Below are 72,089 nucleotides of genomic sequence, written 5' to 3'. Positions count from 1 at the left end.
GAGTTACAATGAAAAGAATGAACGGAAGAAGAACAGGACAATGACTTTGACACAACTAAATGACGCAACACCCGAGGAGACGGATGACCCAAACGACTATGCCAGACAGGAAAAGATTCGACAGGCGCAGATAGAGCTAGTGGTGGGATAGGAGGAGACGCAGACCATGAGTAGACTCCGCTCTTAAGTGGTCCCTGATGAAGAGTAGCCCCTGTGCGACGATCCTTCACCTGAAAGTCATGAGAGGAAAAACAACAATAACATCATTAGTTGTGCACAGTTGAGAGACAGATAGGAGATTTTTATTAATGGAGGGAACACAGAGAGCATTTGGGAATACGAGATCAGAAGAACGGAAGGGTGGTGAGAGACAACCTGTGTGAGTAATAGGAAGCCCAGTGCCATCACCAACAACAACATCATCAGAGCCAACATACGAAGCATGCAAGGATAAATTTGAAAAATCAGACGTCACATGATGAGTGGCTCCAGAGTCGAGTATCAAGTCGGACGAACCAGGAGATGCAGCGGTGTATGCAGCAGCCGACGGACCAGGGAAGCCAGAGACATTGCGAGGCTGACCAGCAGGAGGAACAGTAGTAGTAGTGGGCGCACATTGAAGTCGGGACAGCGCCGAGCAGAATGTCCCTGGCGGCTGCAGAGCTGGCAGCGGCCCAAATAAGGGCGTGAGGGACGCGAGCCCGGGGACTGAGGGTTCGGCATGGGCGGTGGCCGAGAATTCCAGGCATCGCCAGGACGGGAACCGGCTGTCGTATAACCAGCCTGGGGCCGGCGGTTGTTGGGGCCCGAGCGATTCACAACATGAGCAGTGGCCGAAAGAGTGATCTGAGAGGCGGTGCGGGCAAGGAGATGAGCTTCATGATTAAGAAGCTTTTCATGAAGTTCCTCAAAGGAGATGGCAGAGTCCCGGGCTTGAATTGCATGAGCCAATTCCTTGTAATCATCATCAAGGCCATGCAGAACCTTGATAGTGAGATCCTCAATATCAAGAGGGGCGTTCATGAGTGCCAGTTCATCAGCCTTTGTTTTGATAAACTGCATGAACTCAGTGATAGATTGGGAACCTTTCACCGGATTGCGAAGTTGGGTTTTCAGTTGGGTGATGCGACCACGAGATGGTTTCCCATATGTGTTAGCAAGCGTGGTCCAGGCATCAAAGGCGGTTGCGGTGGCGATGAACGGGATTAGAGATGGAGACAACGATCCAATGACGATGTTCAGAATAAGTTGGTCTTGTTGTATCCAGGCATGATAGGCAGGATTGGCGACCTGAGCATCGGAGACTGTAATGAGGCGATCAGGACATGGGTGTGAGCCATCAATAAAACCGATCAGATCATGACCAGTGAGTAGAGTCATGAACTAGAGACGCCAAGAGAGGTAATTAGAAGAGGTCAGCTTCAAGGGCGCATGAGCAGCAACATTGAAGGAGACGGGAGTGTTGAGGGCAGCGGCCGTATTGGTGGTTGTAGCCATAGAAGTGGCCGGCGAAGGGAAAAGGAAAAAAAAAAAGGTGAAGGTTGGCGGCGGCGGCGGCGGCGGCTAGAAGCTAGGTTTAGTGGCGTAAGCCTTAGGCTTTGATACTATGTAGAAACGTATGAAAAAATATATTCTGATATATTTCACCAATGAATGATACATCATATATTTATATACAACCTAAAGAGATAATAATAAAATGAAACAAATATAAACAAATATACAAAGATATGCACAATATATGTAAAGATATATTCCAATAAAATTCGCCTGCAACATTTCCTGTTAAGGATCGATCATCACGTGCAGAGTTTTTATGTGTGGCGACAAAATTATAAATATGGTGCAGGTGGAAAATCGGTTGCAATTTGATACCCATAACAATAAAATGTTAATATAACAAGGAATATGGAGGCATGGTACCAAAATGCCAAATTTGCAATTATTTAATTTGACCAGTTGTATATAATATGAAAGAATTTGACAGTCGTCTTACAGAATATACTCATTGGTCAAATGCTTGCCAAACAAGCACAAGAATCGGCCATTAACTTGGAATCTTATTTGGTTGCCTTAATGATAGAGTCATCAAAGATGCCAAATAAAAGCATCCAAGATTTTTGGCCTTTTTTTCGTTAAGTACTTGGCATTAGTTTAATTTTTGGAACAAACCCCGGCCGATCCAAGCTTTTTATAGCTCAACAAAGACAAATATGCCAGATGGCGGATCATCCTGGCTAATCACCTATTGTCATATAAACTATCTTAGAATTATAATGATAGTATAAAAAGATTACAATGGTGGCAATAAATAGATAAAACAGAAAAGATTAACCCTATGATTGCTATGATTTTGAATAGGTGATGTTAAATGAAAATATAGCTCCATAAAAAGAACTCCAAAAATTTTCTGCCAAATAGGTGGTTTGGATCTAAAAGAGTTTCAAATTTTTTGCAGGTCTATTCTAGTAAATCATCCTGCAATTCGCTCCGCAGACTAAAACAGTCAAACTCCACCAGTGCTTAAAAATGCATTGATCCAAATTCCAAACTGGACTGAACTGAACTGAACCGAACCCTTTCTTCTAATTAAATGAAACATAAATATATACCCAACTATACATTTTCCAACAATAGCTCAACAAAAGCATAGATTCATCAACACAATAGACAATCAACAAACAATAAAGCTAGAAGGATAGAATCACCTCAAGGCCCTCAATTAGAACCAGGATCAAGCACAGGAAGCCTACAATGCAAGCTGATGGATTTATCCATCTGCCTCGTCCCCGGAACAAGGAACTGAAATATCACGATCAAGCAAGCGCCCTGAGGCGCAATCCCATAAAACGCGCAATCGGGCTTCGCCAAGCTACCCTGCAGGCTTTTAGAGAAATGCTTTACGCTCACTTGGACACTCATAGCATCTCCCCTCTGCACAGCCCTCTCAATCCTGGTCTGGGCACTCGAGCCTATGTCAATCGCCGCCCCATCGACTCGCTCTCCTAAAACCGTCAGATTCCTAAACTCAGCGCCTAATGTGATCGAAGTAGTTGAAATCTGCAAATGCATGTCTCCACATTTACTCACGGAAACACCCAAAACTTCCCCAACATGTTTCATCCTATCAACAAAGCTTTGCAACAAATTCAACTCGGGGGCTTTCACTAAAGTCAGGGGCATTTCTTGGGCATTTTCGAGGGCGAGCTGTAGCTCCTGGACATCTGCGCGTGACAAGGGTTTCGAAATGGGTACGTCTTGGACAACAGCTGACTTATACCCTTTTGCTTCGAGAGTAAGAAAGGGCACCGCTTGGTTCGAATGTGGGGGCGATTTCTTCACTAATTTGATCTGGAGGCAGTTGGAATCGGAGTCCCTGGACTCCAAGTAGATGGCGAGGATGGAGCGGAGGGCGCGGTGAAGAAGGGCGAGGTCGACGGAGAATGCGATTTTGTCGTCGTTTTGGCTCGAAATCCGGTAGTCTTGGAAGAGGGATTCCTTCTTGAACTGAGCAATGGATTGAACGCCATCGGAGTTGAGGAGGTTGTGGAGGAAGAAGGCGTGATCGCGGGTCAAGAAGAGGTGGCAAACTTTGCCCATTTTGTCAAGAGCTGGGAGGATTCTTTTCTCCAGCAGGTTTATGCCATTGTCGGTGAGGAGAGCTTTGAACTTCATTTCTGATTGAAGATGCGGTGAAGGGTTTGGGGATTTAGGGTTTTGGAAAATTGGAGGGAAGAGTTTGGTTTGTTCTTGGCGGTTTTCTGTGAATTTTAACTATTTGCTTTTCAAACCCCTTTAATTTCAAATTTTTTTCCTTTCATATATCCATCAATAAAAATAAAATTGCTATTCGTAATTGAAATCGCTTCTAGTAAACGCTTTTGAGTTTTGTTTAGGTAGTGCTTGGTATAAGTATAACTTCTAGTAAGTAATTTTAAGTTTTTTTTTTAGAAAATTTAAAATATTTAAAAGTAATATCAAACACTACCTTACATGATTTTAATGCATTCAACAAAATATAAATAAAAAAAATGTCAAATATCGATACATACACAAGACTGTGTCATATTTGAGATTTCTTCCAAAAATTAATTTTGAGTTTTTCATCCACAAAATTCTGAGAATTTATAGAAAAAAACTCGAAAGTACTTTTTAAAAACAATCACAAATATTGCCACATCAAATTATATGAATATACACCTTAATTTAGTTCGTATACACCTACATCTTGTATAATATATATACACGCATACATCTATTTCATTTTAATGACTCTTTCAGGCCAAATTGTAAATTAAGTATTTTTTTTGGTTAACAAATATAATTTTTGCTTTATGTTCAAACTACTTCATCAGCTCACTCAGAGACAGCCAATGTATTTAATGAATATAAATATAATTGGTTATTAATTAGCTAATAGTAATGATGCATATCAGCATATGTACATTTAACATCTCCCCAGTTAATTAAATGAAAATTCAACCCTTTCTTCTTCTTTTTTTTGACACTGGTGATAGTTCTATTTATCCCCCCCACCAAACATGCCCATCATATCCTTGGTAGAACCCATTTGCTTCATCAAGTTCTGCAATCCACCCATTCCACCAATTTGCTTCAACATCTGAGGGGGGAGCACTTTGCTCATGTGTTGCGCGTTCATGTTTCTCGATAAGGCGCTCATTTCTCCCTTCTTTGGAATCTTGAGTCCCTTCATCTTGCTCCAAATCTTGGCCAGCCGCTTGTATTCTTCCAGCATTTCCATTACATCCCGCACGGGACGACCACATCCTCTAGCTATCCGCATGATTCGTGATTCATTCATTAGCTTCGGATTGGAACTGTCCAACTCTGGAATATTTGCCATTGTGATATTAGAAAAATATACTTGCAACGATTAAATTGATTCAAGTATGGCAGTCAGATCATAGGCGAGCCAATTATAATCTGTACAACTTTTACAGTCGATCGACACGACGACACCCATATATATAATTTTTATATATCATTCAAAGAATCGGGTTTACCTTCATTAGTCATCGAATCCATCATGGTCATGTATCTTTTAACCTTTGCCTGGCTTTCCTTCTCCTGGCCTTTGGGCATCAACTCCTGGCTAAATCCTGGAAGCATAGAGAAAACCTACAAAGAAACAAGCAGGTTAGTATTTTTTGGAATTAGTAAAAATATTTTAGCTTTACATACCCAGACGCATAAATATGTAAGCTTTAGATACCCAGATGCATGCATGAAGCAATTAAAGAACAGGATGAGTAGAAGTGCAGCAGTAAAAAAAATTCATTAGACCAGTGAATGGCGTTCAAACGAAAGTTATGCCAACTTTTAATTTAATACTACTGTAACATCTATCAAAATGAATTGAACGTTGGAAAGAAGCTAAGATAAAGGGACGAGTGATAAATTAACCAACACCAATCAAACATGATGGATTATTTAGAACAATAAAGCGAGCATTTAAAAGTGCACAAATAAAGTAAAATGACAAACCTGGCCGATTGGACCCATTTTCAGTATATTCTGAAATTGCTCGTACATTATCCTCAAAGTGAAGTTTCCTTCTGAAAGCTTCTGAAGGAGTTCAGGCTGTTGATCCATAGGAACTACTTCATGAATTTTGTCCATGAAACCAGACCAGTCACCCATGCCTGATAAAATAGATAAGAGATTACTAATTGAAAAAAAAAAATCCTTATGCAAATATTATTAGCACAAATCCAATTAAAAGCAATAATATAAGAACATAATTGAGGGAGGCAAACCTAAAAGGCGGCTAACAAATGGTTTGACATCAAACACTTCAAATTCATCCATATGTTCCCCCGTCCCAATGAATATGACAGGACTCTTTGTTGCTGCAACTCTGCGAATTTAGAGGAAAGATCAATTGTCCACATTACATGGTGTCATCATCGATGTCCACACAAGATAGGTGTTTTATTCACCTATGAGCTATACCTTAAATTTATCAACAAAGTCAAAGTCATCGCAAGAACGATACGTCAAAATTATGATGTCATGCATCTAAAATCAATAACAGTTGCATCTTGCTATACTTCTAACTACCATAAATCTAGCAACCTATACATTATGAATTTCGAAATACACATCTATATCCCAACTTTCGAATTTTGAAAAAGTTGTATCATCAATTGATCTGTCGAAAAACTTAAATACTCTGAAAATACAGAAAAACAGCCCAACCATTCAATCAGAAGATGCTAGAGTCTAGAAGTCCGACAATAGATTTGCAAGCATCAATTCCAGGTTTGAATATATTGCTAGAAAAAGAAATTTTAAAAGAATTATGTTTAAACTTACGCACTAAGCGCACCACCTCCCTTCGCATGACCATCCATCTTAGTGACAATCACAGCTCCAACTGCAACACTTTGCTTAAATGCCTGAGCTTGATCAAAGGCGGCTTGACCAATGCTGCTATCCATGACAAATATAACAAGATCTGGTTTCTTGAATGTTCAAATGGAGATGTGAGTAGAGAGAGCAAATAGAGACTCTGAACTAACAAAACAGGATAAAAAAAGAAACACTAACTGTTGCTTCAGAAACTTGACGCATCTCTTCAAAGAGAGCTGCCTCCTGTTTGTGGCGTCCGCTTGTATCAACAATTATAAGATCACAATTTTCTTTTTTAAATCTTTCAACTCCTTCTACAGCAATACTCACAGGATCGGACTCTGTATAGCTGTTATAGAAAAATTAAGCCAAAGTACTATATGAATTAACCCGTAATTCGTGCATAAATTATAATCATACGTAAAAATAAAGAAAAATCAATGTTCAGAATCCACAAGTTTTAATGGGTAAAACTGACACATCACACTGTTTGCCCACAGTTGATCGAAATATTTGTTTTGAAACAATCACAGTCATCAACAATTCAACACAAACAGGACTATGCAAAGCACGTTTACCATGAATCTTTTTTACATAATCCAATATAGTATCCAATTCCAAACCTACTACATTGATCAAGATTTTGTTTTGATTCTAACTCAGAACAAAGGAGAATAACGTAGAGAGGTAACGAATCTAAAGTCATAAAGGATAGGTGCCAAAATATTATCTTTAAAGAAGCATAACAAGAATACAAGGAGTGTTATCAACCAATTCGCAAATAAAGCATTACCCTACTCTTACACGCAACTTTCAACATCTACAGCCGAATTTCATGTTGAATAATACAGAATGAGAGTGCATATATCACTACAGAAACTTTTTTTATCACGTAAGCAAATACCAAGCTTTGTTAACACAAACCTAAATGACCCCCAGATTTTCTTCATGTTCTGTGATTGCATTAGAAGGTTGAAACTGTCATGGTTAGTGGAAAAAAGGTAGACAAATTTTCTTTCTAGGTAACTTCACAAAACAAAGGTATTAATTTGTGTGATGTGTCACAATCTTTTCTGGAAGGACTAATAACGGTACTTTCTTCTCTCTCGTGTCAATTAAACAATTTCATAAATTCATGACATTTTGCAAAATTACAAAGAAAACGAATCCATTAAATATTCAGGAAAAAAAAGCACCTTCCATAAAAAGGAATTTTAGCTTTGGTGGCATTCTGCTTCAACTGGTCAAAAGCACCAGCCCTGAAAGTATCTGCACAGACTAGTGCAGGTTTCCATCCTTTCTTCTGGTGGTAGTAAGCATATTTTGTACATGTGGTTGTTTTCCCGGATCCTGTGAAAAGTACACATGAATAAGTAGATCCCGTTTCTCAAAAAGAATGGAACGAAAGAGGTAGCGTGCGGACAAACAACTAGGCTAAGTGGTGGAACAGGTTCGCGATGGCATAAGACTGAAGGGTCAAGTGTAGGGGACACATATCGGGTGCGTGGGCACAGGTGTATAAACTCCCACAACTTACAGTTACTCAAGTACAAGAATATACCTTGCAAACCAACAAACATAATCACGCTTGTTTTTCCTTTTTTTGGAGCAAATGAGGGCTTCCCAGGATCCAACATCTTGCACAGCTCATTAAAAATAGCCTGCACAAAAGCCAAAAAAATTTAAAAACAGCAAAGAAGAGAAATAAAAGAAAATGCTTGAGCATAATATCATAGAACGTCAATAGATAAAGTCAAAGCAAATTCAGCAAACAATCCTCTAACTACAGAGTACAGCTACCTCAAATTTTTTTGTTCATGAGGTTAAACAATACGTATCAAATTTTTATTTTGATATTCAACCACTCTTAAATACACCTTTCGTTTAACATCCCATAACAAGTCCACCTTGTTTCAACACCAAAACATAAGATCAAATATTTCAAAGAGAAACAACCTAAACTTTTGTTACTAAATTTCCCATTCAAGTGCCAAAATCAACGATTAGCAAAAGAAAAATCATTTCTGTCACTTCACCTGTTGTATGATTTTACGCTTATTATGGCCCGCAGCGAGATCATCGAGGTTAACAATCTTCTTAATATTGGTCTGCATATCACGGACGAGCTTGAATTGCACATCGGATTGAAGAAGAGCACGCGTGATCTCGTTGAGGCAATCATTCAGCACTTTCTCATCAATGATGGTCGCATTGCTCATCTGCTGAAGAGCGCGGGAAATACTTCCACCTAACTGAGCGAGCACCATCTTCACGGCTTTATTTTTTCGTCAATCCTACGGAAATTTCTGACATTTATTATGCAAACTTATGATAGGCCTTTCATTCATAAACTGTTAAAATCCGGGAACAGGCCCTAGAACACAAGTAGTACTCGCACACACTACGCTTACACTGAATCAATTGATAAAGGAAATGATAAAAAGCCCTAATTATTAAATTATAAAAAAAGCCCTAATTGAATAAACAAAAACTTCAAAAAATCATGGGCGCGGCGCGTACCTTGATCAGACGTTCGCCGGAGGTTGGACGGCGGATATATTGGGCTATGACGTGGAGGATGATTTTGCTCAGGCCGATTTGATATTTGTGTGCGCAGAAGTGAAGTGAATAGTGGAAGAGGAGGGGAGGGGAGAATTTAACGCCGAGCACTGCCTATGCTCTGCAGCTCTGGTTTTCAATTTTTTATTTTATTTTATTTTTGTTTTTTATTTATATTTATATTTTTTAAAACAAAATAAAATTATATTCAAAAAAAGATGAGGTGGGGTCAACTGTGGTGATACTGATACCTGTGAAATGAGACGTACACGGACGAGTTGGTAAGAGTTGAGGTGACGGGGAAGAATTTTTTAACGTTGCGGGTTTAATCTTTGTGTGGAGTATATTTCTCATTGAAATATTTGGGGTATGCTCTGAAGTTGGACTATGTTCTTTCCTCCCTCAGATTTCTGTTTATTTGTGTACATCCCTCAATTTAATCTTGCATGAGTCAATGGGGATCTTACTCATGTGGGATATGGGATCTCGGTCAACCATTTTTTAATAAGTAAAATGAGATTATGTAATTTATGTTGCATAGGTTATTAATTTGGAATAAAAAATTTTTTTGAATTATTATTTATTTATTCTATAAAATAAATGGGTATTGAAAAACAAAATAAAATTATACGCAGTTGAAAAAACTTAAAATTACACTTAATTATTTAAATTTAAAATCTTACACATAATTTTTCTAAAACATAATCACACGTAAATTAAAAACACACATAATTTCAAAAACAAAGATATTTAATTATTTATTATTCTCATGTAAACTCCAAATATATTCATAATCCATCAGCAAAGGTCACAGTCATTAACTTATAGATTTTTAAACTACTAAAAGGTAAAAAATGAGCTTCAACGCTGCGAAAGGATTCCACACGGAGAAATCAATTAATCATATTTTCAAAAATTAGTGTTTAAATTCTAATAATCACGGTAAACTGTAAATTTATATTTGTTTTAGCTTTTTGGGTTTCCAACTTCATATTTTGAAATCTACACTGAATTAATAAATATTCAGTCGACGAAAATCTCCCAACATAAATCATGATGTGTTTTAGCAATGGTGTGACAAAATAACGTGAATAGAAACTTATCAAGTGAACTCTAGGTACAATGATTAGCCACAAACGATTAATATTATGGATTAAATGTAAGGGAAATGTTTACATTCTAAAAAAATGTCAATACCCCTCTATTTTGTTTTACTCTATTCCCAGCTCTATAGCTTAAGCCATGCTACACTACAACACCAATTGGCGTGCGGGGGGAAATCAAAGAATTCTCAACACATTCTTGTTCATGTTCTCGGGCAAAATCTGATAATGGCAATGGATAGAAGGGTAAATAGCGTACAAAATCCTTTCACGAACCATTTTTGTTCGTTCTCTCGGTACCAAGCGACTGCATGTACATGTAGGTAAGCGATGAGGATGTGAAGATTTTAGATGTTATCTTTGAACCATTTGAAAGCTCCATCTACAACCGATCTGCAAAGCACCAGATTCATGTTTACATGCATCACCGTGTTAGCTAGCAATATGTGACTAAATAAAAACATAAAAAATGTCAGTGAACTGGAGGACATAATATAAAACATGCAAGGTAAAAGAAACTCATAGCAAAGATAAACAAAACTTTGTTGATCACTTGGTAATTCGAGACAATTACGAATTTATAGATCAGTTCATCAAGAAACAGATCATTGTTATCAAGCATGCCTTTCAAATTCTGCCTAAAGTATTTGGGTTGACTGTTATCTGCAGTAACTGAAATCCCAACGTTTATCTCATATGCTTCGTTGTAATTCGACTCATTCTTGTGTAATCATCCTTCCACCATAGTATTCACATATTTTCGTCATTTTTCAAAGATTGAGTCTTTTCATAGTGAAAACTCAATGTCACGTACGCTATTTGTCTCTTCGGAATAACTTGGACATATATATTTGTGTCGTAAAAATTCAATGCATTTCCCAGAGGAAAATGAAGAGGAAATGTTTACCCAGCAAAATCTGTCAGCTTCTTCCACAAGTCTTTTTGATCCGCTGCTTCATCCGTTTTTTCCTCAACTGGAACTGTTTCAGTTGCCTTGCTTTCAACTGTGCAATATAAAGATCAATCCAGGGCTTCAATAGTTGATAGCAATTGGGTATTTCAAATAAACACACGTAAACTTGAACAGAATAGCAAACAAGAGTAAAGTTTCATATTTGTTCAAAATCACAAAGAATTTCTTACCAGGTTGTTGAACCTTCGGGGTCTTTGATCGAGTAGCTGGGGCATTGGCAAGAGAAGAAAGCTCCTCAAGTAGTTCACGTTCCTTTGCACTGAATCAAAATGAGAAATGAATGCCAACTCTAGTTAAATTTATGGTATATGGCTTTATCGATCCATGACATAACAAGAAGCGACAACCTAATATGCACGCATGAACGTATGACAATGAACAAATAAAGATGATCTAACGTATGCCTGTGAGTCAAAAATAGTTCAAAAAAGAAAAGGAAAAATTTCTCCAGAAATAAAAGAGACAACCAAGTGCATGGAATATTATGTAGAGATGGCAGCAAAACCGTCCTGGGAGGAATATAAGACAGACTATGCACTAACAGCTTGAGCAACACGGCGTAGCTTGTAATATGGTAGCTGACGCTACGGTTTGGGAAGAAATGCCACCAACAGTTTTGAAAAAGCGTAGCAAAGTAACGACAGGGACTAGGACTAACAGATATTCAAGTACACTGATAACATTGTATCAAAATTTTGAAAGAGCTTAGCAATGTCATGCCTGGGACAAGGACTAACAGCCATTAAAGTACATTAGTGTAAAAGAGTTCATGTCTTGTTCTTAGAAGGATAACAAAAAAGCTTTCCCAATTCACACCAAAATTTAGCAAAGTTTGCATAAAATGCAAAACAATAGTTCGTAGCAAAGGAAAAAGAATCGATGTACCTTATACGTTTTGGTATGCTGACTTTGACAGTGAAAAAATGGTCACCACGTATAGATGGTCTATTTAATTTAGGTGCACCTTTCCTTGCCAGGACAACAACATCTCCAGGTTGACTACCTTGAGGAATCTGCAGTTCGGTCATTCCTTCAACAGTTTTAACCTATTTCATACACACCACCAAATCAGAATGTCTTCATTTTGCAAATACCAGTTAACACAGTATGAACTTTCTGTGCTTGATTTTGCAACTTAATTTTTCAGGGCAGTGTTTTATTCCAACAAAGAGATGATTTAAGCAATCATTTCAAGTACGCAAAATTTTTAAATACTTATACAACAGAAAAAAAAGTTGAGTCCAAAACTTGGTGTTCGAGAATGTGTCAGTCTGAATGATATGCGGGACAGGATGCTACATGCACGAGTCCCATACTAGAACCCATGGGCTGAAGCAGTAAATGTGAAGCCCACAAGCTTTTGTTGGCTGTTAGAAATGCCTCAAAAACAACTGAGAGGAATTCAAAACATAGCACTCAACCACTTGCTGGATAATGTTGTCTAATACATATAATGCATGGATGGTGAGTCTCATATTAAGTAAAAACATATGCGCATGCAATCTACATTTCTGCACCACCGGTACTGAAACAAAGTCAAATAAGAAGCTCGCTGTTAGACCTACTCCGAAAATTTTCATTTTAACGGAAAAAATATATAAAAAAAAAGGCAACTAAGGGTAAAAGCCCTATATATTAAATCATAGTTGTACAATAGCAGATGTACCTTAATAACAATTCCCAAAATGGCATCCAGATAGCTAATTGAAACCGATGAATAAAGATTTATGCCATCTCTTTGAATCTCAGGTATTTCTTCAATGTCAAGATAGACAAAAAGATCTCCAGGTGGACCACTACACAAAGATGAAAAGCCCAAGGAAGAGTGAAAACGATGGATTTCACTAGGTATCATTCGCATTTCCAAGATATTAAAATTTAACCCAAAAGAACGTAGACCGTTCATGGTAACCAATGACATGTAAGAGAAACTCAGCATGCAATGCACAAGAAAAACACTCAACCCACATGCTTATTTTTATCCTCACAAGCTTTTATAGACAGCTTTCTAAACATATGCCCAATCGCTGTTATTAAAACATGCTTCTTGAGGGCTTAAAAATGACCTAGACCAAAGCTCCCATGAAAGTAGGAATTAAATATCTTCACCCAACCTTACGTTTAATTGCTCTGAGTGGGCAATTGAGCACACCAATTGGAAGGAACATGAGAAGGAAAAGAGAAATGAGAAGAAACAGAGAGAGCAAATAAAATCTGCTAGTGATCATTACTGACCTGTCTTGGCTCCAAATCTATATACCATCCAAAGAAGTGACATACTTAAAATTTCAAAGACAAGCCAGCACCAGTAAAAACCATCAATTACCTTTTAAGGATTTCCAAGCACATAAAAATTCCAACAATTGCTTTTGCTTGTCCATTCGTGATGAGTATGGAAAGGATATTGTCAAAACTTATGAAACAACGTTTCTTCATTTAGCTACATCGCTTAAATAGCACAATAAATACTTCAAAATCATGCAACTTATAGATGTGATAAGATAGTAGATCACAAACTCTGTAGCTTTTAAAAGTAAAATCCACACATACCCCTTTGGTCCTGCATCACCCTCTCCGGCAACTCGAAGTATACTACCTTTGCTCACTCCAGGAGGAATTTTGACTTTGATATCTTTTTTAACGCGTATCCGACCCGCACCAGAGCATTTACGACATGATTCAGATATCATTTCACCATCACCACCACAATTTGGGCATACAGAAACCTGACACATTTCAAAAACTTATGACATATCAAACAGAGGCATGAGTAATGACCAATTACATAATTCCAAAATCAATTTAGTGCACTTGTATTACACATCAAAATGAATCTCTCCATATCTGTCGCTCCTAATATCATCTTTGTTCTATTTTTTCACTTAGGAAACTTAAAATATCGTAACACACCCAAATACTATTGGGCCTAGATATTTTACCAGAAAAAGGATCAAGGCCCACATCAGGGCCCATTATTATAATTACAGGAATTGGGAGAATAAAAGAGGAGCAGAAGGAGAAGATAATCATTCACGGTTATTCTGTTGATTTAGACTAGCTTTAGGGGAAAGAGTTCTTCCTCTTGTAAAGGGATTAAACCCTTGACTGAGTAGTAATATTCAGATTTTCATATTGAATCTTGAGTTTTATTTGCGTTTGAGCCGTTAGGAAATATAGTTCCTAACAAATATATATGAGGTCCACTTACTCACCCGAAGAAACAATAACAATTGCAATGTCACACTTATACATATAAACAGATGTAGTATGGAACACCAAATGTTTCCACATAAAAAATCTAACTTTGCATGTTTGTAAATTCCCGGCGATTTTTTATACAAAATGACTTCAAGATACCAACTGTCAGGTTATTTATTAGTGTTACTCGAGAATTTTGATTTATTTAATTTAACCTCTTTAATAATCCATATATGCCAAATTCATTGACTTTTGTTGCTTCAATTCATATAAATAATATACTGTACAAACTGAACATGACCATGAATTAAATATGTTTAGTATAACTGAAATTTTCTAATATTCACTAGTGCAGTATTTAAAACGATAGCTTCTTTGTTCCCAATTGGATAGATTTAATCTCAGTACCACAAAGACAGCATGATTCCTAAATAGCACAGATATAAAGGAACAACCCTTGAAACAAGATACTAATTAAATACCTAGATGAGTACCTGCGAAAACATGCCAAAAGGTGTTTGCTCTGTTCTCATAACTTGACCTCTGCCTCCACATGTGGAACATATCCTCATTTTGGAGCCTACTTTTGCTCCAGTACCAGCACAAATTTCACATGTTTCAAGATGGGACAGCTCAAATTCCTTCTCTGCCCCAAATATAGCCGCAGAAAATTCCAAAGTAATATCATAACTGAAATGCATTTTGAACGAGGAGTCAAATCTGATGAAGATACTAATTGCAAAGCATTTTGTTGCCGCACTCACACTACTAAACACACCAGAAACCCACAGAAAGTATGAAGTATAAACAAAGGAGGTTTAAGATCTCGACTGATAAAAATTAACAAACACATCTAAATAAGGTCTTAAAAGCCATTCTCATGAGATAATCATGCAAATTTTCCCAACTAATGATTCCTGCCTAAAACTCTCGAATTAGAGAAAGAATCACAAGCAAGTATACATTCTAAATAATGAATATGATAGAACATGAAAAGACATGTCACAAGCATGATCACTCAAACTCGACTCACCGCAGATCTTCACCTTTGGAAATAGTACTACGACGTGTTGCTCCAAATCCAGTTCCATCCATTCCAGGGAACCCACCCATACTGGACCCAAAAAATGCCTCAAATAGGTCAAAAGGATTTGTTGCCTATATAAGGAACAAACTTATCATCAGTATAACAAAATAATATTATTTTCTTGTTCAGTTTTGCTACAGGTGAAATGATCTCAAATGTTCTGGTGTTCTGAGGTGTTATATTAACTACAATCTAGCAAGACAGCCAGAAGTAAGAGTGAATAACCTTTCAAGGAGGATGTGTCACCATTGGAGTTAATAACAAAAAAGGTAACCTTTTAAGGAGGATGTGTCACCATTGGAGTTAATAACAAAAAAGGTCAATAAACTTTGAATTATAACTGCATCATTGAACTAATGTTAAAACTTAAAGGTATTCCAAGGAGCACACAACGGATTAGAAACATAGGCCAGAAATCTCTGGAGATGAGAAAGTTTCCTAGCACTAGTCGAGCCAAAGAGATCTATCATTATTTGGTTGAGCCATGATAGAGGTATGTTCAGCATACACATGACTGGCATACACCATGCCGCAGAGTATTTTAATAAGTGTAACATAATTTTCTCCTACACGAACGCAGAAAAAGTTTGGATGAAATTTAAAAAGTGAAGAAATGTGTAGGGAATACCGTGTAACCACCAGCTCCACCCATGGCACTTTTCATTCCAGCTTCACCATACTGATCATACATAGCTCGCTTTTTGTCATCTGATAGTACCTGACAATATCACACTTCAGATTACTCAAGTGTAGTTTCAATGTGCAACTTACAAGAGACAAGTCTAACTCACCTAAACCGCGATATATTGAAAATGAGTTTACCAGTTAATAAAAGAGTGAAAGGTAAACAATTTCATAACAGATGCCTCAAGCAGAGTTCGACCATAGCGATCATTGTATACACTTTAAAAAAAACACACACAGAGAGATAGAGAGATGTAGACATAAACAAAGAGAAAAGGGACTAGAAAGTTTGGTTAGCCAACCAAAAGAATAAATTCTGTGTGGGCCCGCAGGTTATAACGACTAATTTTCAACTCAAATGCCTCTAAGAGCTCATATATTTCAAAATAAACATTATAAATATATGGAAACATATAATCAGATGATAATGAGAGAGGTCAAACAACAATTAAACTGTTACTTCCTGTCCTTACCTCATATGCAGCACTAATTTCTTTGAATTTTTCAGTCGCCCCAGGTTCTTTGTTGACATCAGGATGGTACTAATGCAAGGAAAAATTATCGAAGTCTGTCAGAGCAAAGAAATTGACATATCCATGGTGCTAACTGTTCTATCACATAGAAATTGAGGTTGTAAATACGTTTTAACTGACCATGGTGCCGTTTTAATAACACCGGCAGACATGTAAATATAAGAGTGAGACCAATAAATTGACCTAGTTTAAACTCGGAGCAAATAATTTAGGATGCACGTAATCAATTAGCAAATATGAGGATCAATCTCTGCCAATAGAAAGCTTCCAGTTCCAGAAAATAGTAACATATTTTGAATAAACGTGGAAGGAATATCTTCACCTAGTGTGAGCATTCAAAAGGATTAATCATCTAAAGCAATTTAAATTCCTTAACGTTGCGTTTGGATTGATGGATTTAAAATCCATGAATTTCGATTATAGTTTTATTGTTTAAAATGAAATTATATATCAAATATTAAATCCTCGCTTTACTTGTTTACAAATTAGTAATAGTTGAATAAGTAATACAATATAGAATTAATTTCAAAAGACACCGTTATTGAGTGAACTTGAAATCCATCTTAACTAACATTAAATATTATATTAACATGTAAGGGATATATTTCAATTTTATGATCTTACTTCTCTGTGCAACAAAAAATATATAAGACCAAATTTGAAATCAATCGACGCAAATGCAACCTAAGATTCTTTAATAAGCGAAAGGATGTGAAACATTATACAATGCAAAAATACCAAGTCGCAATATCTTGAAAGGACAATTCATGATGAATTATTGACATCAAGAACAAAAAGAACTTAGATAAAGTCCACTGTTCAACCATTGGGAAATATAAAGCCCAATACGTAAGCATCTAGATTTATAAACGAGGAATCGAACTTGCAAATGACACCAAAACAACAACATAATGCCAATCATTGTTAAAAACGACAAGTAAATTTGCTTTAACTCCAAGGAATAATACCTGCCTGGCCAACTTTCTGTAAGCAGCCTTGATGTCCTTGCTACTAGCAGATTTCGGGACCCCAAGAGTGGAGTAATAATCAGCTGCGGCCACAATCACCGCTCTTCTAAACCTCCCAGAAGACATTTTCTTATCCAATCGAGTACCAGAGAATACGGAGACTAGCAGAAACTTCTTGTGTCCCCACATGATTGCCCCACCTGGCACGGAAAAGGACAAGCAAGACGGCGGATTGCTCCGGCCACCAGGCGTTAACATTGAAGGAGAAAAGGGTATTGATGTGGCGGTGGTGGACGCGGCGGCGGCCATTGTTGAGCTAAAGTAACAATTCAGCAAAATTTAAACAAACCCAATTAGTTGAAACTTCGAAATTTAAGCTCTGGAAGAATGATGAGAATCAAGACTGGAACTTTGAGCATTGCCGCGAGCAGCTCGAGTTTGGAATTCCTTCGATTTTCTCAGTATTCAATTTTGTGTGGGTGGGAGAGCTTGCTTGTGGGCCTGGTGCGCTTTTAGCGTCCATTAAAGCACGTTTTTGTGTTCATGTTATTATATTAGAAACAAAAAAATTTAGGATTTTTACAAATAAATAATATTAAATTAATTACCAATAAGATTCAAAAAAAATTAATTGCTAATACGTCTATTAATTAGGAAATTATGATTTCTAGTAAAATATTAATTGGTGATGTTGCATAAACGGAAGGTTACACGTTAGATTACATATTGCACTTGAAATTACATAAATATCCTTAATGTATTTTGGAAAGATATTTTTCAAATAAAATGGAGGGATAATTTTGTAATTTCAAGTATAACGTGTAACCCAACGTATAACTCAATGTGTACATGTAACATTTTTCAAAATTAATACAGAGACGATACTCCTATCGGGAAAGATGTATAATGTCAAGTATCAACTGACTCATTAATCTTACCATTTAATAAAGCTCCAGCCTCAAAAAAAACTGATTTGGTAATTTATGTGTGTAGACTAAAATATCCTTCAATTTTATTGACTAATAAAAATAATTGAATGACAATATCGTAATATCGATGACTCATTCTAAATCTAATTTCTCATCCTAAGACTCGTGTTCTCCCATTATCCCTTATTTTTTGTACATTATATTTCACACGTGTGTGCGTCGATATTCCAGAATGTCTGATCTTAACATATTTGAACCACTGCAAGATCTTTGGGATTCTTTCCGATTATGGTACGGCATTGTTTGGTTTGATATATTATTAATCTATGTATAACTTATCTCAATCAATTTCGCCTTATTTTTGTCATATTATTATCTATTTATTAATTAATAATTTTACATCAATTAAATCAAATAAATTATAATCTATCAATCAAATCAAATAATATATTAACTATTTATTCTTATTTATTTTTAATTTACAATATATTATTTATCCTATCACTCAAACCAAACGGTATATATATATATATATATATATATATATATATATATAATCTTAGATAATCGAGTGAGTCTAGGGTTTAATTAGACGTAATAATTTACAGCCCAAGTCCTCCAACTGATTACGAGATCTCGTATATTTATTTTGATGTAATAGGACTTGTCTTTATATGGTTCGGATAGGACTAAATAGAGCTCAGATATAAAGTATTTATGTTCTTCCAATCCAACCACGCACCGGCTCGAGCAAGGGACTTAGGGTAGGCAGTTTGCATTGTGGCAAGATAAAGAACCGGCTCAAGAATACTAATTTAGTTTTCTAAATTGTCGTATATTTGTCTTTGGTTGTTTTTTTCAGTTTTCTAAATTGTCGTTTTGGTTTTTTTTCTCCCTTTATCTTTTAGCTCGTCGAAATTGTGTTTTGTTCATGTAACTTTGAGTTTTATTTTTATTTCGTTAGAGCGTTTAATGTAACATCGAAAAAATGCACATGTAACATTGAAAAATAGTGACCTTGACATTAGAAAATTGATTAAATGTCTATCATCACGTCAACACTCCAACGAAATAGGACTAAAAACCAAGCAAAAAAAAAAATTAACAATACAGAACTAAAACACAATTTGAAAAGTTAAAAGACGAAAAAACATACAACTCAAAAAGACGAAATTTAGTAATTTATTTTTTAAAAAAAATCCGAAATAGGTCTTATACATTTTCTTTAAAATGATCAAAATGTACAAAGATGAGGTTTTCGTGAGCTTTATATGAATGCATTATTAGACTTTCAAACTAATTAAATGTGCATGAAACACAAAAATAAGCATCATATTGCAAAAAAAAAAAAGAAAGAAAGAAAGAAAAACCTGCTTGTTTCTGCTCCAAAGGAGTGCGACACGGTTTCCTAGTATATTTTACCTTGCTAACATAATTTACAAGCTATTGCGTTAGCTGGAGGGCAGTGCACACCGAAATATACCCGCGGCGTGTTCCTTAGTCATATTAATTTTTATTTTTTTTTAAAAAAAAAAACTGCTTGTTTATGTTCCAGTAGTAGACATTGAACATATGTTAGCTATCACATAACATCATTAAAATAAGGAAAAAAATCGTGACTCAAAAAACCTGCGATAACCAAACCAATACAAAGTAATGAGAAGACACAAGGTGAATACATAGATAGAGCAAGACATAGAAGGAAACACGGAACATAATGATGCAAGAGCTTATTCCACAGCTGATATTAAGCGGATAGCGGCTCGAATATGCAGAGTCCAGTTGCGGAAGAATCACACTTCATGTGCATTCTCAGAAATTTACACCATCCTGCATAGCTTGGGACGCCTAACGAAACGATGTTTTCTCGGAAGAACTCGGCCCCGGATCTGATCAAATGGGCAGACAAGAAACGAAGTGAATAATGTCAATGATAATCGACCTAGTGAGGGTACAATTAGCAGGTATGCAGTATTTACTCTTGAGGACCAGTGGTAGGAACCATGACCGTGTGTGATGTGTTCTTCGTTATATAGGCATTAAAAGGCGCCAACGCGGTAGATTTACTGATGATTTTGTGAGCCAGGCTGGTGCAAGTACCAGGATTTAGGGGGCATTTATCCATTATTATGTGACCACAACTATTTGAACTCAAACATGTGCAATAACTAGGAATAAAGGGCGTGGGAATGGGAATCCAAAGTACCAGATGATAAATTTCTATTGACGAGGCTCGACCAAGATGTAGAGTGGTCTTCCATCCAATCTACGTCGCTCCTGTACAGCGATGAAATGGTGAATTTCTGTGTGGAATAAAATCGCTCGTAACAACATGATAATAATGAGATTGATTAGAAATTGGGATGGAAGGATTTGGTGGATTTTGATTTCAAATCTTTCATACTTGTAACTTCTCAAATTCTATTTAAGTTAAATCTTTTTAACTATATCATCACTGACACAAAAACTCAAGTAAGATGGTCTCACTAGTCAATTTTGTGAAACCGATCGAAGCATTTCAAATCCTAGATTATTGGTCATTTCAATTATGTTGATCCAAATTCATTGCTCCAATGAAAAGTAGCTTTCAAAAGAATCATCCCCAAGAACATGATGAATACTTGCATCTTCTTGGAGATGCGAGAAGTATCCACCCTGCTACTTGCATCTTCTTGGAGATGCGAGAAGTATCCACCCTGCTATCAAACTAAACCAATCGATCATTGGCAAAAATGCGGTCTTCCACATTACTTTCGATTTAAGACACTTGTTCCAAACATATAACACATCTCACAGAAAACAGAATATATAAATATTACAGATAATCAGCTGCACAATGAGAAGAATTCAGAGACAATAAATTTTTTTAAATTACCTTGACCTCGGGTAATCCGATAACACATGCACACTCAACAACCTCGGCTCCGACACGTTCTGGGAAATGAAAGAGCATGAATGTTGATCAACATAAGACATAGATAGAATCCACAATAATTTATAATGAAATGCCAAGAGATCAGCACTACAGTCTACAAGGACACACCTAATAGCCTTATGGCAGCTGATAGAGTCCCTCCCGTAGCCACCAAATCGTCGATTACCAACGCACGGTCGCCTCGTTGAACAGCACCCAAATGCATTTCCAAACAATCTTTGCCATACTCGAGCTCATACGCTTCCATAATGACTTCACCTGGACTTATGACTAGGTAAGGAGAGGATTTGAAGTTCATCCAAGAAACACAAAAGATTTGAAATCCATCGTCTCAAATCCATCAATATCCATGTACAACACAAGATAATACTGCATATATAAGTGTGTAATGTGACAATATTTTAAGGCTGGTGGTGGAAGTTTATGTCACACCCCATGCCCACGATTTGGGGTTCGTCCAAGCGAAATTGTGCTGGCAACTACTTCGTATCCGTGCTCGAATGATTAGAATAGTTTAACATAGACCCTCATGAATCCACTCATTCGAGTTAATTTACCTGGTAGTTTCCCTGGTTTACGCAGGGGAATGAACTTGGCACCAATTGCCAATGCAATCGCAGGAGCAAAAATGAATCCTCTGGCTTCAACTCCTACAGCACAAATTCAACAACACTAATTTGACTTCTTTAAGCAATCTGGGACATCCAAAAGTTTCGGAAAAATAACAAGGTTGTAAGAAATCAAGAAACAACCTTTATTCAACATATCAAATCTGGTATGCATGCATTTACTATTGCTCAAAATTCTGACAATCCTACGATAAGATTTGAACACGAACAGAAGGAGAAAGGGAAAATGGAATTCAATGTAAACAAATTTACCAGCAACAACGGAGATTCTCATGTCTCTGTATCTGTCAACAAATATGTCAACAACATCCTTGAACGCCGTGTGGTTAGACACAAGTGTCGTTATGTCTTGAAACATAATCCCTGAAAAAAAAAAAACCACAAAAAACTTAAGACCAAAACAGAACAAAAACACATGTCAGAATCACAAGAACGTGAATTTCTCCGAATTAAAAACAGTCACCCCAAAAGAACATACAGCCAAAAATCACACAGGGGGCCAAAAAATCACAAGTAAATAACCCAATCTTCTTTCGTTTGAGCGGGGAAAAAGACCTGGTTTTGGGAAGTGGGGTACGACTCTAATGGCATCAGATATAGCCTTCAATCTTGGGTCACCCCTCAAACCATTCTCTGCGGCGAACATCCTTCTTTCTGGAGCCCCTTTTTCTCTCTTTACTTTCTGTTCTTTTCTCGCCTTTTGTTCTCTTCTGAAACCCAGTGTCAGTTCCCTTTCAGAATGGGGAGAGTGAAAAAGTGAAAGGACAGATGCAAAATGATCTTTGAGCTGGGGAGAAGAAGCTAATCTAAGGAAGATCCATTTGCATGGTGGCTCTATTTTATAATAGAAGCCATAGCTGGATAATAAATTTTGATATTATTATTAACAAATAATTTGTTAAGTTTAAAATTTCTTTCATATGATTTATCATTATTCTTTTTTATCACTAAAATTATGTTTTTTGAGTAATAAAAACAATGCTATTTATCAAACAAACAAATAGAAAGATAGTAATGAAAAGATCTAAACATTTCTTAAACTATACCAATCACAGGGTGGTTAAAGAAAACACTGGTTGTATATATTTCTTTGTTTGGGTTATATTTTGAACCTTAGTGATATTTGAAATTAGTTGGATAAAATTTAGGAATAATTAATGATTATGTCCCTAAAGTTTTCTAACTTTCTCAAAAATATACTAACACTTTTTTCGGGGCCAATTACGTCCCTCTTTTTATAAAAAGTTTCCCTGATATGTCCTCCAAACTAAAAATTTCCTATACTACCCTTATATTAATATTTTATATTAATATTTTGTATAAACATTTCCCAATATTTCCCAATGGCTTATGTTTATTTCCCAATGGCTGAAAATGGTATCAGAGCCTAGGTAATTTTATTCAGACTTTATATTATTCATTAAATCATACTTTTTTTTGTTGAGAAAGAGATTTTCAACAAACCATAGTTTCAAACAAGAGTTTGAACCAGAAGGATTTCATTTATATGAAATTCCAACAACAAGTGAATCTATTTAAAATAGATTCTTTACAAAACTTAAAGAAACTTAGGTCTTATATATTCTTTGAAGAGATTAAGAAATATGATTTCTAATTCTCAATTTCTAGAGATCACACCAGATTCCTCTAAACTCTCCAGAGATCTTAAAGAAATTCAAAAGACGGTACAATATTACAGTAATCAGTTGTACGAAATACCTCGGCAGATTGGAGAAATCCTTAAGAAACAAGAAAAAATTCTTGTAACTATAAAGGATCTTCAAACCAAAATCGTAAATCTAGAACACACTTCTAGTTTTAGAAAGGAAAATACAGGAGGAAGGTTACCACTTTCGTTTGGTACCAAACCTCTGTTACATCAGAAAGGTAAAACCAAAATGGTTCAAAAACCATTAACTGATGATGAAATAATGATTAATCTTATAAAGGAAGTATCAGAGAAAAACACTATCTGATGACTACTTTAGAAAGATTAAATCTCGAGGATCTACAAGATCTTGCGGATTCTTTTGCGAATCTCAAAGTAGTAGATTTAAAAATGAATTCCCCTGAGGGTGAACAACCCATAGGAAATCCCCCTAGATATGTGGTTAAAACAGAAGAACTACATAGTGAGTTCCATGTTGGAGAAAATTCACATCCAGCCGGAACCAGATCAAGAAGGAGTAATATACCAATACATCAAACTCCTTATGGAAAAACTATTTTAGACCTTATGCATCCTTATGGGTTTATGTTAAACCTGGATGTTCTGGACTTCAAAAACAAATAAGATCTTATAGATGATTGGACATCAGCTATGAGAATAGCAGCAGGAACTTTAGATCTCAATAAAGAAAGATTTATCAAACTTCTGAAAATGAGTCTATTGGGATCTGTCAAGATAGCTTGGGAAATGACCATGCCAAAAACCAAGGAATCAATCTTAGCAGGATAATCACTTAGCGAGATTGGAGAAAGAATGGCCACCCTTTTTAAAGCACAATTCATAGGGGTAGACTATTTCAATAATCAATATACAGATAAAAAGAGAAGATATACTCAAGCTCTGTATAGCCTCGAGTTACATGATATTTGTTTAGTTGATGAATATATTATGTTATTCACCAAATACAGATGGAATTCGGGAGTTGAAGAAAATATAGTCATTCAGTTATTTTTCGCAAAAATGACAAGCCCCTGAAGACAAATGCTGATAAAAGAATACGTTCCAGGTAATCTTGATACATTGGCAAGACGCGCCTCCTTTTTGAAAGGTAAATTGGCGGAATGGTGCCATATGGCAGCATTACAGAAGAACTACAAGAAAATAAGGGGTATTAATAAGCATACTCCTCTATGTTGTAGAGAAAATGATCTCCCTACGGTTATAGGGAATAGATCACAGGGATTTAAGAGAAAGAAATTCAGAAATAATCCCTACAATAAAAGAATGAAAAGTTCTTGGAAACCAAGAACATTTGGATCCAAACAAAAGGCCAGAGCCTATAGATCTGTAGAAGAAGTGGACCTACACGAGCATCCCCAACAACAAACTCATCACAAAGCAGGGGAAGAACACCATCTAGAAGAACTTTTAGAAGAACTCATACGAGAGCAAGTGAAAGTTTTAAGGATTGCAATTGCTGGACATGTGGAGCAAGAGGCCATATATCTACAAATTGTCCAGAAAACGAGAGAAAATGAGTTAAACTCTTTGAAGCAACACTAGATATGGATTATGCGGTTTTCTTTCAAGATCTAGTCCAATTATATCAATTTGAGGATATCCCCTCAGATGAAAGTATATACGAAGAAGAGATATTGTTTAACCAAGATGAATCAGAATCAGAATCAGAATCAGAATCAAAATAAAGAAGAAGTGTTTCGACACGAAACACATGAGAGTTTGGCTGGGTTTTTTAGTCAAACCACGATATCTCATAATATGGTCCAAAGGATTATGAGAGAAATCCAACATTACAAAAGTACCAAGGATTTTCGGCAGGACAAGTAGAAAGAATCTTAGGCAACCTAGGGCTTAGACAAAGAAGACATCATTTGATTTACAAAGTATCCAGAAGGAAAATGACAATCCCTATGGAGTTAACAAGTAATCAAATAGAGATGCAGTTAATTCCTTTTGAAAAAGTAAGAGAGGAATTGTAGAAGATGAAAAGTGAGGTAGCAAGAACGATGTCTTGGATTCATATTGGAGCAATCCAAATAATGATCAAGGCAAATTTTAAAGAAGGAATAGATTCACCCATTGATATCGTAGTATGTGATAAAAGAATGGGGAATATCCAAGATGTTGTTCTGGGTACGATCTCAGGAAATCTATGTGCAAGGAAAATTGTAGGAGTTATTTATCCAAGAATAGCATACAATTTAGCTGACAGAGATTTTAGTCGAGCCTTGACGTTGCATCAAAACTTCGAGAAAAAAAGATTAATGAAGGAAGGTAATAGACCATATTCTATTACTTATCAAATTTCATATGCTCTTTCTATTAAAAATGAGTTTATTGAAATTCCAGAAATCTTTGGGAAAGTTGCTCAAGCAATATACCCGGAAAGAATCGAGTTTCCTTTAATTCAAGAAACAGACATTCAAATACAAGATAAACCGGTTCTATACAGAGATCTTTAAATAGAACCCCGTAGGTTATCTTTTCAAGGTGACCGAATGACAAGTCGAAGGTGGGAAAAATCTCCTATTCAGAAAATTCCACCAGAAGAAAATGAGTTTTCGATAATAGAAAAACTTAGATCTCCAGAAGGATGGAAAGAAGTCAAAATAGTATTCGAAATTACAAGTCACAAGAACCAATTTCCTTGTAACTCAATTTACTATTTAGATCAGCAGGTCATAGGAACTTACCAAGCATTAATAAATATTGGAGAATTGGAAGTTCAAATCTGTGGAATTCCAAGAAAAGAAGTGGATCAGCTCATTCTTGGCCTAGAATTCCTGGAGGACCATAAACCATGGAAACGCCTTGAAAAAGGAATAGAGTTTATGGCAAAAGAAAAGACTTGTAGGATTCAATAAGAATTCTACGAGATGAAAAACCAAGACAATTGGATAAGGGACAATCCCTTAATCAGATTCGAAAACTCTGTTCACAAACAGAGGAAGAAGAAATTGTTGAAATTAATAAGTCATGAACATGATTTAGTAGAACGCATTGAGGAAGTAGAAAGGAGTAATCATACTCTACCTTCTGAAGCCTTAGGAAAACTAAAGGTGAATAGTCTTAATCGGATTACTAAGGTACAACATAGTCTGTTAAAAATGGCGGAGCCATTTAGTAATCCCTTTAAAAATGACGACAAGTCTTTTCTCTATATACATTCCGATTGGTCTGTTGTATGAACAATATAAGGCTGAATACTTTGCAGCTTATATTGACTCGGGAGCAGGAATTTGTACAGCGAAAAGGGGAGTCTTCCCTGAAGAATGTGAAGAAGAATTGCCGAAAATTGCTGGACGAGATTTATCTTGAAGAATTTTAATTCTTTGCAAAGAAATAAAACAAGCAGAGATCCTTGTGGGAGGAGCAGGTCAAACACTCTGGTACAAGGTAAAAACACCACCAATCTATTTCCATGATACAGGAGCAGACATCCTGTTAGGAAATAACTTCTTACAAATATTTAAGAAGTACACACACGATAACAAGTCAAGAAGGCTTATGTTCACTACAATTTGTGATCATAAAATTATCGTTCAAAGACTCAAGGTTGCCTTTTATCGATAATTACCGATAATATTTCGCAGCCAGCGTGGTGATAAAGGACAACTTTTTCATCAAAAAATGAAAGATCCAAGAAGGTTTGGAGAAACCATGTTGAAAATAACAATAGAACAAGAACTCCAAACAGAGGATATGGAGCTTCTCAAAGTAACTCTAAATCACAGAGATATAGAGTTAGAAAATAAGGTATCCCTTGAAGATGTCAAAAAGAGGATCAAAGAAAGTTACAATGAGCATCATTTGGCATGGTGAGATAGAAATCAACTCAAAGCCAGTCTTACTCTAAAGGAAGGCAAAGAGTATGAATTTATCAGATATAAGCCTATCCCAATGTACATAACAGATCAAAGAGATATGAGAATGATTATCAAATAACATTTGGACTTTGGTCTAATCAAAGAAGGAGTTTCACCATATAGCAACCCAAGTTTTCTGGTCAGAAATCATGGTAAAATAAAAAAGGGAAACCCAGGTTAGTTATTAACTACCAAGGTATTAATAAAATCCTGGAGTTTGATGGGTACTTCATACCCAGTAGAGAACATCTAATTAGTTGTGTACGAAATGCTAAAATGTTCTCAAAATTTGATTGTAAGTCTGGATTCTACCAGATTCGAATGGAGGAAGGCAGTAAGAAATTCACAGCATTCTCTACACCACAAGGACATTATATCTGAAAAGTTATGCATATGGGATTGGCTAATGCACCCCAAATATTTCAAATAAAAATGGATAATCTTTTTAAAGATTATTTCAACTTCATGTTTGTTTATATTGATGATATTCTTATAGCATCAAAAAACATAGATGAACATGTTAAACATTTAGAGATTTTTTCTAAAATTTGTAAACAAGAAGGACTGGTTTTATCTGAAAAGAAAGCAGTCATAGCCACAAGAAAAATTGAATTCCTTGGGATTGAGATTGATGAAACTGGAATAATTCTACAACACCATATTGTGGAAAAGATAAATAATTTTCCAGAAAAACTCAAAGATGTAAAACAACTCCAAAGTTTTTTAGGAGTAGTTAATTTTGCAGGGATGTTCATAAACAATCTGGCAATGTACAGAAAGGTGTTCAGCCATTTGTTAAAAAAGGATGCAAGGTTTATATGGACCGATGACCATACTAAAGGGGTGAACCAATTAAAGGAGATATGTAAGAATCTCCCAAAAATGGCTATACACGTGGATGAAGATGATTTGGTGTTATTTACGGATGCTAGTGATGAATGGTGGGCAGCAGTGCTTACTAAGATCACTCCGGATGGAGAAATACCATGCAGATACTGTAGCGGTCTTTTTTCAGAATCTGAAGCTATCAGATGGCATATCAACGAGAAGGAATTTTATGCAGTTAAAAGGACTTTTCGAAAAATGGCCATTATTTTTACTTGCTAAAAAATTCACTTTGAAAGTTGATAACACTCAGGTAAAAGCTTTCTTAAGGAATAAGATTGAATCTAAACCTGAGAAAGCTAGGTTATTAAGATGGCAAGCTTTATGTCAAAATTATATTTTTGATATTGTTATGATTAAATCTCATGAAAATATTCTTGCAAATTTCTTAACAAGAGATGAAAGAAAGTGACGTAGATTCCATCATGAAAATGCAGAGGCATCTCAGGGAACACCTTGGGCTGCTTCAAACCGAGTTCAACCAGCTTGTCCTAAGTGCCGATATGGCGGGCAGGTTACAACAAGCTGATCGGATCAAAGTATCCAATCGAATCACAGGATGTATGTAAGCTCAAACTCAACTATGGGCTGTTATTCAAGGGCCAATTATGCGTGCCATAGAAAAACCACTGGTTTCTCAAAAACAAGAAATGTTAAAACCATTGGTTTTACAAGAACAAGAAATACAGCCATCGGTTGTAAAATAATATGTTGAGAATTCTAATACTCAAGAAACAAGCGCTAATCTATCATCAGTTTTTGATGATCTAGATAAAGCAACAATTGATGATGATAACTCATCAAGTCAACCCTCCGCCTCTGGGGTAAAAGAGGAAGAGATCAACTTAGGCCCCACACTGACAAGGGCAAATCTAAAATCGATACTAACCCAGCTGTCATTTCTCAATTTCAGGTTTATCAACAAAGATGGGAGAAATTAAGCACCAGAAGTGAAATCAACCCGATCACTTGAAGGGTTGATGTTGCAGGAATATATCCAAGGGTTTGGCTAAAAAACAATGTCAATCCTAAGGATGTAAAGCTATGGTATGAATTTGGGGCTCTAGCCTCAGTTTATACAACTTCACCAGACTTTCAGGAAATATCACAACTACCAAAATGGATTCAGGAAGCAGTCCAAGAAACATGGGCAAATAATGATCATTTGTCCAGAGGAGATGTGCTCGAGTTATACTTCTTTAGTGCAGCTCCAGAACCAACAGAGAAAGGATCACACGAGCCCTTTTATTTCATCAAACTAAGGAGACCTGACATGAATAATCAAAGATTTATCAAGGATCCTATATCTGAAGAAATACCATTGGTGTCCACTTTTGGAGAAAATGAAATCTCAACCAGAAGGGCATGGGGCATTTGGGTTTGTCTCATCGAGATGGATAAGGTCAAGTTTCCGTTCAAATTTTATCAAAATTATGTGAACAGATCATTCCTGTTAAACACAATGACAGGAAAAACTACGGCTTTTGTGGAAGAACTCTTCGAAAAGAAGAGGAACTTTTTGTGGAACAACAAGCTAACAGGGAGTAAAAAAACTCGCCGAAAATTTTGTAACATAGCTCATATCGGAAGATGGTCAGAGAATATCTGCCCAGAATGTCCAAACTAGAAGGAGCCAGAATTCGGAAAAACCTTCAAACCCCAAACGGATCGAAAAGATTTTTTCGAGACAAGCAAAGGTGGACAGGGACCACCAAAACCGCATTTTCCCAGGGGCCCACTGCAAAAGCAAAAGATGCCCCGACAACAATAAAGAAGGCATGTGAGGAGAATAAATCCAAAAAAAAAGTCAAGCATGTGACTCCTCCACTGGTAAAAGATGTCATCGGGCATGTTACTCTCCCACTAGCAAAAGATGCCATCAATAATGGCATAAAGAATTCAAGACAGCTGTAATATTCCCTGAAGTTTCTCGGTGAAACGAGTGAAACTTAGGCTATAAATACAGGATTTTGAGGAAGCTGAAGACATCGATCATTCCCTTCAGTTTTTTTACGAAAAAAAAATTATTGTAATATTTCTCTTTATGAGTTTGTGTTAAATTTCTGTTTTATGATGTATTTCAAGAACAAGGCTACTATGAGTAGCTAAACTAGTTATCTCCTCCTCTTCAAAGGAGGTTGATTTATGTAATAATATGTTGTCTGAATAAATTTCCTAAGTCTCTTGTTCATCCATGCTTATATTTTATAATTAATTTTATATATCATACGCCTTAAGGTAGAAAATGAATTAAGGTTGTGCTGGGTTTCGTTGAAGGAGCTTGTGTAGAAACCATTTGTTGCGACTGCGTGGTTGAGTGTGAGGAGCACTTCGTAAAACTCGACAGGTATGACCCGACGACACTATGATCAAAGAGGTATTTAATTTTAATTAATCTTACGGAAGCATGATGGGCTTATGCATAACTTTAATAAAATTGGGAAATAAATGGCAGAATAGGTATTTTTTTAGTTTCAAGGACATGTTCGAGATACTTTTTAATTGAAAAGGAATATTTTCAGGATACGAAAAACAAAAGGGATATAATTGACTCAATAACGAAACTAGAGGGATATATTTAAGAATTATCCCATAAAATTTACAAGCATCACATTTCATTTTCATTTTATTTAAAAAAATAATGCTAAAAACAATACGCGTGTGTGTGTCAATGATCAAATAAACGATTGTGACTAATCAAGATTTTCATAGAACTAGGAATTATTTTGAGAGATGACCGCACACAAATATATGGGTACAAAAATAAGAAAATTGGAAGATGCAAATAAATGTTTACATAAGCATTTAAACTTTATCAGCTTTTTCATTTTTTAGTTATAAAAAACAATACGTTTTTTCATGTAATTTTCGAAAAATAGATAACATCAAAATGCATATCGACCATATCTAAAAAAAATCATATTATAGTGCAATAACATATACTTCTCTTATTAAAAAAGACCTAAGTTAGAATTTAGATATAGACAAAAGGTGGGAAAAAACCTCATCCCTGATGTAATTAAAAAAAGAAAAAGAAAAGAGAAACATCCTTTATGTCCTTTTTATTTATTTATTTGTAATTTTGATTTTTTATGTTGTCAAATTTAACTTTTAATCATAAATCTTTCAAGTTTTGACAATTTTAGTCATTTTGTATCGAAAATACTGACATGATAATGCACACATCATATCATCATATTTGTACAACATCAGCGACACGTGTTTATATGTCAAATGTCACGTCAAAAAGTGATTAAAATTGTCGAAAAGTGAAAATAACAACCTAAATTGCAATTTGTAAATATTGTGGACCAAAATCGTAAAGAGATAAATAAATATTTATATATATATATATATATATATATATATAATTTCCAAAAAAAAAATTAAATAACAGCATGTCAACTTATATTTGTGAATTAAAAGTTTAATACAAAATATTATTTTTTGAGTTCAATTTATGAACTGATTGACTCATTATCATTTTTCATTGCTCACATGAGTTAACTTGATTTAAAAAACAAAAACAAAAACAAAACAAAACCTATTCAAAATTTAATGTGTGGTATCAAAGAGCGTGACACTTGATTGAACAAAACACAAGGGTACAATAAATGTGAAATGCACGCCTTGTCTAATACCATATATCATCCTCAGGACTCTTTTATTTAATATCATCTTATCCACTTGCTTTGCTTGCACCATCCATTATATTATATTATATATTGTTTCATAACTTTCATTTATTGATTCACATTACACAATATTTTAATTTTAATTTTAATATACCTATAGACATATATTTGGAGTTGAATATTAATTTGTTATAATTGAGTCTCGAATCTGATACTTTATCATAAACTTTATATCTGGTGTGTTTACTTGAAGTTGAATATTAGTTTGTTATAATTGAGTCTCGAATCTGATATCTAATCATAAACTCTATATCTTATGTGTTTACTTGGTTTGATAACCATAGGATGAGTTTGTTAATCCAACCTCATCCATTGTTTACTTTAAAAAAATCAATTCTTCTTAAATCTCAAGGCTCGTCATTCAATCATTATTTGATGATATGTTTCATCCTTAATTACATAAGGTATAACATATTTTGAACAATATTTGTGAAAAAAATCTACATAAATCATAATATAATCTCCTTTAATTCCTTTGTTTTCTCCCCAATTTCTCTCTCTATTTTTTATAACTCGGATTATCAATTTTAACTATTTTAAAACGATACATATTTTTATACCCAATAATTTTGATACGTGAAAATTACTCAATTGTGAATCAATTATAATTTACAATATTAAAAAAATAATCAAATCCAAATTATATATGAATACAAAATTAAACATAATATTATTTAATATAGGTGGATGGTAAAACTGTTATTCGTATATTAATCATTGTTTCGATCCCAAAATTAATAACTCAAAGTAAAACTGTTATTGTTTATTCATCATTATTCAACATCCTTCAAAATCATTTTAATAGTCCTAATATGATTTATTATATGTAATTTCATCTCACTAAATAAAAGTAGTGTCAGATAGACTATCGATTATCGACATATTTTTGGAGTCATACATGTTGAGCTAGATAACCATTGTTATGTCACGCCCCGAAACCGGGCCTAGTTGACATCGGCGTTGTTTAACATTTCGAATTAAAAAACAACAAGCCACGTAGTATAGATAACAGCCTTCAACCAGTCTTTTACATAATCAAATATGTTTTTATAAAATAGGAAATACGGCAATAGCGGAAGCGACAAAATAATAGAAAATAACTACTAATAAAACTTCAACTTGATCACCAACCCCAGAATGCATATTGTTCATCCTCTTTTAACTTTTCTTCGATATCTGGGGAGGAAAGTAAGGGGGTGAGTTTTTTGGAAAACAATCAGCAAGTGGGGGCCGATCGAGCATGATAAACACCAAAAATATATTTACATGTACACATGTATATTTCATAATCTCAAAACAAAATAAGCATGCCGAATTCGAACAAATACGAAGCAAATATTGCACTGTTAATTATCTCAATTTCCGTGGTTCTATTGATCAGTCCCCTATATGTTACTTCTCTAAGAGGCGAGGTCAAATGAACGGTTATTATAACCCACCGCATCAGGGCCATATCAAATCAAATCAAATCATCGGAAATTCCTTAACCATTTCTAAATCGACTCTTAACAGTGCATCTCAAATATTTCCAATTAATTCTAATGTGCTTCAAATAATATCACGAATATCCAACAAATAATATTTATCAAAGTGGAACGAATATATGTTTCATGCCGATCGAATTTTCAAAAGCATAATTATTTATTTTATAAAGTAGTTTATATATGATACATGCGCCTACATTATTATATTGTAAAGTTTGTGGAGTTAAGAACCTAGTTACCTAATACCATTTTAAACTCCAAGGAACTTGTGGGAAGTGGACAAACTTCCCCTACTTTCTCCGTTGTTGAAAACATAGATAAATTATAAATATTTATATTTTTTGTATGCCCAAAGTTGACAAATAAAAGATTTAATTGTTTTAAATTTTAATTTTTTCAACAATATTTATAGATTTAATTATAGACTTTAAGATGGAATAACAAATCGTCCCATTTCAACTACTTTATCGAATTCACACGTGAAAGATTTTTACTTGAAACAATTAACTAAATATCTCACACAATCGATAAAATTCATATTTAAGATCGCTTGAGATGATGAAAATATTTAATCTCGATTACGTGCAGGGCGGTTCTTATTTGGAGGCAGAAGAGTCGTCAAACTCGGATTCATTTTTTTTTGGAACCCATAATTTTGGAAAAAAACTATTATATAAAAGTGTAAATTGATCCAATATAAATTAATTATTCTTGGGCTTTTTTCATTCATATCACATGAAATTATTTTTTTTTGTCTACTGCATAATATAAACTTTTTTTTATTATTTTTGGGTCTATTGATAAATTTATTTATGAAGTTTATTATTCCTAGGTCTCTTGATAATTTTTTTTCAAATATAAATTATCTTTCCCTGCCCAAAAACAAAAAATCTTTTTTATTACCTAAATTTATTATATAGTAATGTAATTGGATCAATATAAAAACATATTTTCTGGACTCATAGTGGTTGTCTGATATTAATGAAGACGATTTATTTTCGGGTTGATATTCTTGAAGTTATCATGACAAAGAGAAACAAAATCGGCAATGGATGTAGTGAATTACTTGAAAAAAATAGATGGATATTTATCAAATGCTTACATTGCTTATAAAATCTTGTTGACTATACTTTTTACATTTGTAAGTGCAAAACAAAATTTCTCAAATTTAAAGTTCTTCAAAACATTTCCTGAATAAACCATGTCATTAGAAAAGATTGAATGAATTGGTTATGCTATAATTAATTGAGAAAAAAAAATTTCTAAACAATTTGATCAATATTGTTAGCTCTAAACTGTCAGACGAGTTGTTTTATGGTAATCATTTTGTATATGTTTGATCTTATTACTCAATTAAAATAGAAATATTTTAACTATTGCACGTTGTTTAAATCAAAAAATTTGTATTTAGTCTAAAATAATATGAATGTACATTATGAATTAGGGGTCTTTTTTAAAAGTTAGACTCAGACCCAAAAATTGTTAGGATCGGCCCTGATTATGTGCCTAATCGTATTACTAAATTATTTTCTTTAATTTTGTTTATAAGGAAAAATAACGAAGAGAGAAGCCGCAATCATAAAGATAAACATCAAATGCTTAGTTAATTGTAATCAGTACACATAAAGTAGTCCTATGATCCTATCCATCTCGCCTGCGAGTGAATATTAAATAAATTATTTCCACTTGTTTGCTTGAGATTAGCATATATATCTTGATATTATTCTGTATTTGGATAACAAAATTAGAGTACACAAATTCCACAAATTTTTTGGCACTTTACTAGGTTCTTAAAGTACCCGTGGACAAAAAAAGAGTTTCAATCCATTTTTCCAAAAAGACAATTATATTTTACAATATCCTTATATATGGTTTGTCTAAACATACGGTCAAATTACGCGGTTTTATCTAACTTCGACTAGAGCTTGATTACTTCGAACATTATTTTTATTAGAGTTTTTATCACGTGTTGTAAGTTATAATTTGTAATCATTGATTCATATTTGATATAATCTTAAGCTTTTGAAGCCTCGATCGAGCTCGACAATCGAAATATTTTGTCAAAACACTCGAACTCGACTCAAACCGACACGAGTCTCGCACCCTAGATTGAACACTTGTTATGAGATGTGAACAAACTTTTAATTAGTGTTTAATGCCTAGACGAGATGATCGATGATGTACTTACCTAAATCAACCATTATTAAAATGCTCCCACTACCATATTTGTGGCTTTTAAGTATCGTATTATAGTAGATTTTTTAAAAAAACTTGTCCAGAATAGTCTAATATATCTATATATATATATTTTATATGCACGATTGACGACAGTTAAAAATGATGTTTTGTACGTAACGTAAGTGTATTCATATATCATTGGATTACTTTAATGATTATAACTCTAATTTTAATCGCTTGATTCATCTGATAATATTATGCATAAATGTATACACACATATATGTATGTACATGATATTGATCTCCTCGACAACCATCGTGGATAATTACACGAGTATCGGCTGATGTGACATTATATACATCCAATAAATGAATATCACATCAGCCGATTTTCATATAATCCCTCGTGATCGTTGTACAATATATCAAAACACTACGTGTATGTGTGTGTATATATATTATATATATGTGTGTGTACGTATATGTATATATTGGATGGGCAAAACGAAAAAGGATGGTACAACACTGTTTAAGTGCACGCGTGGTGTACTGTCAAGCATGATACTCTGAAAATTATTAAACCAGGGGGCCCCTATTTTCCTACTTATCCTAAATTTCCAATATTTCTTCACATCCCATTGTCCAATTATATGCATACATGTGAGTATTATGATTAAATTCACATATTAAAGTCAATAAAGACTGATTAAGATCCATAAGTTTTGATGAGTTGAAAAGGAAAACAAATAAGCACGACGTGATTTTTTTTGGATTTCTCATTGTTTTGTCTTAATGTAAATGATGAGCCAAATATTCGATAATATCACATATAATTAGTATAAAAAGTTTTAAAAAGACTCTCATGAAAAAACATAACGTGGTTTTGTAAGATGAATCTTCAATTTAACCTGATCAATAAAAAAAGATTATTTTTTATGTCAAAAATATTAAATTCACATTGAATATATGAGTAGGATTGATCAGTCTCACGGATATATATATATATATATATATACATGTATGAATATGATCATAGCTAGTCGGCTCAAAGGTGATATCACTTAGACAGCCGCCTAGGGCCTCCTCTTCGGGGAAACCTCAACTTTATCAATTTTTTTTATTATTATCTTTTTACCCTATTAAAATTTTGGAGAGTCTCTTGATTATTTTTTTAAAAAAATTGAAACATTGGTCAATTTTTTACTTTTTTTCTTAGAAACCTTTTTTTTTTTTAAACTCTTTTTCTAGTTAAATTGTTCTATTTGGGTGAGTTAAGTTTTTCGAATTGGGTGAATTATCTGTTTTTTTAATTATTGAATATGATTTTCTGGTCTAGTTGTGTGTTGTGATTGATGTTTTTATTTTTATTTAATAATTGATTTGATTTGTGGTATGTAAGAGTCTAGAATATTGTGATTAATTTATTTATTTGCTTAATTAATTTACGACTGATTTATTCTCACTCTATTTGATTATAATTATTTATTGCATTTGTTAGTATTTAAATTATAATTTGTATTTTTTATAGATTTTTTGTGACAAAAATAAATTATTTATGCTTTTTTAGTTCGATTATTCTTATTCTATTATGTACACTTTGAACAGGAAGTTCCCCAGGACAATAGGCCTAAAATCCTCAACCCTAGCTGCCTCTGGAGTCTTCGGTATGAGCACCAAAAAATTCGAATTGAAACCTGTAGGTAATGTGCCCTGGCGAAAGAAATGAATCACCGCTGCGTTGACATCCGCGGCCACAATATCCCATGCCTTTTGAAAGAAGGCACCGCTGAAACCATCCGGACCCGGAGCACTGTCCGGGCATAAATCAAAAACAGCTGTTCTGACCTCCAGGAATGTTGGAACCGCACAGAGTGTCCGGTTCTCAGCCGTAGAGACCGTCTGCTGAATCACCTGATTTAAGAAAGAAAAGTCCCGGCGACTAGAACTAGAAGAGGGAGCTGTTGAGAAAAGAGAAGTAAAATACTGAACAATGTGTTGCCGAATAACTTCCATATCCTGTGTGAAAACACCGTCAACAAAAAGACCCGACAGAAGTCGTTTACAGCTACGAAGTTTAACTATGCATTGATTTATCTACGTCTCATGATATTAATTAAGGAGTTCCTTGAGTTTTTTTTTTGTTTTTTTATTAGCATTCTTGTATGTCATTATTTTTAGTTGCAGAAATTTAGAATTTGATTATTAGATGAAGTAATCGCTTCGATATTTAATAAAAAAAATTTATAGGACATCCCCTTAAAAATTCACCTAAATCCTTTAATTTTTTGAAAACCGTCCTGATGAATACGATCGTTACATATTGCTATAATAGCTTCAAAAAAAATTTGCTATAATAAAATTGTACCCCAGACGATCACCTCCCAGTCCCACCACTAACGTCAATCGTCATCCCTTTGAGTTTGCTTATTCGAAGCAAAAATCAATAGGTCATTGATCGTGTTTGGGGTACAACTCTAGATGTAGGGTGGAATTTTTCAGCGGAAGCCACTAGAATTTTGGACAATTGTCATTTGTTATATATCATTTGAAATTGCTTTTTTTGAAAAAATAAGTGAAGTTCAACTATTGTTCAATATAAAATCTCATTTTGAAAACTTTATTTCCATTCGATAAAGAGGTCGATGAAGTTCTTGGTGTGGATAGATACACGAGCTAGGATTACAAGTTGGACTACCAAATTAACAACTTGGAATTTGTCCGCAATGCAATTTATAATTAATGTTTTTACTAGTTAGTAGGTAAATAGACGCAAACATAATATTTTATTATATTTAAATTAATGTTGTGTTTTCTCATAACAAGTAACAACCACTATCTATCTATATGTGGGTGACACAATAAATCCAAAGGGATAAATTAATGATATGGTTGCATGTGATGATTTGATGTGATTGGATTTGATTTCTGTGCATAAATTAATTAGTATGCAGATTATTATAAACAGTATTTTGTTCGCAAGTGTACACATTTTCTTGAACACTGCAAGTGAGAAGCTCTGCATAAGTTCAATGACTCAAGTTTAGACCATCAGAGTTGGATACTCCTCTCTCGCAAATCTTGTGAGACAGTTTCGTTCGAGAAAGTACTGATTTCAGATATCATGTTACGTAAGAATAATATATCGGGTTAATTTTCTGTAATTATAATTTGTGAGACGCTGGAATTGAAAAAAAAAAACCAAACAAAAAGACAATTTCATATGAATGGATCCGATGTAGTCCATTATTGACAACTGCATGCACGATATTTGCTAAATCATATTATAAATTTTAGTTGTTATGTTTACAAGATTTTATATATGTTGATAAATGATTTTGTCTTAAAAGGACATGGAAATGTCCAGGCTGTTTGATTGCTTTAATTTTGCTAGATACAGTTGTCATGATAAATCAATAATAATAGTAACAACAAGACAAATGGGAAAAGGGTCGTTAGGATTTTCATCATTTGTTGTCTAAATCCAAGAGGTCAATTTAGTACTTGATTTTGTAATCTGTTTTATGTTGTTTTCTTTATTATTATAAATCAGACGATCCATCTCATGAAAACTGCGTTTGATTTGGTGGACAAAGGTACCATAATACTAACAATCACTCCCTAATTAATCTCTGTTGGTCGATAATACATTTTGTTTCACAAGCTAATTTCCGAGTAAACCCTACACTAAAAATGCGTATATTGTACATTCACCGTTTTACTCGAAAAATGAGAAATGAATTGATACACTAAAGCTGATATACCAGATCAAAATATCAAATTTTTGGCATATCGTACCAACAGAGGCGGAGCCAGGATTGAAAATACCTGGGGCTGGCTCCGCCCCGTGTTAGACAATATATATGTATGAAAAGTCACTTAAAATCAACCGAACTTTCTATAATTGAATTAACTTTTTTTCAATAAAACTAATAGATCGAACTTTACTATGAAGATCAAAAAAATCAAACAAAAAAGAATCTATTATCTTGACCAGTAACTAAATTAAACGATATTTTCGATCTTTTAAAATGTTTTTTTTTAAATCAAGTTTTACTTCAAAAATTTTAGTTAATATTTTTTTTTACATGAGGCTCAACATTTTTTTTAAAAATATTTTAAACTACTAATTTTTTTAAAAAATTGGTGGGGCTGGAGCCCACCTTAGCCAAAGGATAGCTTCGTCCTTGCACACCGAATTTTTTTTGATATACAGACATTTTTTTCGTATACCAAATTTTTTTTCAGTATTTAAACAATATCAATATTAATTTTTTCCATATCAAAATTTCAGAATTTCGATATCGGTATCGATATGAATTTTTTTCATATCAATATTTTTGATACGGTATACCGAAAAACCATCTCTTCATACACATCTTTGTTTTATTCAACGTTTGACTGAAATTTTACAAACTATCAGAGTTTTTCAATTGCTATATTATCTATATTTATAGATTTATCAATTTACAAACTATCATAGTTTTTAAATTGCTATATTATCTATGCTTATCGATTTATCATCAATCTTACGAACCAAATGACGTCCTAGCCTAATAATTTTCGTACTCGGCTTGATATATTGTTCCTATTGGGAAACGTGCTAATTATCTATTATCATAAAGGTCTAGTGCCGTTGATTGCACTATAACAATATCTTTGAATAGTTAATTGCATTTCATCCACTTAATTTTACAATAACTACAAAAACACAGTTATTTTTTAAAAGTACATGTATACACTTTCCGAGGTGGTATGAATCTTATATTATAAACAGTAGATGCATTCTCCGAGGTTGTTATAACCTAAAGCAACGTTTGGTTTCATAGATACGATAATATAAGGATAAAATATATTGAAATTATGGAAAGAATTGTATATGATTGAAACAAATAATGATATGTTTGATTTGAATGATTAATATTGGGATTGAGATAATGATAAATTTTAAAATTACTTTTTTACCCTTGTCATTATAAATAAATAATATTTTTTTGGCTTTAGAAATTTAATTCATTTTCTAGTACATTTTCTCTTTCTATTCTTTTTTTGGTTTGTGTGCATTACTCGTCTTCTTTGCCCTTATTTTCATTGCATTTCTCTGTGTGCTCTTCATCTCCTCCATTGTTTCCAAAATTTTCGACATCAATATTTGTTTTTCTCTCGTCTTATACTACCAAAATTCCCAACATTGAAATACTATTGACCAAATTAAAAGCAAAATAACCAAAATCTCCCAACATTCAAGGCAGAACCAAACTAAAAGCAAAAAACAAGAAAATAAATATTAGATCGAAATTTTTTTTACTTCAGTATTAATATTAAAACCCAAGATAATTCTACCGTTTCTAAATTCTAATCATTGTACTCTTTTTGAGTTTTGTAATATTTTTTTATAATTATAAATTCTTTTGTATGAACATTTTGTGCTTAAGGAAAAAAAAAATTTAACCATGAGCATTGATGGTTTTTTCAAAAAATACACAGAACTTAGCTTTTGGATAGAGGGAAAATCCATTTGAGTTTAAAAAATGTGTAGGGATATCTTAGTAAATTTATACGTTAATCACAGACTTACATAAATTATCACACCTATATTTGTGGTATAATTTGTCCAATGAATAATGGCTACCGTGCGGGCTTCTCCCTATTTCACGTGCCAATGAGTTTGAACAGAAACCAACCAAACATCAGATAATTGAGTGATTAATACTTTATCATGTCTCTATCCAACGTACCAAACAAGGCCTAATTCTTTAGATGAACATATATTTCAAGGAAGATATATATAACTTTTAAAGTTAACGGATCTAAATTTAGGATTAATACAAAGCTCAATAGATATAGTTTCCGAAGTTAACTGCGTGTGTGTGTTTTTTTTTTAAAATTATTAATACAAACATCACGGAGACACATGTAATTAATTAACTCAATATAAAATGTTACTTTACCTTCAAAAGGCTCATAATGGTCACTTTACTTTAAAAAATATTGTAATATCACATCCAATCAGTTTACACCGAACCCTTGATCAATCATCGTATTATTTAATTTTTTTATCTAATCATTTCAAATCAATATATGATCAGTATATAATCACTCTCGATTATTTATCCTTCAATCAAACACAGTAATACCATTGCTTGTCATTTGTTTAGGAAAAAAACTGGCATCGATAGGGATGGCAATTTCCTCCGAATCCGATGGGAAACCCGATATCCGACCCGAACGGAGGAGGGTATGAAGACATTTTTTGGACCCGATTAAATAAATGGATAAATGGGTTTGATGATCTCGTAAATGGGGATGGAGGAGGATGTAGTGGATCCTACCCATACCCGATTATATATATATATATATATACATATTAATTTATAGTAAATAAATGCTAATTTAATTTTTTTTTGTTGAATTATGTTAGTTGGATGAAATAATGAAAATTATTAATATAAAACTAATGCTATTTTTTAGAAGTTTTATTTTTCATATAAGTCTTTGGTTGTAAATTTTTTTCGGTGTTTTATTTTTTTATTATCTTAAAAATTTTGATATAAAAATCTAGTAAATAAGTATAATTTATCAAATAATTAAAATTTTAAAAAAATTATTTTTATGGAGTATATACAATAAATGGGTATATGGGTAGGGTATGGATATCCGATCATCCGACGGGTATGGGGATGAAGATGAAATTAAATATCCGATGAGTATGGGTATGGGTATGGGGATGGAGGCACGATATCCTACCCATACCCGACCCATTGCCATTCCTAAGCATCGACATTAATGTAGTATACTTATTTTCTGAAAAATTATATGATATGATTTTTTGCATGTTGTCGAAAAATATCAAGAAATGTGTCTAAATACTAGAGCTGTCAATTTGGGTTAGGTCCGCCGGGTCGGCCCGGCCCGCCAGCCAATTTAAGTGGGTTGAGTTGAAAAAATTTCAATCCAACAAAAGGTGGGCCTATATGGGCCAACCCGCCTAGGCCCGTGATCCGAGTGGGTTGGCCCGCCGCGGGCTTGGGTTGGCCCGTGGGCATGGAGAATTAATTAATTAATTTTATTTTTATTGTGATATATGTATTTTTTAATAAAAGTTATTGAAATTTGTTTGTGTTAATTACTTTATATAAAATTTAAATACATGAAATAAATAATTAAAATTTTTATTAATATGTTTCTATTAATATTTATATATGAAATAATATTTATAATTAATTATAACATTTAATTATTTATTTTTATTTGTCGTGAGCCAACCAGCGGGCAGGTCCGCCTAACCCGCAACCCACCTTGGGTTGGATTAGGTTGAGGATTTTCAGCCCGCCAGGATGGTGGGTCGGCCCACCCTTGACCCGCCAAAATGTGAGTTTTTGATGGGCCGGCCCGCCCCACCATGGGTTGACCCGTTTGACGGCTCTACTAAATACTACCCTCAACCTTTAAACTTGAGGGATCGACAACGCTAAACATAAATTAAATCAAATAAAAATGTACGAATGCGGTTTCTAAAAAGCATTACAACGTGTGGCCGTCTAGGATTCGATTATTGGATGTAGTCTGAACATATTATCCTTGTATTAGGATCCCATCAACCGAGTTTTGGAAGCGCTTAATAGGTTATTTGATTAATTTATAGATTTAAAAATCAAAAGCTGTTTGCACCAAAAAAAAATAAATCACCCAATACGTGAAAAGTCCAAGCACAAGAAGAAATTGTAGCAAAAAAAGTCGACCAGAAAAAAACCCAATAATTATTTCAAATTATTTCGAATGGTGAGAAGCGGACAAGAAATTATGATAAAAAAAGATTGTGGCAAAGATCGTATACAGTGGGGTGGAGAGTCGAAAAATTCTCAGATTTTGAACAAAAGAAGAGATCGACACACATAAGGGAGAATCAACAACTCATCAAACTTGCAAACACTCCCAAATTTTCATAGCTTCATGAGTTCAATCAATTTCAATTTCTTAGACTAGTTTTCATTCAATCGTTCAATTTCTAAATTCCAGCAAAAGTTTATTATATTGTTATGCTTTGTAACTTCCTATAGTTTATTGTAAATATAAAATAATGTTTGCAACCTCTAAAAATAAGTGATTATGAAAATTTATTAACAAAATTGTTAAGAAAATCTTCATAATCACTTATTTTTAAAGGTTGCAAACACTACCTAAATAAAGTCAGAAATTTTTTATTTCCACAAATTCCATTGTGGTTTCTTTAGTTTTTCTTTATTCTTGGTAAGTCATTCTATTAGGAGATTAGAACCGACAATCAAGTTTGTATCCATTTTCATTCGATTTATTGAAGTTAGATTTTTCATCGTGTTTTTACGCAAATTGATACGTTTGCACCTGGCTGACACACCCGCATTCCAGAAAAAAATTGTGAAAACAAAAAGCAATCAATCACTTTATGTAATTATTTTACACAGCATAATAACAATGTATTCGAATAACGAACAAAATAATTTAAAATTAATTCCATTAATTTAATCACAATTACTATTGAAAATTTTTAGCTTTACATCGATCCATTCGATAATCGCAACCTCAACCGGGCCTATTACTTACATCAAATGCAGAGCCCAAATTGAAACGAATACCAAGTGCCCAAAACGCAAAAAGCCCAGAATGGAACCAGCCCACACGGCACACAGTCGGTGAAATAGACCGTCTTATTACCCATTAAGTAACGGTATATAAACTCCAGCCCATATCGAGATTCACTTGATTTCTCTCTCTCTCTAGACCCACTGAGAAGAGAAGAGACGCTTGAATCACTCGTTTAGCTTCGGAACCCCCCTAAACCCTACTAGAATTCCCCAAAATCTCTCAACTTTGAATTCATGTTTGGTTTCCTGTGAAAATCATGTACAGCAACGGTCAAGAAATGTGGAATAATAGTATGAACAATCTGGCGCCGCCGGGGACGGGTGGAAGCGGCGGAGCTGTGGGGATGCCTCCTCCTCCTCCTCCTCCTCCGGGAACGAGCGGGGTGCCACCGGTTGCTCCTCCTCACCCGCCTTCTTTGCCGCCATCGTACACAGTGGTTCCGAGCGAGGTGCAGCTCGACGAGAGAGCCAGGAAGTGGATGCAGCTCAACTCGAAACGGTATAGCGATAAGAGGAAGTTCGGGTTTGTTGAGACGCAGAAGGAGGACATGCCACCCGAACACGTGAGGAAAATCATTCGGTATGTTTCCTTGCATCTCTATACTGCTTACTTACTATTCAAACTCTTGCTTGCATTAGTCTTAAGATGTGTTACCTAGTTTTTTTTTTTTTTGGAAGATTTTTAGTTGTTTATGTTTAAACGTTGCTATTGATTGGTGATGGTTTATTTAACTACCCTCTGATAGTGCTTCCTTTATCTGCCTGGCAAATTAAGAGTCTTTTCTGGCAAAATTTTTTGCCCTTCGAAGTTTTACGAGATCTCCTTTTTTTGGGTCGAGAATTTGGTTTTCCTTGATTTATTAGACGCAGCCTATGAAACTTAAGCCAGTTAGCAGTGAGTGATCTCACTCGTGATTCTGTCACCTTTAAGGTTTATATACTGCCGGTATTTATTCCATACTGTTCCTGGAGGTAAAACTCTATGCCAATGTCATTCAGAATCCTGGAAAATTTGCAAGTTTGGCTGATTATATGATTTTACTGGCATTTTTGGACAAAGAATTATAAAAGCCTAGCCATACCTGGCGGTGGTGGTGAAAGAACTGATGATAATGAAAGGGAAAACATGTCCTGTTTTTTTAGAGGTTAATACTTGAATTTGTTTCGGTTGGTTCCATCATGATAATTTTTTCGCCTTTTATTTTCTAACAGCTAAACTCATGCTGTCCGATGATGCAAGTTGATATTTTGTCTATTTAATTACGACGACGTCATTTACTAAAATTTTCTTTATCTCTTTATAAGTGTCCTTCGATCACACTTTGAATTTCAAGTACTGGCCTCTTGCTTCTCTAAGATAAACATCTCATTCTTACCATTCATATCTATTTGTTTGACGACTCTCTCATCCTTTTACATCTACAAGTCTACAACCACGTTAGCAATACTTAGCAAGTTAGCATCCATTTACGACGTACTCGCTGTATTTGTGATGAAAGTTTTGTTTACAACTTCCATACATACACTCTGTTTTATGTTATTTAGCTGATTAATAGTTTGACGGGGCTTTCTCTTACCCCCACTTTATATATGCTTCTCCTGATAGTTTAACAATCTGGATTTCCATTTTCTTATTTGGCAGGGACCATGGTGATATGTCATCAAAGAAATTTCGTCACGACAAACGTGTTTATTTAGGAGCTCTTAAGTTTGTCCCGCATGCTGTATATAAACTTCTTGAAAATATGCCCATGCCTTGGGAACAGGTATTCATGTTTGATGAATGGTGTGATATTTGATTTTCCTCTTGAATGATTTGTGATGCGGTACAAGGAGCCATGCATTAATTTGCTTTTGGTTTGTGTCCATAGGTTCGTGAAGTGAAGGTTCTTTACCATATTACTGGTGCTATCACCTTTGTAAATGAAATACCATGGGTTGTTGAACCAATCTATTTAGCACAGGTATGGCTTTATGGGTGCAAGGCTACACTTGTTTTCAGCTTTCTCTTTGTTGTCTAGTAACCTTTTTCTGGGAGTCTTGATCTATTCTGAACATCACATAGTTCTGAATTTATGTTTACATTGCATATGATAATCTTTCAGTGGGGAACTATGTGGATCATGATGCGAAGAGAGAAAAGAGACAGACGACACTTCAAGAGAATGCGCTTTCCTCCATTTGATGATGAGGAACCCCCACTGGACTATGCTGATAATATCCTAGATGTGGATCCCTTGGAGCCAATCCAGTTAGAGATGGATGAGGAAGAAGATTCAGCGGTTCATACTTGGTTCTATGATCATAAACCTCTTGTCAAAACAAAACTTATAAACGGACCCAGCTACCGGAAGTGGCATCTGTCACTTCCAATTATGGCCACACTACACCGGCTTTCTGGGCAGTTGCTTTCTGATTTGACGGATGGCAATTATTTTTATCTTTTTGACATGGAGTCATTTTTCACTGCAAAGGCACTGAACATGTGCATTCCTGGTATGATCGATATGGTTTCATACTTTACTGCAGAAGCATTAGTTTTCAAATTTTTTACGTGTTAGTGTATTTGTTTACATTTGAACTTATTTCATCTATGTATTGTGCAATGAGACACAATATCTGTGGAGAGCTCCATTGCATGCCTTCTACAGTTCCTCCTCTCCTAATATTTAGTTCTGTGCTCTAGTGTTTTCTAGATTGATTAGTGAAGATTATGATTATCGTCCATGTTTGTCTCTTTTCATGAATATGCTCTGATGAGATGTCCTTTGGCAGGTGGACCTAAGTTTGAACCTTTGTATCGCGACATGGAGAAAGGTGATGAAGATTGGAATGAATTTAATGACATTAATAAACTTATCATCCGGTCTCCTCTCAGGACTGAGTACAGGATTGCATTCCCTCACCTATATAATAATAGACCCAGGAAAGTAAAGCTTTGTATCTATCACATTCCGATGGTGATGTACATAAAAACTGAGGATCCTGATTTACCTGCATTTTATTACGATCCTCTGATTCACCCAATAACAAGTACAAATAAAGATAGGCGAGATAAGAAGAATTATGAAGAAGATGAAGATGATGATTTTGTCTTGCCCGAGGAGATTGAACCATTACTTTCCGGCACTCCAATCTACACTGACACTACAGCTGCTGGAATTTCACTGTTGTTTGCCCCACGCCCCTTTAACATGCGATCTGGTCGGATGCGGCGGGCTGAAGATATACCTCTTGTATCTGAATGGTTTAAGGAACACTGGTAAGCTTCAATTTTCAATTTGTTTAGTTATGCATGTTGAAGGATTTCTTTATCTAAACAGTCAATGTCTATTTTCCTTATATTCTCCTGATTGCATTTCTTCAGTCCTCCATCATACCCTGTTAAAGTTCGAGTCAGTTACCAGAAACTGTTGAAATGCTTTGTGTTGAATGAGCTGCATCACCGACCCCCAAAGGCTCAGAAAAAGAAGCACTTATTCAGGTCTCTGCAAGCCACAAAGTTTTTCCAGACTACTGAACTCGATTGGGCTGAAGCCGGTCTTCAAGTTTGTAAGCAAGGGTACAATATGCTGAATTTACTGATCCATAGGAAGAATTTGAACTACCTCCACCTTGACTATAATTTTAACTTGAAGCCTGTGAAGACCCTTACTACCAAGGAACGTAAAAAATCACGGTTTGGTAATGCTTTTCATCTTTGTCGTGAAATTCTGCGTTTGACAAAGCTTGTTGTTGATGCGAATATTCAGTTCCGGTTGGGCAACGTCGATGCATTTCAGTTGGCAGATGGGCTGCAATACATTTTTTCACATGTTGGTCAGTTAACCGGTATGTACCGGTACAAATACAGGCTCATGAGGCAGATTCGAATGTGCAAAGATTTGAAGCATTTGATTTATTACAGATTTAATACTGGGCCTGTTGGAAAGGGTCCTGGATGTGGTTTTTGGGCACCTATGTGGAGGGTATGGTTGTTTTTTCTTCGTGGAATAGTGCCTCTCTTGGAAAGGTGGTTAGGGAATTTACTTGCTAGACAGTTTGAGGGACGTCATTCCAAAGGAGTGGCTAAAACAGTGACAAAGCAGCGTGTTGAAAGTCACTTTGATTTGGAGCTACGTGCTGCTGTCATGCACGATGTTCTTGATGCTATGCCAGGTTAGTTTATAAACCGTTCTGTTTTTTTTTTAAATTTTTTAAATATCTTTTCTACCCCTACCATTTGACTTGACCATGCCCATTTGACTCTGCAGAGGGTATTAAACAGAATAAAGCAAGAACTATTTTGCAGCATTTAAGTGAAGCATGGCGTTGCTGGAAAGCAAATATTCCCTGGAAAGTATATTTTCTGTTTGACTTATCTTTGTGATGATCTTGATGGTAATATCATTATTTTATTTAATTGGATTTGTGCTGAAGTTTGTTGTCAATTATCTTTCCACGTATTAGGTACCTGGTTTACCTGTTCCCATTGAGAACATGATACTCCGTTATGTCAAGTCAAAAGCTGATTGGTGGACGAATGTCGCTCATTATAATCGTGAACGTATCAGGAGAGGAGCAACAGTTGATAAAACTGTTTGTCGAAAGAATCTTGGAAGGTTGACTCGCCTTTGGCTAAAGGCAGAACAGGTAGGATCTTTTTATCATGTTTTCAAGTTGTGTCGTAATCTGGATGTTTGCTCCAGTCTTTCTTCCTCATGTGGTTTTTATTGACATTCTCTGTAATGCTTAATTTTGAAACAACTTCTTTGCACTATCTTCAGGAACGCCAACACAACTATCTGAAAGATGGCCCATATGTCACTCCTGAGGAAGCGGTGGCAATATACACAACTACTGTGCATTGGTTGGAATCAAGAAAATTCTCTCCTATACCATTCCCTCCATTATCTTACAAGCATGACACAAAGCTCCTCATTCTTGCTTTGGAGAGATTGAAGGAATCTTATAGTGTTGCTGTCAGGCTAAACCAGCTACAAAGAGAAGAGTTGGGTCTGATTGAGCAGGCCTATGACAATCCTCATGAGGCGTTGTCTCGGATTAAGCGTCATTTGCTTACACAGCGTGCCTTCAAAGAAGTAAGTTGTGAAAGAAATCCAAATTCCTATAAGTAAATTAACTGTTTATGTGAAATGTATATATTCTCATGAGTTGCAAAATGTTGTGGTTTAATCGTGAGAAAAACTTACAGTTTACCATCACATCGGAAAGAAACGTGTTAAGCTAATACTTGAGTGCTCTGCAGGTTGGCATTGAGTTCATGGATTTGTATAGCTATCTAATTCCAGTTTATGAGATTGAACCACTTGAAAAGATTACCGATGCATATCTCGATCAGTACCTGTGGTACGAAGGTGATAAGCGCCACCTTTTTCCGAATTGGATTAAGCCTGCAGATTCAGAACCACCACCATTGCTAGTTTACAAATGGTGCCAGGGTATAAATAACTTACAAGGCATTTGGGACACTAGTGAAGGGCAGTGTGTGGTGATGCTTCAGACCAAATTTGAGAAATTTTTCGAAAAAATTGATCTCACTATGCTTAACAGGTAAGCAACATGATTATATCTGTTGTTTTTGGGGGTTTTAATCTCACCCACTTATATTAACTTTTAATATTTTTGTAGGCTTCTTCGGCTGGTTCTTGACCATAACATAGCTGATTATGTTACTGCGAAGAATAATGTTGTCCTTTCGTACAAAGATATGAGTCATACAAACTCATATGGACTTATTCGTGGTCTGCAGTTTGCTTCTTTTGTGGTGCAGTACTTTGGACTTGTCTTGGATCTTCTACTTCTGGGTCTTACTCGAGCCAGTGAAATTGCTGGTCCTCCGCAGATGCCTAATGAGTTTATTACATTCCATGACACTAGAGTCGAAACACGGCATCCAATTCGGTTGTACTCCAGATACATCGATAAGGTTCATATACTATTTCGTTTTACTCATGAAGAGGCTCGGGACCTTATCCAGAGATATCTCACAGAGCATCCTGATCCCAACAATGAAAATATGGTTGGTTATAATAACAAAAAGTGCTGGCCAAGAGATGCCAGAATGCGACTCATGAAGCATGATGGTAATGCTCTTCTTTGCCAACCACCTTCAAGTATTTAGTATTATTTTTAATTTTTATTGTGATATCAAAGCCAATTAAATTAGCTGCAAACATTTTGGTCATTGTGTTTTGTATCTTGCAGTCAATCTAGGGAGGAGTGTCTTTTGGGATATGAAGAACCGCTTACCTAGAAGCATCACCACACTTGAATGGGAGAACAGCTTTGTGTCTGTCTACAGCAAAGACAATCCGAACTTGCTCTTTAGCATGTACTTTAACTTGCTATTTCTTTTGTTACTCTATTTTTTCAACGATATAACTTTATATCAGCTATATAATTGATATACGCTCTCACACGTATGCATATAACTTGCAACATAATAAGTCAATGTTGTGTGCAGGTCTGGATTTGAAATTCGTATCTTACCAAAGATAAGAATGACTCAAGAGGCTTTTAGCAGTACAAAAGATGGGGTTTGGAACCTCCAAAATGAACAGACAAAAGAACTCACTGCTGTTGCTTTCCTACGGGTAGATGACGAACACATGAAAGTGTTTGAGAATAGAGTAAGACAGATTCTCATGTCCTCTGGTTCGACAACATTTACAAAGATTGTCAACAAATGGAATACAGCTCTTATAGGTAATTATTCGATATCTCCTTGAGCTCAAAGCTTCTTCCAAAATTCTTGAACTGGAATGTTGCAATGCTGCTGGTGCTTTTATTTTTACGCTGAACAGTTTTTCTTTCTGCAGGGCTTATGACTTATTTCCGTGAAGCAACTGTGCACACACAGGAGCTGTTAGATTTACTAGTAAAATGTGAAAATAAAATACAGACTCGTATTAAGATTGGGCTGAACTCTAAGATGCCTAGCAGGTAAAGATATGCAATTTTTTCGTGATTTTTGTTATGCTCTGTATCCTGACTTCTGAGATATTTTTGAAATTTCTTCCCTTTTTAGGTTCCCACCAGTCATTTTTTACACACCAAAGGAAATTGGAGGTCTTGGAATGCTTTCAATGGGGCACATATTGATTCCCCAGAGTGACCTTCGGCATAGTAAACAGACAGATGTTGGCGTGACTCATTTTAGAAGTGGAATGAGTCATGAAGAGGACCAGTTGATTCCCAATTTGTATCGCTACATCCAGGTACGAGGAATTCAAATCGTGCTTTTATAATGTCTTTTGCTCCACATTCACACTGTTGTTTACCTCTATATTGCCTTTGATTTACCTGTATATTGCCTTTGATTTTGTGACAGCCATGGGAGAGTGAGTTCATTGATTCACAGCGTGTTTGGGCTGAATATGCATTGAAGAGGCAGGAAGCCCAGGCACAGAACAGACGTTTAACACTGGAAGATTTGGAAGTAAGCCTGAAAACTATTTTACTTTTCCAATCTGTATTTTTTGGTTCATTTTGCCTTTCTGGGGTATAACATTAGTTACACACTTAAAACTGTTAGGAGCTGCAATTGTCAAGGTATCTCTGTTGTGTTCTCTCTTCACAACCTCAAACAATGTAAAACATGATAATGGATGGAAAGAAAAAGTGGATTCTTTATGGACATTGTGTGTCAACGGTCTAGGTTTAGTATGGTTGGGCTTTTTCTTGTTACATCTAGGTTTACTTTGGTGTTCTCCTTGATAGGGAATTTTTCTTGCTAGTTTGTTTTAATAAAAGCATGTTCAGACATTTCTTTCTATTTGATTTGTAGGATTCCTGGGATCGTGGAATACCTCGAATTAATACTCTATTTCAAAAGGATCGACACACCCTTGCCTATGACAAAGGGTGGAGAGTGAGAACAGATTTTAAACAATATCAGGTCCTGAAACAAAATCCGTTTTGGTGGACACACCAGAGGCATGATGGGAAGTTGTGGAACTTAAACAACTATCGTACTGATGTCATTCAAGCTCTGGGAGGAGTTGAAGGAATTCTTGAGCATACATTGTTTAAGGGAACATAGTAAGTAACTGTATTTTTATTGTACCCTTACTACACTTATACGTGGATATGCCTTTTCATGAAAATGTTGGGTTGAACATTTTATTACTTGGTATTTGGCTGTATCCACTTGTTGACACTGTATTTATTCCTTGTTTTTTCAGCTTCCCTACATGGGAGGGTCTTTTCTGGGAGAAAGCTTCAGGTTTTGAGGAGTCCATGAAGTATAAGAAATTGACCAATGCACAAAGATCTGGGCTCAATCAAATACCCAACAGAAGGTTTACACTATGGTGGTCACCAACTATAAACCGAGCAAATGTATATGTTGGCTTCCAAGTGCAGCTGGATCTTACAGGGATTTTTATGCATGGAAAGATACCAACGCTCAAGATATCTCTGATTCAGATATTCCGTGCGCATTTGTGGCAGAAGATACATGAGAGTGTGGTGATGGACCTTTGCCAGGTTTTGGATCAAGAGTTGGACGCACTGGAGATTGAAACTGTTCAGAAAGAAACAATTCATCCGAGAAAGAGCTACAAAATGAACAGCTCGTGTGCTGACATTCTCCTCTTTGCCGCTCATAGATGGCTTATGTCAAAGCCCAGTCTCGTGGCTGAATCAAAGGATGTGTTCGACCAAAAGGCCAGCAATAAATACTGGATAGATGTTCAACTTCGCTGGGGTGACTATGATTCCCATGATATTGAACGATATAACAGGGCAAAATTTATGGATTACACAACAGATAATATGTCCATCTATCCAGCACCAACTGGTATGCTGTTTCTATAGTAGACGATTTATTACAAGTGCTGATACCTCAGATCAAGTAACTAAATTGATTCCATGTGCAGGGGTAATGATAGGACTTGATCTTGCCTACAACTTGCATTCTGCGTTTGGAAATTGGTTCCCTGGGTCAAAACCATTACTTGCTCAGGCCATGAACAAGATTATGAAGGTGCAATGTGATTTTTTGTTTTAACATTTATTGTTGCCGAATAATTAGCTAGGCATGCTAATATTAGAATCTTTTGCTTGCAGTCAAATCCAGCATTGTACGTGTTAAGAGAACGTATAAGAAAAGGGTTGCAATTGTATTCCTCAGAACCTACAGAGCCTTATCTATCATCTCAGAACTATGGGGAGATATTTAGCAATCAGATTATCTGGTTTGTTGATGACACAAATGTTTATCGAGTCACCATTCACAAAACTTTCGAGGGAAATCTTACGACCAAACCTATTAATGGTGCCATTTTTATTTTCAACCCCAGAACTGGTCAACTTTTCCTGAAGGTTGGTTTGTAGAATCTGCTATTTTTCCAAATATCTTGATATTTATGCATAAATTTACTGTGTTTGTGTAAATCTCTTACAGGTTATTCACACAAGTGTCTGGGCTGGGCAAAAGCGTCTTGGTCAGCTTGCCAAGTGGAAAACTGCTGAAGAAGTGGCTGCTCTGGTACGGTCATTGCCTGTAGAGGAACAACCGAAGCAGATCATTGTGACTCGCAAGGGCATGTTGGATCCATTGGAAGTCCACTTGCTTGATTTCCCAAATATTGTGATAAAAGGAAGTGAGCTACAGTTACCTTTCCAGGCTTGCTTGAAGATTGAGAAATTTGGCGATCTAATATTGAAGGCCACAGAGCCACAAATGGTGTTGTTTAACATTTATGACGATTGGCTGAAAAGTATCTCATCTTACACGGCATTCTCTAGGCTGATATTGATTTTGCGTGCTCTCCATGTCAACAATGAGAAGGCTAAGATGTTGCTGAAGCCTGATAAGACAATTGTCACTGAGGCTCACCACATCTGGCCTTCGTTATCAGATGAACAGTGGATGAAGGTGAGATTTTTCTGGCGATGCCCATGTGTGTGTTAGTGGCTGTCATAAAGTTCTGTTCTGTGGGAAAAATACTATATTTGGCATCACTGATGATTTCTAAATACTGCTGACACTCAGTGCGTTTATTCTCTTGTGAATTGTAACATAGGTTGAAGTTGCTCTGAGAGATCTTATACTTTCCGACTATGCGAAGAAGAACAATGTGAACACATCAGCATTAACCCAGTCTGAGATCCGTGATATAATTCTTGGTGCTGAGATTACTCCACCTTCACAACAGCGACAACAAATTGCTGAGATCGAGAAACAGGTGATCTCATGTCATGCAAAAATTGCAGTATTTTATTGTTTTGCTGCTTGATTGTTGTATTATTTTTAATCATAAATTGACTTTTCTGTCCATTTAGGCGAAGGAGGCTAGTCAGCTCACAGCAGTCACTACGAGGACCACAAATGTGCATGGAGACGAATTAATAGTCACCACTACAAGTCCCTATGAGCAAGCAGCATTTGGTTCAAAAACCGACTGGCGAGTCAGAGCAATATCTGCCACAAATCTTCATCTCCGTGTGAATCACATATATGTGAACTCTGAAGACATCAAGGTAATTTCATCCTGAAGTCGCATTAGAATCAAGTACTTATAATGCAAAACATTCGCTTAGATTGATTTTCTTGAGCAGGAAACCGGATTCACGTACATCATGCCTAAAAATATTCTGAAGAACTTTATATGTATTGCTGACCTCCGGACCCAAATTTCTGGGTATCTTTATGGCATAAGTCCTCCAGACAACCCTCAAGTCAAAGAGATTCGTTGTATTGCAATGCCGCCTCAGTGGGGAACTCACCAGCAGGTTCATCTTCCGTCAGCTCTTCCTGAGCATGATTTCCTGAACGATTTGGAGCCTCTAGGATGGATGCATACGCAACCAAATGAACTTCCTCAGCTGTCACCCCAGGTCTGTACTTGACCCGATCTATATACTTTGTTCACTCTCATTTTGCCTGGACACTTTCTCACATCATCATCTAATGCTGAATGTAGGACCTTGCTTCACATGCGCGGATCTTGTCAAACAACAAACAATGGGATGGAGAGAAGTGCATAATTCTGACCTGCAGTTTCACTCCGGGTTCTTGCTCTTTAACCGCGTATAAGTTGACCCCTTCTGGTTATGAATGGGGGAAAAGCAACACCGATGCTGTGAGCAACCCCCATGGCTACCTTCCAACTTTCTACGAGAAAGTTCAAATGCTCTTGAGTGATAGATTCCTCGGTTTCTACATGGTACATCATACTCTCCTCCAGTTCTCATCCGTGATCTTATTCTTCTTACACTCTTGCTCGTCTCTTTGGTGATCAATTTTCTATTTCCATTTCTGTCATGCAGGTACCGGACAACGGTCCATGGAATTACAATTTTATGGGGGTGAAACATACTGTGAGCATGAAATACGGGATGAAACTCGGGACGCCTCGAGAATACTATCACGAGGATCATCGGCCTACTCATTTCCTGGAATTCAGCAACTTGGAGGAAGTCGAAACCGCAGAAGGTGATAGGGAAGATACCTTTGCTTAATGTAGCATTGTCCCCTGGGTTTCTTGTATTTTACAAAGTTCGAAGGTGTTTTATTATTTACCTTCTGTTGAAGCAACTCAGTACAAAGAAATCCAAAAAAATGTATAACTCTTGTTTCTATGCTGTTCAGTAAAGTAGTTGCAGGTTTACTTCATCTTGCAGAAATTAGAACATAATTTCGACACATTCAGAATCAATTTAACTCGATACTCGAAGCCCAACTGTCTATTATAAAGATTAAAACCCAATTTAGGGTATTGTTATCGCGTGTATTATACACTAATTTAATTAGATTAACTATTATTTTGGGTACACGAGATATATGTTTTCAAAATGTATCCTATTCATCCACTTGACATAATAATTCTAAATGATGAAAATGTAACTCGTTAACTAAATGATTGTTGCAAATAATCCGAGTATAAAACAAGGTGCGAATAAGGATCATAGAATCACGTTTAAACAATTTATTAATTTGTTGCTTACAATCACTAGTATACTGTATATTTATTATTTAGTCAATGATTCTATATGAAATCAGCACTAAAACAAGAGCACTCAAAAGCTATTAAAAATTGAAATAACCATTTTGCTCTATTATTCTTGAAGATGATTAAAACAAAACAAATAGCACAACCCAACACAAAAATGCCACCAAAAAAGTGTAATTTACCATCTACTCAAAAATACATAATCTCTACAACTTTACACTCGATTTTCAAGAAAATCTTTGATCACAATATCCAAAAAACAAACCAGAAAACAGCAATCCACCCAAGAAAACTCCTGAAAAGTGTAATTTTGTGCATCGTAGCGCTTGATTTGGAGTTGGATTTCAATATATGTTGCAGAGTAAATGTTGGCCCGACTTCTGCTGTCTCACAATGGCCAATGCCTGCATCAGACAAGGTGTCCAAATCACTTCCTAGCCCACTCTTAGCATCAAAGCACAGTCCCAAATTATTGTTAAGCCTTAATTTCCTTCTCATTCTCCAAACCATTTCTCTTGTGAAAGGAATAGGCCCTTCCAATCTGTTGTTATCAAGCCTAAGCTCACTTAAGCCATTCAAATTCGCAAGATTTGGCGGTATGGTTCGGTTTAGTTGGTTGCCATTCAGATGCAACACTCGCAGTTCTGTTAGCTTATCTATTGATTCCGGTATCGGCCCTTCTAAGTTCATGTTGGATAAACCTAAGATCATCAAGCTATTCAATCCCTCGAAGGCGTTTCCCGGGATCGTCGTAGCTGTTGCAGGGTTGCCATTGAGGATTAGTGCTTGGAGGGAGTTGAGATTCTTGAAAGTATATGTGAATGGATTTGATATAACATTGTAACTTAAATCCAGAAGGATAAGGTCTTTCAAACCGTTTAGGTTCGGTATCGGATCCGAAATCCGGTTGCGGCTTAAATCGACCTTTAGGAGAGGATCACAGCTTAAAAGTTGTGTAGGTATGGAACCTGTGAGATGGTTTTGGTTGAGGTCTAGTATGCTTAGTTTAGGAAAAGAAATATCAGGAATTGAACCGGAGAGTCTGTTGCCACTCAAATCTAACGACCTTAGACCGGTAATCCGGCCCAGTGAAACCGGAATCGACCCGTTTAGATTGTTTCTGTGGAGATCCAGGATTGCTAAACGGGTCAGATTGCCTATTTCATATGGGATAGGCCCAATGTGTCCATTTTCCCTAAGAACCAAAGTTTGCAAATTGGAGCCCAACAAGCCCAAAAAAGGTGGGATTGGTTGTGGGTTATCGGTAAAGCAACGGTAAAAGAATAGGGTCCGAAGATGTGGGAGCTTAGTAATGGAATTGGAGATGAAAGAACGGATCGGGTCGCACGTCGGGAATGCCGTGTCATCGGACAACGCACCGAATGACAACGACACGACGTGGAATACATTGTCTTTATCGGGCATGCACTCGATCCCGTGCCAACGACCCCGGCACACGTCCGGAATCTCCGTAGCCCATTCATTACCGGTAGCTCTCATCACATCATAAACCGCTTCTTGCTCTCTAGGGTCGGTCTTAGCTCCACTTCTGGAGCTGGTCAGCCCAGATTGCGGCCCATCGACTAGAGCCGATGGCGCACCTGAATCGGACATGATCACGGTGAACGACATGCCGAATCTAACTAAAACTAGTAATGATATTATCAATGTAGTGCAAGTGGAATCCATATTTTGATAGAGGAATGAAGTTTGAAAAAGGATATATATAGGTAAGGAATTTGATGATTTTATTTATGGGTTGGTGAAATGTTGGGTACATAAATTGAAGTAATGTGTAATAATGAGGTCACGGGTATTGAGAGGAGTAGGTCCTTTGAGAATTAAAGTCTATCACGGAGTTCATACCTTGAGGGCTCATTTCTATTCTTGTATATTATATGGTCCACACATGATGAAATCCAATGCAACTCATGTATTAATTATTAATATATGGTCCACAACCACACATGATGAAATCCTTAATGCAACTCATGTATTAATTTATTTTTTTATTTGTAATGGGAAACCCCTAAAGCTATCCATCTGTTGCACTTGCAGTCTTGCACTCGAGGTAAATCATCAGGGTTACTGCTTCCAACTAAATTATTAATGAAAAGGTTTTCTACAAACCGCAAGGGGGAGCCACATTGAGCTCCAATTTCAAAAATAAAATGATTTCAACTCAACTCTTAAAAAAAGGGCCAAAAAAATACTCAAACAATTAAAATCGAAAGAAAAACGCGCGAGCCGAAATTGGATCAAAGATAGGCCGGTATATGAGTGGAAAATGGAAATTGCAATTTGCAAATTAAGGAAGAATTCGAATACAACAAGAAGAGTGAATATATATCATATTGTTTATATTAAGTTTACCCCAATTTTTTTTTATTTTTTTTATTTTTTTTCCATTTTGTTTTGTTTCGTTTTATGTTTCATTTTGGTATCTCATTGATGTAAATTGGAGATTAATCATAGATTAGGATTTACATATGATTTTGAATAGCAATAGAAAATTCATCTTATTGTACGTTTTAATTAATAAACAATAAATTAATCATTTGTATTTTTAGTCTGTACGCATTAGTTAATATTCACATATATGGTCAGTCATATTTTCATTCTCGTAGGTTAAAAATTACTTTGATTCTATCCTCATTGTAACACTTTTGTTTTTAATAGTTTAAAATCGAGAGAGAAATAGGGGAAGCAATATTAAAGAATGATGGATATATAAAAGATGACATTGTCAAAATATAATTTTTCGTACTTTATTCTTGCTTTAAACCAATTTTTAAAATCTATTTTTCATGTTTCTATAAATATAAAGGTATTTTTTTTTTCTCATCAATGTTTCAAGAAAAGATTCCTCTACTTTTCTTTCCTTCCACTTCTTCTCCCTTTCTTCTTATATATATGTATTATGTATATCTTTCCAAATTCTCACCAACATTGTCATCTACCATCCTATGACATCGCCAAGTCACACATATTATTAAATATTTGGTACAATGCATTTTAATAGCTAAAAATGTTTGAAAATCATATAAATTTAATTTTAAAATTCAAAGGTTTTGATTCAAAGAGTTCAAATATCGAATAATTCATAATGAACATTACTATAATTGAAAAAAAACATCTTTCGTTAAATGTTTGGTAGAATGCATTAAAAAAAACACAGAAACATTTTTTCGTGTATTAGAGTGCAAACATATGTGATCCGTGCATGATTTGTGCACTCTTTTTTGTGCAATTTTGACCAATTTTGACTCATAGATGTACGTGGTCCGTGCATGATCTGCGCATTATTTTCTGTGTAATTTCCGTATTTTGGCTTTAAAAAGTACAAGGACCGTGCATGATTTGTGCACGCCTCTGTGCAATCTTTGTGTTTGGATTCGTGTGTTGAATTTGTGTTGGATCCGTGCATAAAATTTTTATTTTTACCAATTTTAGATAAAAAGTACGGGGTCCGTGCATGATCTGTGCATGCTTCAGTGCAATGCCAGGATTCTTGTGTTGGATCCGTGCTTAATACTTTTATTTTGACCAATTTTTTCTCAAGTTTATGTGGTCCGTGCATGATCTGTGCAGTCTTTTCTGTGGAATCTCCGTACGTAATATTTTTGACCAATTTTGATCTAAAAAAGTACAAGGACTGTGCATGATGTTACGCCTTAAACGTATATAAATCTCGAATTATGAGATTAATGTTTTTAATGCATTAACAAGTCTTATTTCTGTATGTTTTGATGATTAACAAAACTAGGTTAAAATGTTACTAATATTTACATTGAGCTTATTACAGAGTTAAAATTTTCAAGATGAATTAAGACTAAATTCATACTCAAGATCAGAAACAAAATTCGAAGAAGTATACTGCTACGGGATCGAAAGCTCCGATTGGAGATCGGAACCTCCGATCATGATCAGAAGCATCTTCGGAAGCTAAGGGTAGATCGGAAGCTCCGATCAGGGTTCGGAAGCTCCGATCTATTTCAGGGAGTTTTATATTGTTCGGAATGAAGAACGGAAGCTACGAAAAACAGGTTCGGAAGCTCCGATCTATGATCGGAAGGTCCGATCATTTTCTAAGAATATTATATTGTTCGGAAGCAGATCGGAGGCAACGAAGTGAAGCAGATCGGAAGCACCGAACGTGATCGGACGTTCCGATCTGGAACGGCCGCCTGATAATCTTGTCCGGAAGACTTTTGCCCGACACCACATTTATTGCGCCGATCGGAAGCTCCGAAGTGGATCGGACGTTCCGATCCAGTACACCCGCGTGTCTCAGAATTCAAATTTCGGAAGCTCCGATGTAGGGATCGAAAGTTCCGATCGATGCCGAATTTTCAGCTATAAAAGGAGGCATTCCGAGGCCATTCAACATATCCCAACATCTTCAAGTCTCTCAATCCTCTCAAGCATTATTCAAGCCATTTGTTGAGCAATTTGTAGCCCCTTTTGAGTGTTCAAAATATATTCACATATCGAGTTGTATACGGGGTTGTAAAATCGAGGGTTGTTTGTTTGTGAGTTGGTTGCTCGGTTTTGTAAACACTTGTGTGTGAAGCCAAGTGTATTTTACGAGTGTTGAGGCTATCCTTGGAGCCCTTAAGGCCAAGAGTGTTGAGTTGTATCGGCGCGGTGATCGTGTCAAGTTGTAAGGCTATCCTTGGAAGCCATCAAGGCCAAGACGTTCGAAGTGCTAGTGGATCCTTGGTTAATCAACTTAACCAAGAAGGGGAGACATAGACGATTTATCGTCGAACTTCCATAAACATCTCTTATCCCTTTTACTGCTTTATTTACATTACGCATTTATTTACCGCACTTATTATTTGATTGCTTAAGTCTTCCGCTTGCGTACTTGCATAATCGCTTTAAATTGCTAAAGTTGCCAATACAACCAACAACCCCCCCCCCCCCCCCCCCCCCAAATTAGGTTCTAACAAGTGGTATCAGAGCCACCTTTTTACAAAATATTTTCAAAAAAGGCTCTATGGCAAATCTAGCGAGCGACTATGCTCAAGGGCAATCAACAAATCGTCCTCCTCTTTTCAATGGCATTAACTACGGATATTGGAAAAACCGAATGTCCCTATATATCCAATCCGTAGATTATGATCTTTGAAAAGTTACTGTGAAAGGTCCCTACATACCTACTAAAGAGGTTGAGGGTGTCAAAATTCCCAAGGGAATGAACGACTTTTCCAAGGAGGACATGCGATTAATTTCTCAAAATGCTAAAGCCATGAATATTCTTCATTGTTCCTTAGATATGAATGAGTACAACCGGATCTCAATATGCTCATCCGCTAAAGAGATATGGGACAAGTTGGAGATATGCCATGAAGGGACTAATCAAGTCAAAGAAATGAAGATCGATCTACTCCAACTCAAATATGAAACATTCAAGATGGAATCAAACGAAGATGTAGATACTATGTTCCGAAGGCTTACTCAAATTATCAATGAGCTAGCCCAACTCGGGGAACAATATCCAACCAAACAAGTGTAGAGGAGAGCTTTACGCGCCTTATCCAAGGAGTGGGATGCCAAGAGGACGGCCATCATCGAGTCAAACAAAGGCGACACTGCATCCTACGATCTTGATCAACTACATGGGACTCTAAAAACCCATGAGCTGGAATTATCAACAAGGAAGGAATTAAAGAAAGAAGATACCAAGGCAAAGGGGATTGCTCTATCTAGCCAATCCAAAGAAGATGATGATGATGATGATATGGCGCTCTTCGCAAGAAAGTTCAAACGATTCATGCGAGGAAACAAATTCCAAAAGAAGCCGGATAAGGAAGTTACTTGCTACAACTGTCAACAACAAGGCCACTATGCAAATGAGTGTCCTCTTAAAAATAAAGTTGACAAGGGAAAGAAGAAAGCACTTCTAGCCACTTGGAGCGATAGCGACGATGACGAGGAGGAAGCCAACATCTGCCTCATGGCTAAAAGTGATGACATCGTCTCCGACGACGATGATGAGGTACCTTCCTATGACGAACTACTACATGCATATAAAAACATGTTTGATATGACTAAATCTCTTAGAAAAGAAAATAGAAAGCGCAAACATGAATTAGAAACTAAGGAGCATGAAAACCTAAGATTAAAGGATGACATAGCTCACTTAGAGAAATCTTTTGATAAATTCAATGTAAGTAGTAATAACTTGAATAATTTACTAAGTATGTAAAAATGTAGTTTTGATAAGGGTGGAATAGGGTATGGAAAGAAATCTATAGATTTCACTAGTCTAATTGCTAAAGCAAAAATGAGATCACCCTCTGCATGTTCTTACTGTTGTAAAATAGGACATGCTAGACATTAGTGTAGATCTTTAAAATATCAATATGATAAAAAGAGCTATATGAAATGGAGGCCTAAGAGTACTTAACAACTCATCAGTTGGCATTATGAGATCATGATCTAAGGGAGTTCATCATAGACCGGTTTAAATTGCCTTGATGCGACTGGTCTTCCTGATGAACGCTGCTCTGTCCAAGAAAATAGGTTTTTAAAGAGGCATAGCCCTACCTACTACTGGAAGCACTCTTAGAAAGTGGCGATGATGTCGCTATGAGAGACTGAACTCTTGGAAATCTGTTTTGTATTTTTCTTTTCTAACACTGTGGACCCAAAAGAACTAAAGGGTACCAAAATCTCTTCTTGTAGGGAAATAGGAAAATTGTTCTTCCTAGCATATGGTATCTAGACAGTGGATGTTCTAGACATATGACGGGGAACAAGGAGCTACTTCAATTAGTCAAACCAAAGGAGAAGGGAACTGTAACCTTTGGAGACAACAACAAAGGAATCATTGAAGGAATCAGCTCAATAGGTATATCTGAATCTTGCTTGATTGATGATGTACTCCTAGTGAAAGGGCTTAAGCATAATCTACTAAGCATAAGTCAATTGTGCGATAGAGGTTATGAAGTCAAATTCACTCCCCAACACTGCACTATATCACTCACGACTGACAAATCCATAAATTTCAAAGGTTATAGAAGTGAAAATGTATACAAGGTTTCTTTAAATAATTTATCTTTATCAAATATTAAAAGCCTTGTATCTTTGAATGTTGATGACAGCATTCTTTGGCATAGACGACTAGGTCATGTTGGTCCTAGTACCATAGAAAAACTTTTTAAACTTGATTTAGTTGTTGGTATGCCAAAACTCAATTTAAAATTAGATTCTATTTGTGATGCATGTCAACTTGGCAAACATACAAGGAAATCTTTTAAAAGCAAAAATTTTATATCAACTTCTATGCCCCTTGAACTTCTTCACCTAGATCTATGTGGTCCCTCGAGGAACGCTAGCCTAGGAGGGAAGCTTTATGCATTTGTCATTGTGGATGATTTTTCACGATTCACGTGGACATTGTTTTTAGCCCACAAAAATGATGCCTTTGATTATTTTAAAACTTTTGTGAAACGTGTTGAGAATGAGAAAAATCTTTCAATAAAGCAGATCCGTAGTGACCACGGAACTGAATTTCAAAATGAGAGTTTTTCAAACTTTTGTGAAGAGAAAGACATCGGTCATAATTTTTCTTGTCCTAGGACTCCTCAACAAAACGGGTCGTTGAGAGGAAAAATAGGACACTTGTGGAGATTGCGAGGACCATGATATGTGAGCATTCTCTACCAAAATATTTTTGGGCTGAAGCAATGAACACTGCCTGTTACATTATCAATCGCGTATCAATAAGGCCAATTCTCAAGAAAACTCCATATGAATTATGGAGAGGGAGAAAGCCTAACATTTCTTACTTTCGAGCTTTCGGTTCCAAATGCTACATACATAACAATGGTAAGGACAACCTTGGCAAATTTGATGCCAAATCCGACAAAGATATCTTTCTCGGATATTCTACCTCAAGTAAGGCCTTTAGAGTTTTTAATAAACGCACTTTACTTGTTGAAGAATCTATGCATGTTATTTTTGATGAATCTATGTCTACTATTGTTCGCACTAACATTGATGATGTAGAATTACTCGAAGAAGAGTTGGCTTCCTCAAGCCTAAATGATATAGATGTTTCCGTTGAGGAAACACCACTTCCGAAGGATTGGACGCTTCACAAAGATCACCCAATGGATCTTATCATCGGAAGTCCTTCGAAGGGAGTAGCCACTCGTTCTTCTCTTAATAATATTTGTAATCATCTTGCCTTTGTTTCGCATGTTGAACCTAAATGCATAGATGATGCTTTATTAGATGATGCATGGATAATTGCGATGCAAGATGAGTTGAATGAGTTTAAACGCAATGATGTTTGGTTTCTTGTTCCTAGGCCGCATGATAGATCTATCATTGGTACTAAATGGGTGTTTAGGAATAAATTTGACGAGCATGGCACTATCACTAGAAATAAAGCTAGGCTTGTTGCTAAAGGATATAGTCAAGAAGAAGGCATAGATTATGATGAAACTTATGCGCCTGTTGCTAGACTAGAATCTATTCGCATGCTACTTGCTTTTGCTTGCTCTAGAAATTTTAAGTTATTTCAAATGGATGTCAAAAGTGCCTTTCTTAATGGTGAATTGAAAGAAGAGGTTTATATAGAGCAACCTGATGGCTTTGTTGATCTTTCTTTGCCTGATCATGTGTTTAGACTAAACAAAGCATTGTATGGTTTGAAACAAGCTCCTCGAGCTTGGTATGATAAACTGTCTACTTTCTTGCTTTCAAATGGTTTTTCAAGAGGAAAGATCGACATTACCTTATTTACCAAGAATGTCAAAAATGATCTTTTGATTGTGCAAATTTATGTTGATGATATAATTTTTGGTTCTACTGACGAAACTCTTTGTCAAGATTTCTCCAAGCTTATGCAGGAACACTTTGAGATGAGTATGATGGGGGAACTTAACTATTTCCTCGGATTACAAATCAAACAGTGCAAGGATGGGTTCTTTGTGAACCAAAGCAAATACATCAAGGAGATTCTAAAGAAGTTTGGAATGGAGAACACAAAATCATCATCCACACCGATGAGCACAACAATCAGACTCGACAAGGATGAAAATGGTAAATCTGTAGATCAATCTTCCTTTCGTAGTATGATTGGCTCCTTATTATATGCTACTGCTAGTAGACCGGACATTATGTTTAATGTTTTCCTGTGTGCACGATTTCAATCATGTCCAAAGGAATCACATTTGTTCGCCTTAAAACGCATTTTCAAATATCTTTCAAATACTCCAAATCTCGGCTTGTGGTATTCGAAAAATTCTTTCTTTGATTTAAAAGCATATTGCGATGCCGACTTTGGTGGATATAAGGTGGACCGAAAAAGCACTAGTGGAACTTGTTTCTTTTTAGGAAACTGTTTAGTTTCTTGGTTTTCCAAAAAGCAAAACTGTGTTGCGTTATCAACGACCGAAGCCGAATATATGGCTGCCGGTAGTTGCTGTGCGCAAATTCTTTGGATGAAGCATCAATTGCTCGACTATGGTGTATCTTTTTCAAAAATCCCTATTTTCTGTGACAATACTAGCGCCATTTGTCTTACAAAGAATCCGATTCAACATTCGCGCACCAAACATATTGACATTCGTCATTATTTTATTCGTGACCACATCGAACGAAATGAAGTTGAACTTCAATATGTTGACACGTCAAATCAAATTGCCGATATTTTTACAAAACCACTAGATGAAAATACTTTTATTCGTTTGCGTGGTGAACTTGGCATGATTGAGTTGTAATCACTTGTAGGCATAAATTAAATTTAATGTCATATTAAGGGGGAGCTTAATATTAAATTCGAGCAAATTAATTTTGGATAATACAAATCAATTGTATTTATTCAAAATTAAGAAGCTCATATTTTTATGTGAATTATTTGCTTAAATGTTAAATAAAATAAATTTTAAAGAGTCGAAATCATGCTTTCTTCCTAAGGCAGATCGGAACCAGCGATCCCGATCGGAACTTCCGATCTGTATCCCGCCACTTTTCAACTTGCGTGGTAAATTTTCCCTCCAAGATGCGGATCGGAACCACCGATCACGATCGGAACGTCCGATCCCCATCTGATCCGTCTTTTCAAATTACTTTTCACCGCCTTATCTTTAATTACCGCCTCAGGATCGGAACGTCCGAAGCCTGTTCGGAGCTTCTGATCGACACGTGGCCTTACCTCAGTGGACCGCACGATCGGAACGACCGATCAGGATCGGAACGTCCGATCGTTCCAACCCCTATAAATATCAGATCGCTCAGTCCGATTTCTTGCACCTAAATTTCTTCTCTTTTCTCTATTTCATCCGATTCCAACCTATAAAAATGCCTGTCAAACGCCGTCGCGATCAAGCGAGTTCTAGTCGCCCTATTATTATCCGTGATCCTATCCAACCAGCTGTTTCTAGGCCCATTCCTGATGATTATTTGCATCGTCATATTCATCCAGGTCGTATCTTAGATACTACCTACTTGACCCAATCCCATCTCCTACTGTTGAACTTAATCAATGCTCAACATTGGGAATCCTTTTTTCAGCCATCTGTCCCCGACCGAATCTTTCCTCCACTGATTCACGAGTTCTATGCAAACCTTGAACTCGAATTAGGGCATGGTGATATCACCATTGCCACCATCGTTCAAGGTAGGCATATCATCTTTTCTTCTGCTGATCTGTCCTCCTGGTTTGATCTTCCCAGGAATGGACCCGGTGAATACTTTTCCCAAACTTGGCCACAAAATGATCCAAACTTTGATCGTAATCTCTTTCTTACTACTATTCTCGGTCGACAAGCCACTGCTGCTGACGATCGAATCCATCTCAAGAGTATTTTTCCCGATTTCCAAATCATTCAAAAACTCATCACCACATCCATAGTTCCCCGCAGTGGAGACCTCTCCACTTGCAAATATCTGGATTTGTATATCCTTTTTCATATCATCTCCTCTCGACCTTTTAACCTTCCGCGCCTTGTTATGCAGACTATGCATCACACGGCAACGACGGCTAAAAAGGTTTCCTTTCCTTTTGCCCGGTTTATTAACCGGATTTTGAGTCGTTTTGATATTGATTTTGAGGGGATCCCTTCTCTTGAAATCCAGTCGAGTCATATCAACAACCATCAGTCTATTATCAGGATGGATTTATCTTGGAATCCTATGTATTCTCGATGGGTTGATGATCCTAGTCGAGCTTTTTCTAGATTTTCTCCTATTTCTGATTTTCATCGAGACTTTTCCTCTCTTCCTCACTCTATCCAAACCAAAGGTTTTCCGACTGGTCCGCCCAACACTGATATTCCATCCTCTTTCAGTTTTGAGGCCTTTGCATCTACCATTGGTGATCTTCCTTTCCAGGCTCCTGAGGTTCCTCCTACACCAATAAACCAATTTCCTAGCGACCGACTCTTCGAGACTCTTCATCGCATTGAGACGAGTATGCACACTCATTTTACCGAGTTGACTGCTAGAGTTGCCTCTCTGGAGACTCGATTTGATGACTTCGACGCTCGCTATCCTCCTCCGCAGCATGATGATGACTCTTAGATTTTTTTTATTATTTATATTTGTATTTTTCTCTTGCTTTGTACTAAAAAATTATTATTGTAATGAAATTGTTGCGTATTTTTAATTCTATGTTTCATTACTTTTTGCTTATCACAAAGGGGGAGAATTAATGGTTAAAATATTAATTGGGATAAAATTTGTTTATCTGATAAAATTTGTTTATCCGTTAAACTCTGTTGCTTATAAAAATTGTTTATGATTATCTTATATTTTATTTCCTGTTTTTAACCAAGTTTTGTGATCATCAAAAAGGGGGAGATTGTTACGCCTTAAATGCATATAAATCTCGAATTATGAGATTAATGTTTTTAATGCATTAACAAGTCTTATTTCTCTATGTTTTGATGATTAACAAAACTAGGTTAAAATGTTACTAATATTTACATTGAGCTTATTACAGAGTTAAAATTTTCAAGATGAATTAAGACTAAATTCATACTCAAGATCAGAAACAAAATTCGAAGAAGTATACTGCTATGGGATCGGAAGCTCCGATTGGAGATCGGAACCTCCGATCATGATCAGAAGCATCTTCGGAAGCTAAGGGTAGATCGGAAGCTCCGATCAGGGTTCGAAAGCTCCGATCTATTTCAGGGAGTTTTATATTGTTCGGAATGAAGAACGGAAGCTACGAAAAACAGGTTCGGAAGCTCCGATCTATGATCGGAAGGTCCGATCATTTTCTAAGAATATTATATTGTTCGGAAGCAGATCGGAGGCAACGAAGTGAAGCAGATTGGAAGCACCGAACGTGATCGGACGTTCCGATCTGGAACGGCCGCCTGATAATCTTGTCCGGAAGACTTTTGCCCGACACCACATTTATTGCGCCGATCGGAAGCTCCGAAGTGGATCGGACGTTCCGATCCAGTACACCCGCGTGTCTCAGAATTCAAATTTCGGAAGCTCCGATGTAGGGATCGGAAGTTCCGATCGATGCCGAATTTTCAGCTATAAAAGGAGGCATTCCGAGGCCATTCAACATATCCCAACATCTTCAAGTCTCTCAATCCTCTCAAGCATTATTCAAGCCATTTGTTGAGCAATTTGTAGCCCCTTTTGAGTGTTCAAAATATATTCACATATCGAGTTGTATACGGGGTTGTAAAATCGAGGGTTGTTTGTTTGTGAGTTGGTTGCTCGGTTTTGTAAACACTTGTGTGTGAAGCCAAGTGTATTTTACGAGTGTTGAGGCTATCCTTGGAGCCCTTAAGGCCAAGAGTGTTGAGTTGTATCAGCGCGGTGATCGTGTCAAGTTGTAAGGCTATCCTTGGAAGCCATCAAGGCCAAGATGTTCGAAGTGCTAGTGGATCCTTGGTTAATCGACTTAACCAAGAAGGGAAGACGTAGACGATTTATCGTCGAACTTCCATAAACATTTCTTATCCCTTTTACTGCTTTATTTACATTACGCATTTATTTACCGCACTTATTATTTGATTGCTATGCATCTATGCAATCTTTGTGCCAGGATTCGTGTGTTGAATTTGTGCGTAATATTTTTATTTTAACCAATTTTGACCTAAAAAAATACAAGGACTGTGCATGATCTGTGCACGCCTCTGTGCAATCTTTGTGCCAGGATTCGTGTGTTGAATTTGTGCGAGATTCGTGCATAATATTTTTATTTTTTCCAATTTTAGATAACAAAAAAAGTACAGGGTCCGTGCATGCTTCAGTGCAATCTATGTGTCAGGATTCATGTGTTGGATCCGTGCTTAATACTTGTATTTTGACTTTGACCCAAAAGGTATGTGGTCCGTGCATGATCTGTGCACTCCTCTGTGCAATCTCCGTGCCTAATATTTTTATTTTTATCAATTTTGACTTAAAAAAGCACGGGACCGTGCATGATATTTACACGCTCCTGTGCAATCTCTGTGCCATGATTTTTCGTGTGTTGGTTCTGTGTTGCATCCGTGCATATTATTTTTATTTTGACCAATTTAGAAGATCCTATTATCCCTTTAAAAATAGCTTCATTTTTTTTAATGAATTTGATCTTATATAGACTTTATAAACAATAATCCTTATAATATACTTGTCTTTATAATTCTTCCCACCAATAAAAAAATTACTATTCATTATGTCCCAAGTTTATTGCATATTTTTTTCATTTGTCCCAAATATATATGTATTTTCATATTTATTCTATCCTTTCTTAATACACGCAAATTTAATTTGAAGTCTTGTATGTAATTAACTAACTATTATAAAGATAATAAATCATTTATAAACAAACACTCATTAAATAAGTGTAAAATCGGAAGGTTGTTTGTTAATTTATATTTCCAATTAATTTTTTAATCTATAGGAAAAAAAACATTCATATATAATATATTTGGGACGAAGATAGTATAACTTAGTGAAAAATTATTCAATTTTAAGAATAATCTAAATATAATAAATTTGTATGAATAAATTAATAATACTAATAATAATAATAATAATATTATTATTATTATTACCATGATTATTTAATGACAATTACCAATTTTTATTATATATAATTATTGTTTATGATAATTATCATTTTTATTAATTTATTTGTGATATAGGAGATTTAATGATTTTTAATTACTACTGTATATTTTAAAAGTCTGGACATATTCAATCAAGACTCTTGTATATTCTATAAAATCTAGTGGTATTCAAAATAGACTTTTGTAGAGTTTTGGAAAGTCAAAAAAATGAAATGAGATTCAATATTGACTTTTCAAAACTCTACACAAGTTTATATGTTTTCAAATTTTAAATAGACTTTTAATTATTCCATGAAATTCATTAAAATATATTAAAACATAAATTAAAATTTTAAATTGTGATAAATTCTCTTTGGTCCAACACAGAGGTTTGGATGAATTTTTAAAACTTATAGCATCTCATTTCCTTCCTCTCTATCTCACTTTCTATCCTTTTCAAAATGCATCTCTATATACGCCTATAAATTATTAATTCACTCGATTTTTTTTACAGTAGTTTGATATCAAAATCAAAATTACTAATGACAACGTCACTGAATGTGACGACCCGAGTTCTAATCTCTCATTTAATCAAATCATCAAAAAGAATAGACAAGTATCAAAGTCTACACAAAAGAATAATTTTTTTTTTTAACAATGAGCACCTCGCTCGATCGGTAAAAAGTTACCGATCGAGCGAGCACCTTGCTCAAACTCTCGGTTGCAACTTATGTTGGCCTCGCTCGATCCGCAGAATATCACCGATCGAGCGAGCCCAACATATTCATGGTTCTGTTCCTGATTTCAAAGCCTCGCTCGATCCGTGATATTTCACCGATCGAGCAAGAGCAGTTCCCAGAGAAAAACCAGAAATGCTGCTGCTGTCAAACACAAGTTCCTTCATGCAATTTCATCCAATATCAACTCATATAAAGCCTATACAAATATCATAAGCCAACATGTCATCTCACATGATAATGTTGATAACATTGAATCATCATAAGGCTTTAAAACATAATCATAAGGGCTCATAATCATGCAAGAAGCAATGTTGTTCATTCAAGATCAAGCTACACCATGTTGTTTCAAAGGATTTAAACATCTATCAAATCCTAAATACAACAACAAGATAACAACTAGATCATCTACAAGTTGTGAAACGAGTAGCTATAACAAGATCATGTTTAAAGCTCAACTCTACATCATGACAGCTCACTCAACCATCTAACTCGGATCATCACGCTATATCTCTTCAACCCTTGTTCTTCACGTTTGCTTTTGCCCGGATCCACTCCCGCCTATTGCAATGACACATACAACAAAACAATAGCCGGATAACTCCGGTGAGAAATATATTTCCCAGTAAAAGCAACTAAACATGCATATAAACATATATCAAGATCATGATATAAAAGTAATACAATGCATGTTTTAAAACAAGGTTCATCTCTTCATTCGTCGGTTGGGATCCCGAGAAGTAGATATCATAACTAATCCACCGACTCTCCCGCTCGAGGTGGGGTTACTTATCTTTCTTCTCTAGAATTTGAAGCAATCATATATGCAAATCAGACGCTAGGCTAAAACAACCACCCAGACCATACATATACGATTCCTCAAATTGTCTATTCGAACGTTTTTGTTCATTTCAAAATCAAGGAATAAATTTTCAAGATGAATGCAACATATATCATCATCAAGGCATCCATAACATCA

General features: G+C 35.7%; 6 protein-coding genes across 7 annotated transcripts in view; 1 reads left to right on the top strand and 5 right to left on the bottom strand.

Moving 5' to 3' along the window:
• Positions 1-3,727, bottom strand: part of LOC140866358 (checkpoint protein hus1) — a 5,645-nt gene extending 1,918 nt beyond the window's left edge. Inside the window, exons 1-2 of one of the 2 annotated variants that reach the window (XM_073271337.1) lie at positions 2,709-3,727; positions 1,623-2,245 (exon numbers count right to left, since the gene is read on the bottom strand). In XM_073271337.1, the coding sequence (XP_073127438.1) occupies positions 2,719-3,675 (957 nt within the window). In that variant the 5' untranslated portion in view covers positions 3,676-3,727 and the 3' untranslated portion in view covers positions 1,623-2,245; positions 2,709-2,718. Of the gene's footprint in view, positions 1-1,622; positions 2,246-2,708 lie in introns of those variants that run through there. The other variant, XM_073271338.1, reaches the window with a different exon arrangement.
• A 647-nt stretch (positions 3,728-4,374) lies between these two features.
• Positions 4,375-9,055, bottom strand: LOC140864351 (signal recognition particle subunit SRP54 2-like). Its single transcript, XM_073268488.1, has 10 exons — positions 8,893-9,055; positions 8,409-8,666; positions 7,934-8,033; positions 7,569-7,722; positions 6,571-6,721; positions 6,337-6,485; positions 5,778-5,878; positions 5,506-5,663; positions 5,025-5,139; positions 4,375-4,848 (listed from the first exon to the last, which is right to left on the bottom strand). Exons 2-10 carry the CDS (start codon positions 8,637-8,639, stop codon positions 4,520-4,522), a joined length of 1,488 nt encoding a protein of 495 aa, XP_073124589.1. The 5' UTR covers positions 8,640-8,666; positions 8,893-9,055; the 3' UTR covers positions 4,375-4,519.
• A 1,012-nt stretch (positions 9,056-10,067) lies between these two features.
• Positions 10,068-17,968, bottom strand: LOC140862978 (uncharacterized). Its single transcript, XM_073266032.1, has 11 exons — positions 17,478-17,968; positions 16,450-16,518; positions 15,921-16,010; positions 15,239-15,363; positions 14,700-14,895; positions 13,558-13,733; positions 12,674-12,803; positions 11,893-12,053; positions 11,178-11,266; positions 10,942-11,038; positions 10,068-10,427 (listed from the first exon to the last, which is right to left on the bottom strand). Exons 1-11 carry the CDS (start codon positions 17,784-17,786, stop codon positions 10,382-10,384), a joined length of 1,488 nt encoding a protein of 495 aa, XP_073122133.1. The 5' UTR covers positions 17,787-17,968; the 3' UTR covers positions 10,068-10,381.
• Positions 17,969-19,916: 1,948 nt separating this feature from the next.
• Positions 19,917-22,860, bottom strand: LOC140860261 (adenine phosphoribosyltransferase 5-like). Its single transcript, XM_073263197.1, has 7 exons — positions 22,526-22,860; positions 22,223-22,333; positions 21,899-21,991; positions 21,450-21,599; positions 21,282-21,340; positions 20,613-20,683; positions 19,917-20,295 (listed from the first exon to the last, which is right to left on the bottom strand). Exons 1-6 carry the CDS (start codon positions 22,614-22,616, stop codon positions 20,627-20,629), a joined length of 561 nt encoding a protein of 186 aa, XP_073119298.1. The 5' UTR covers positions 22,617-22,860; the 3' UTR covers positions 19,917-20,295; positions 20,613-20,626.
• Positions 22,861-44,513: 21,653 nt separating this feature from the next.
• On the top strand, positions 44,514-56,012 carry LOC140865814 (pre-mRNA-processing-splicing factor 8A). Its single transcript, XM_073270587.1, has 26 exons — positions 44,514-44,969; positions 46,032-46,155; positions 46,261-46,353; positions 46,495-46,885; positions 47,165-47,651; positions 47,757-48,547; positions 48,643-48,728; positions 48,839-49,021; positions 49,156-49,470; positions 49,638-49,942; positions 50,021-50,475; positions 50,597-50,723; positions 50,856-51,097; positions 51,211-51,334; positions 51,420-51,609; positions 51,723-51,830; positions 52,179-52,432; positions 52,576-53,192; positions 53,272-53,378; positions 53,462-53,716; positions 53,799-54,272; positions 54,421-54,582; positions 54,680-54,877; positions 54,956-55,234; positions 55,321-55,563; positions 55,667-56,012. The coding sequence occupies exons 1-26, from the start codon at positions 44,647-44,649 to the stop codon at positions 55,856-55,858; spliced, it is 7,125 nt and encodes a 2,374-aa protein (XP_073126688.1). The 5' UTR covers positions 44,514-44,646; the 3' UTR covers positions 55,859-56,012.
• A 580-nt stretch (positions 56,013-56,592) lies between these two features.
• LOC140862014 (uncharacterized) lies at positions 56,593-58,038 on the bottom strand. Its single transcript, XM_073265019.1, has one exon. It carries the CDS (start codon positions 58,036-58,038, stop codon positions 56,593-56,595), a length of 1,446 nt encoding a protein of 481 aa, XP_073121120.1.
• Between the last annotated feature and the right edge of the window lie 14,051 nt (positions 58,039-72,089).

The sequence above is a fragment of the Henckelia pumila genome, chromosome 4 (assembly GCF_033568475.1).
Source record: "Henckelia pumila isolate YLH828 chromosome 4, ASM3356847v2, whole genome shotgun sequence".
Lineage (NCBI taxonomy): Eukaryota > Viridiplantae > Streptophyta > Magnoliopsida > Lamiales > Gesneriaceae > Henckelia > Henckelia pumila.
The sequence above is the reverse complement of the archived record's forward strand: the minus strand, read 5'-3'. Positions and strand labels throughout refer to the sequence as shown.

Bases quoted from the DNA above. Each gene is read 5' to 3' on its own strand.
- LOC140864351 (XM_073268488.1), bottom strand. From the start codon at position 8,639: ATGGTGCTCGCTCAGTTAGGTGGAAGTATTTCCCGCGCTCTTCAGCAG. The intron at 6,486-6,570 runs GTTAGTGTTTCT...TGAACATTCAAG, and splicing joins GTCAAGTTTCTGAAGCAACA to AAACCAGATCTTGTTATATT. The intron at 5,664-5,777 runs GTTTGCCTCCCT...CTATTTTATCAG, and splicing joins ATTTGTTAGCCGCCTTTTAG to GCATGGGTGACTGGTCTGGT.
- LOC140862978 (XM_073266032.1), bottom strand. From the start codon at position 17,786: ATGGCCGCCGCCGCGTCCACCACCGCCACATCAATACCCTTTTCTCCT. The intron at 13,734-14,699 runs GTACTCATCTAG...GAAATGTGTCAG, and splicing joins CTTTTGGCATGTTTTCGCAG to GTTTCTGTATGCCCAAATTG. The intron at 12,054-12,673 runs GTACATCTGCTA...TGTATGAAATAG, and splicing joins TTTTGGGAATTGTTATTAAG to GTTAAAACTGTTGAAGGAAT.
- LOC140860261 (XM_073263197.1), bottom strand. From the start codon at position 22,616: ATGTTCGCCGCAGAGAATGGTTTGAGGGGTGACCCAAGATTGAAGGCT. The intron at 21,992-22,222 runs GTAAATTTGTTT...TTTGTGCTGTAG, and splicing joins GAGAATCTCCGTTGTTGCTG to GAGTTGAAGCCAGAGGATTC. The intron at 21,600-21,898 runs GTAAATTAACTC...TCATAAGTCCAG, and splicing joins TAAACCAGGGAAACTACCAG to GTGAAGTCATTATGGAAGCG.
- LOC140865814 (XM_073270587.1), top strand. From the start codon at position 44,647: ATGTACAGCAACGGTCAAGAAATGTGGAATAATAGTATGAACAATCTG. The intron at 48,729-48,838 runs GTATATTTTCTG...TCCACGTATTAG, and splicing joins AAGCAAATATTCCCTGGAAA to GTACCTGGTTTACCTGTTCC. The intron at 51,098-51,210 runs GTAATTATTCGA...TTCTTTCTGCAG, and splicing joins ATGGAATACAGCTCTTATAG to GGCTTATGACTTATTTCCGT.
- LOC140862014 (XM_073265019.1), bottom strand. From the start codon at position 58,038: ATGGATTCCACTTGCACTACATTGATAATATCATTACTAGTTTTAGTT.